The sequence below is a fragment of the Sorex fumeus genome, unplaced genomic scaffold (assembly GCF_029834395.1).
Source record: "Sorex fumeus unplaced genomic scaffold, SorFum_2.1 ptg000033l, whole genome shotgun sequence".
NCBI lineage: Eukaryota > Metazoa > Chordata > Mammalia > Eulipotyphla > Soricidae > Sorex > Sorex fumeus.
This window is the reverse complement of record NW_026606090.1, coordinates 6,245,323-6,309,445: the sequence shown is the minus strand read 5'-3', so window position 1 is coordinate 6,309,445 and position 64,123 is coordinate 6,245,323. Positions and strand designations below refer to the sequence as shown.

Sequence of the window (64,123 nt, the reverse complement as noted above, 5' to 3'; positions counted from 1 at the left end):
GATTTTCCTATTAGAATAGATTTTTCCCCTTTTTTTGTGGTGCTGGGATCAAACTCAGGTACTCACCCATGCAATGCAAGTGCTCTACTGAGCTATCTCCTGAATTTTTATATGTCTTAAAGGAAAGTAAAGGTACCCATCATTAGCTAATTGCATTTTAGCTTAAACTTAATGTGGCTTATCTTGCTTAAGATGCATTCAAGGTTTATTTTTCTCCATTGAGAAGATTTGGAGTCAGCTTTTACTTAAAACCCTGTTTTGAGCAAGTTGAATGAATCTAAACTTGCTGAGACTCTGCTTTTCATGCAAGAGCACAAGTTGTGATCACTTGCACTGAATGGCCCAAGACGACTAATTAAGTGCTCCCCAAGCACCGCTGAGTGTTAAAGTTAAAGTTAACATAGACTTCTATGCTTCACACTCCTTTAGCGATTTTTTCCTTGGTTATCTCCATTCCATTGTTGAGCCCATATTGTGTAATTTTTAATATTGGTTGTTACACTTTTTTGGCTTATTAATTTCTTACTTGTTCTCCATTATAGTTTCTTTTAAAAATACTTGCTTCCATTGGTGTGACTTAATTTTTATTTGTTTTCAGTTTCCTTTCCTGTTGGTTTCTCTGGTGGCCACTGTGTAGCCAATCTCTAGGTGGTACTCAGGGGTCACCAAGATCACAGGTGTGACTAAGGGGCTAGTAGAGCCATACCCAGTATTCTTCGGTGGTTATATCTAATGTTGAGGACTGATTCAAGAAATTCACATATGTTTTGCATGTAGTCCATCCCTTGGGCCACATACCTAGCTCCATTTCATTAGTTTAAAAATTGGTAGATGAAGTATGTTAATGATACTTGATTTAAGGTCACATATTTTATAATCTTATTGTCTATTGAGTTCATAATAGAATAATAGAGAATAAGATTATAAAAATGTGTGACCTTATACATCGAAGAAATAGCTAAGAGGACGAAGCACCTATGGCTCTGGGCACATCTCTTCAACTCCACTGTTCTCCCTGCATTAACATATGCCTCAGAGACCTGGGCACTATGAAAACAGGATCAGAATGCTATTCAGGTCACCCAAAGAGGAATCAAAAAAACTATTCTTGAAGTATCATGCTTCACTCAAGTGAGAGAAGGAATTTGGCATTCCAATGCTCATCGACGATTGATAATCAGGGATGGTGTCCCATTTGCCAAGGCATTGAAAGTCAGATGGGCTGGACACATAATGCGATTTGGAGACAACTGCAGGACTAGAGCAGTTACTGACTGGATTCCACGAGACATCAAAAGGACTCATGGCCGCTCACCTACAAGCTGGTCAGACTTCTTCGTTAAGACCCTGGGACAGATAGATTGCTCCATAGTTGGAAGTCTGCCTCATGAGCAAAGGGGAGAAGGCAGCTGGAATAGAGAAGGGATCACTAAGAAAAAGATGGCTGGATTAATTGATTGGAAAGGGGGATGTGTGCAGAAAGTAGATAAAGGACCAAACCTCCAGGGTCTGTATTGCAAACCATAATGCCCAAAAGTAGAGATTATGGGGAATCATGTCTGCCATGGAGGCAGGGGGAGGGTGGGAAAGGGGGGGTATACTGGGGATAATGGTGGTGGGGAATGTGCACTGGTGGAGGGAAGGGTGTTTGATCATTGTGTGATTTTAACCCAAACATGAAAGCTTGCCATGGTGATTCAATAAAATTTTTAAAAAAAAGAGACCCTAAACAAGCAGTTTGAGGATCTTCGTGTTCCTGTAAAGAGCAGATACCACTGGGCTACACTAGCATTCCTCAGGGACAAATGGAGACATTACTGGCACCTGCTTGAACAAATCAATGAGTAAAGGGATATCAAGTGATTAAGTGATTCTCTATTATGTTTCATCGTTCAAATTTTTTACTTGATGATGCTTAAAGTGAACCCTTTTCACTCATTCCCTAGATATTTTAGGTACTACATAATAAGCTGAGAATCTTATTTAATTTTATGTTTATTAAAGTGTTTACTGCTCTTCACTTGTCAAGCAAAAAAGATGATGAATGATTACTATATTTTGGAAAGAGAAGTCAAGGTTTCCTACTCAGCTTCTAATGGCATTTTAGGGAGTGGTATGCTGCTTCAATACAAATAGATGGGGGTTGAAGTTCAAACTGGCCTCCTGCCTAGAAAAAGAGGGACAATGTGTTATTGCTTTTCTATGCCCTTCACTGTCATTGTGCGTGGCTGCATCCTTTCTGCCAGATGGATTGAAGAGCATGTCTTGATTTGGGATTATTTAACTTTCAAGATGTCTTTATCTAATATTATAAAGGTTGGGTCACTCTCTTAACCAAGACATGTAATTTGTGGTAGAAGGTTTATTGTTTTAAAAGTTCTTGTTTTATTAATCTGCCCTTTTCCTGGTCCTTTTCTAAACAGACAGATGTCTTTTCTAAAAATCTTAGTTTTACTTAAATTTTGTTTTCATAGCAACACTCTATATACATGGAGGAAGAGAATCAATATAGTGAACCTTTCCATTCTACATAAAGAAATACAGAGTATTCCATGTAATCCTATTCTAAAACCAGTAAAATTTTTAATAAAATAAAATAAAATATAAATTAAGTAAAATAAAGTTAAGTAAAATAAAATATGCAATGCTTCGTAAAGTAACATAAGCTACCTTATATAGCTATGACATTTTGATAAGGAAAAACAAGGAGGTATCAGGTTATCTAACTTTAAACTATATTATGTAGCTGAAGTAATTAAAAGTATAGCGTACTAAAATAAAAATAGATACATCATCAATGAAAGAGAACTTAAATGATATTAATTACCTATACACTCAAAAATAGGTAATTTATAACAAAGGACCTAAGACTATGCATTCAAGTAGGAATGTCTAAGAAAATGTGACATATACATATGCTTTTTATTTTTCTAATTGTCATAGAATATTGTTTCCACATGTTGGGTGTTGTTTAAAATACTGAAATTAACAGGGGAGTGAATGTTGTTCATGATTCTGATTGCATTTTTTTTTGAACAATTACTAGAATAATTGTTAGATATTCTTTGGTGCAATAATATGATGTATGTCCAAAATTTAAGGAGAGATATATCTTTTCTTAAATCCCTTTTGAGGGATTCCAAAATAATGGTTTCTTTAGCACCAACTCTGTAATAATGAGATTAAAAACAAAAAAAAAATCTTAGACTTTTATTGTACTACTGCTCAACTCTGAGATCCTTAACTATTTTACTTTCTTCCTTTCATCTTTGAAGACTTCTTCTGTTTGCTTATATAGAATACTTGGCATTACTATCTGAAATCAACAGGAAGTATAAGGTGAAGTGCATTTGCTTTATCTTGTAAAATCGAAAACCCTTCCTTACTGTTCTCTCTAATCTAGTGTTTCTCTGTTTTATGCTCTCTCTTGGCAATAAGAGAAAATCTAAATTCATTACATAAACATAGACAAGATAAAAGTAAATGGTGAAAAATAGACCAAACAACAATACTACTTGAATGATTATCTGTTACACGGCGCCAGGGGGCCAGTTGGTGGGTGTGACCCCGGCCTACTGGAATTTGGAGGATCTGGGTGGAGGATGCTCGGCCCCAATCCGAGTAGGCTTGGACATCTCGTGCCCCCGGAACCTGGTGCCGTGTAATCCCATCAGTGGCCAAGACTCAGAGACTATAAAAACCAGCTCCCAGAAGAGAACAGTGCAGTCTCCTGCCCCTGCACCTGGCTGTCCTCGCCGGGGCCCCTTGGAGAGGAGCAGGTTGAGCTTTCCTCCCCGCCCCGACCAGGGTTCCCGCAGCTGAAGACCTCCAGAACCAGCCACCACCATGCTGAGACCACTCTCCGCACACATGAAGGTACTGGCAGAGGGACAAAGCCACGTGGGTTCTGGGGCGGGGCCAAGATCTCCAAGCCTACTGGGATTGGGGCCGAGCATCCTCCACCCAGATCCTCCAAATTCCAGTAACCCACCAACTGGCCCCCTGCACCGTGTAATCCCATCAACAGCCAAGACTCAGAGACTATAAAAACCAGCTCCCGGACATCTTATGATATCTTATTATCTCATTCCTACCTTGGACAAACTGACAGGCTACCGAATGTAGCCTGCCCACACGGCAGAGTCTGGCAAACTCCCCATGGCGTACCCAATATGCCAAATACCAGTAACAATGATGGGTCTCATTCTCCTAAAGAGCCTTGAATATAATCCCAGGGCTAGGATGAAGGAGACGTTACTGGGGCCTGCTCGAGGCAATCGACAAATAACAGGATGGTCGTGATTCGTGATTCATGATTATCTGTTATATTAGAATAGTAATATTTATATTTTATATGGCTGTATGCCGTATGCCTCCAGAATACCTCTAGGCCGAAGACCTCCAGAACCAGCCAAAACCATGCTGAGACCACTCTCTACATGCATGAAGGTACCGGCAGAGGAACAATGTCATGCGGGTCCTGGGGCTGAGATCTCCAAGCTTGCTTGAATCAGGGCTGAGCATTCTCCACTCAGATCCTCCATCTTCCAGTAGGCAGGGGTCACCACACCCACCAACTTCCCCTCCCCTCCACCTGTCCCCCCCCCCCCCCCCCGGTGCTGTGTAATCCCATCAATGGCCAAGACCCAGAGACTATAAAACCCAGCTCCCAGAAGAGAACAGCGCAGAATCTCCTGCCTCCGTGCCTGGCTGTCCTTGCCGGCGCCCCTTGGATGGGGGCCGATTGAGTTTCCTTCCCCACCCCGAGCAGAGCCTCGGCAGCCAAAGACCTCTAGAATCAGCCACAACCAGGCTGAGACCACTCTCCACACACATGAAGGTACTGGCAGAGGAACAAAGGCGTGCAGGTCCCGGGGCTGAGCTCTCCAAGAATCCTTGGATTGGGCTGAGCATCCTCCACCCAGATCCTCCATCTTCCAGGAGCCAGGGGTCACACCCACCAACTGCCCGCCCCACCCCCCTGCGCCCATGTTATCCTATCAACAGCCAAGACCCAGAGACTATAAAACCCAGTTCCCGACATCTTATTATCTCATTCTTACTTTGGACAACCTGGCAGGCTACCGAATGTAACCTTCCAACACAGCAGAGTCTGGCAAACTCCCCTTAGTGTACCCGATATGCCAAATACCAGTAACAATGATGGGTCTCATTCTCCTAACCCTAAAAGAGCCTTGAATATGGCACTTTTTAAAATATCAGGGCTAGGGAGAAGGAGACGTTACTGGTGCCTGCTCGAGGCAATCTACGAACAACAGGATGATCGTGATCATGATCATGATGGCCATATGCATCAAATACACAGTAACACACACATGCACTCTTCCTGCGCTGGTTTTGTAGATCTACCTTGCCCTTTTAGGCTTCATCCCAGTGTCAAGGCATTATTTTCCTTTTAACTCACTGTCCTCTTTTCCATAGTATAATCTTGATAACAATTTTTGTGGTTTTTTTGGCTAGAACTTTTGATTCAGTTTCTATAGAGAATAATATTGAATATTCTTCAAAAAAATTAAGAAAGAGCTTCCAGATCACCAAGCAAATCCATTTCTTGGTATCTGTCCCAATAGACCCCAATTGACATTTGAAAAGACATTTGTGCTCTTATGTTCATTGTAGCACTCTTCACAATGGTCAAGATTGGAGAAGTGTCCACAGACAGATGAGTGGATATGGATAGTGTCATACATATACACAGTGTAACGCTTTGCATATCTAAAAAAATGAAATCATGCAGTTTGCTGTTATTTGGAACTAGAGACTTGTATACTGAGTGAAGTCAGTACATGGGAGAAGGAAAAATGCAGAATAATTTCTCTCAAATGTGAAGTAGAAGCATTAAGTGAATTGGAAATGACTACTAGTTATATCCCCAGAGAGCTGGCCTGCAGAATTGAGTCTGCCAAGCCATACGTGGGAAGAATAGGAGATAACCTGGAGACATTGGTGGCGGGACCCACATGCTTGGGTGATGGAAGTGGTGTAGGTAGACTGCATTTTTGAAATGCTACTATTAATAATATTAAACATTACTGTTCTAAATATATGTTATTTTAAAAAAGATATTTTTATGTTCTGTATGTAAAATCTTCAGAATCTTGTTAGTGTTACAGGGAATAGTAATTTTATTCTGACCCTGGTTGACATAAAATTCATTTTTTAACAATTTTAGAATTAGTTTTTTATTTGCTCTCCACATCCTGACTAAGATGTTTATTGTCACAAATTTACAAATATTCTTATGTTATTGTCTTCATTGAATGGTTTCTAGTGAGTTGAGCAAGTGAATATTTCTTCTTAGTCATCAAAGAGCATCTAGTAATAACTTGATAGAAGAAAGTTCAATACTTTTAAAAATATCATGTCTCTGTGCTTCAGTCTCTCATCAGCAGTAGAGCATAAAAACATACATGCAAGGAACTGGAGCGATATTACAGCGGGTAGGGCATTTGCCTTGCATGCGACCAACTTGGGTTTGATTCCTAGTGTCCCATATGGTCCCCTGAGCAACTCCAGGAGTACTTCCTGAGTGCAGAGCCATGAGTAACCCCTGTGCATTGCCGGGTGTGACCAAAAAAAGCAAAATAAATAAATAAACTTAAAAAAACATACATGAAAAACCATTGTTATAAATAATAAGCCATTTATAAAGTTATAGTGTCAAAATAGAAGGGAATTATGGAAATGGAAACTCAGCTTTCTTTTATAGTAATGACTATAACAATAATGGAATAATAATTTGGAAATTGATTTTTAGCAAAACATGGTACTTCAATAAGAAAATATTTTGCTTGCTTCAAAAACACTAGAACTTTTTATGATTGAAACCTGTAATTACAGATTTCAAGATTATAGGTACAGTTTATTAACCATTGACAATATAATTTTCACTTGCTGAATAACTTAATTCTTACTTACCCTAAACTACAAAAGACTGTTTTACTTGGTAGACAAAAGAAAATCAAAAAAGTTAAGTAGTTCTCCCACTTTATGGGTGGTAAATAAAAACAGAACCAGACTGAATATAGGTTTAACTATCCCATCTTGTTATACAATAAAATAAACCTTACACTGTTGTTAATGGCCACCTACAAGCATGTACAGCAATTCTTCTAAGTTTATTAATTGAGTGTTTAATTTAAACATTCTTAATTAAGAATGTTTAATTAAGGATGGAGACACAGCTGCATGGGCTGAGTTTGTTGGTGTCCCATGTTCAATTTATGGCACTGCATGTGGTCCCCAAGTACCACCAAGAGATCTCTCCAAGCACCACGCCAGCACTACTGGTTGTGGTTCAAAGATCCTGAACCATTTTTAAATTAAAAATAAAACATTTCAGGGCTGGAGCAATAGCATAGTGGGTAGGGCATTTGTTTTGCATGTGGACAATCCAGGGTTAGATTCCCAGCATCCCATACAACCCCCCCTCCCAGCACTGCCAGGAGTAATTCCTGAGTGCAGAGCCAGGAGTAACCCTTGTGCATTGCCAGATGAGACCCACAATAAATAAATAAATAAAATAAAACATTTCTTCCCCCCTTTCCAGATCTTTCTTCCTTTCTCTTCCATCCCTTCCAAGAAAAGAAGAAAATCCAATTTGATTTGCTAAGTACAATTTATTCAAAAATGAAAGATAAATACAACCCTTCTTATGAAATATGGATGTTTCACAATAGAAAAGTGGGTGTGCAGAGTTTTCCGAGTTCCCGCTGCTTTCATGAAGGCAGATTTATAATGAAGTGCTGAATAGTTGTTATTTTAATGTCCCACTGGAATTTATATGAAAGATAGTCAAGCACCTTTGGAGCAGAAAATGCTCGAATCTGAAATACAGGAGTAGTATTACCAACATCTGCATTAAGAAGTACATTGTCCAATTACTTCAGAATTTTAAAAAATAAGATGTTTACTTTGTATATTATTTTCAAACAAAATTTTATCCTTTAATAAAATAGGAATGTCATACAGTGTTTCTTCTAGGTTTAGAGGTATGAAAAACGACCTTCTCTACTGCTCATGCTATTCTTTCTTCCTTCCCTTAATAACCTATAGGGAAGGTGCTTTTCCATCTGTCTAGGTCCCAGGGATTATTATTATGCTTCTTCTCAAAAAAGAATTTCAGAACAACTCGTCTTGGGGAAAATGAAAAACCATGTCCTCTGGGTAAAACAAAAAAATAGAAAAAGAAAAAATTGGAAGACACTGAATTTATGATGCTTGAGAGAAGACTCAGGCAGAACAAATTTATGTTTGTTTGGAGTTAATCTTCCTTAGAGAATTTATGATAACCCACCACCTCCAAATTCCAGGGAGAGTAATATATATATATATATATATATATATATATATATATATATTCAAGTTCTACATTTAAATTTGTTTTTAAATGGAAAATTCTTCTCTATATTTTTTAAAGACATTAAAACAAACTTTTAACAAAGATGATACTCAAAATGTTCTTTCTTAATTGTGGTATTGGGTCCAATATCTGAAGAACATAACAGAGGGAGGGAGCCATTTGATATGAAATGATTAGAAAATTAAAACAAAATTCTTGTTAAATCCTTAAGATAACTTAATATTATAGAATAGATTTTTATCATGATGCTATTATTAATATTCTAGCTAACATTGTGTAAGTATTCTATGCATTGTTCTAGATGCTTTCCAGTTATTCCATTTTTAATGTGGCAAAATTTTAAAATATTTTATCATATATCATGTTGCTGCCGAACATCCTGCTCACAGGTACACCAGGTGTTGGAAAAACCACACTGGGTAAAGAACTTGCATAAAGAGCAGGACTGAAATACGTTAATGTGGGTGACTCAGCTCGAGAACTAAAAGTTCAGGAAGTGTAGAGAGAATTGTCAAGCCTGCCTCATAAAAATTTCAAATATTTTGCGTGTTTTAAATTTTTGACATACCAGTTCTTGACACTTGCTGCTAAGTAACTATTTTAGGTTTGATCTAATGTGCGTATTTTTTTTCAAATGATCTAAAATCTGATCACCGGATATCATGGAGACTGGAAAGATGGGTTCTCCCAAGAGCAGGCTGAAAGATGCACAGATGATGGCACAAATCCTGAAGGATATGGGGATTATAGAATATGAGCTGAGAGTTGTAAATCAGATGTTGTAGTTTGCCTTCCGATATGTGACTACAGTTTTAGATGATGCAAAAATCTATTCAAGTCATGCTAAGAAAGCTACTGTTGATGCAGATGATGTGCGACTGGCAATCCAATGTTGTGCTGACCAGTCTTTTACCTCTCCTCCCCCAAGAGATTTTTTACTGGATATTGCAAGGCAAAGAAATCAGACCCCTTTGCCATTGATCAAGCCATATTCTGATAGCATTCTGATAAATTACACCTGATAGATACTGATTGACTGCTCCAAACTATAGACTTAATTCTTTACAAAAAAAAAAAAAAGTCATCCACTTCTGTGGGAAGAATAACAGTTCAACAATTAAGTGTTGGTTCAGTTAGTAGTAGACCAAATATTCCTACACTTGGCACACCAACCCCACAAACAATGTCTGTTGCAACTAAAGTAGAGGCTCCAATGTCCCTTACAGGGAAAAGGTTTACTCTACAGGTGCCCACTTCACAGGACCCAGCTGTAAAAGCACCGATTCCTAAAGCATCAGCAGTTCAGAATGTTCTTATTAAACCATCTCTAATTGGATCCAAAAACATTCAACATGATGATGATGATGATGACGATGATGATCATGATGATTTGTTATCTAGCCTTGAAACATGTAATGTATATACTTGGCCTTGAGTTAATTGCATTGAGATAGAAAATGCATGCTGAATATTTTTGTGTTTTAAGTAAATATAGTTACCATACTTTGACGTTTACATGTTGGATTTTCCTTAAGTTTAAATTTTTTTCCATTGGCCTTTAAAAATAAAGTTTTCATTTGTCAGTTTGAGAAAAAAAATAAAATATTTTATCATATAAATATGATATGAGATCTCCAAGCCTGCTCGGAACGGGACTGGACCTCCTCCATTCAGATCCCCCATCTTCCAGTAGGTAGATGGGTGTAACACCAACCAACTGCCCCCAGTGGCATGCAATCCCATCAATGGCCAAGACCCAGAGACTATAAAACCAAGCTCTTGGAAGAAAACAACACAGAACCTCCTGACCCCATGCCTGGCTGTCTTCACTGGAGCCCCTTTGAGGATGGCAGGTTGAGTCCCCCCACCCACCCCGAACAGAGCCCCAGAAGCTGAAGACATCTGAAATCCAGCCACAACCATGCTTAAGACCATTCTCCACACACTCAATCGAGCCTTACTCATAAAGGAACTGGCAGAGGAACCCAGGTTTACAGGACCTGGGGCTGAGATCGCCAAGCCTGCTCAGATCAGGACTGAGCCTCTACCACCCAGTCCCCAATCTTCCAGTAGCTAGGCATTACACCCACCAACTGTCCTGGTACTGTGTAATGCCATCAATGGCGAAAACCCAGACTCCAAACTCGCAGAAGTATGTGGCCACATTTGCAGCTGTGCAACCTCTTGTTGTCTAGTTCTCACTCTCAGAGAACCCGCCAGGCTACAGAGTATCCTGCCCGCACAGCAGAGTCTGGCAATCTTTCCGTGGCATATTAGATATGACAAAACCCAGTAACAATGATGGGTCTCATTTCCCTGACCCTGAAAGAGTCTCCAATGCTAAAATCTCAGGGTTAGGATGAATGCAAACATTACTGGTACCTGCTTGAGGAAATCAATGAACAATGGGATGATAGTGATCATTTAAATGATAAAATTGAGAATTAATAATCTAATTTATTGGTACTGAGGGATAAGATTTGCTATATTTCAGAAACTTGTATCTAAGATGTACTCTCTCTAAATGATATTTATAGACATGTACACCATTATAAAAACAAATTTCCCTTTTAATATATTTTATTAATACCTTCTTTACTGATTTTCACTGATTTCCAGGTATTGTTCATAAACCCTCACTAATAGGAGAATTTTTAAAAAATTACCATTGCTTAGGTCCAAGTTATAGTACAATAGGTTGGGTATTTGCCTTGCACATGGCTGACTCGGGTTCAATCCCCAGAATCCCATGTGGTCCATTGAATCTTGCAGGAGTGATCCCTGAGCACAGAGCCAAGAAACCCCAGAGCACTGCCGGGTGTAGCCCAAAACAAAACATCCAAAAAATACTTTTACTTTCAGTTGACAACTAACATAATTTCTGGGCTTTTTCAATCTGGACTGGAGGAAAGTGTAATTTCTCAAGTTCTTTGTGGGAGTTTAAGTTTGTAATCTTGGGAAGAAAGGAGAAATTTACTTCTATTGGTTATATGAAATCTCAAATAGCATTATTTATTATTGATATTTCCAGAACTCTCTGGCTATCATGATAATATAGCAACCTACAAAGAAATGCAGAGAACTATGATAAGAATATGTGCAATATGTTCTTTCTTTAGAAAATATTTATAAGAACACTGCTTCTCCTACCACAGACAATTTTATTATCTAGAAGATTGATGGATTTGTCCTGAAAAGAAAATTTTTGTTGATTCAGGTCAACACATTCTCACAGTACAGGTAACTATTGTTTCTGAAAAGTAAATTAACTGACACATCATTTTAAGCCAGTTAAAATGTTGATTGTCTTAATATGGGCTGGAGCGATAGCACAGCGGGTAGGGCGTTTGCCTTGCACGCAGCCAACATAGCCGACCCGAGTTCGATTCCTCCGCCCCTCTTGGAGAGCCCGGCAAGCTACCGAGAGTATTCGATATGCCAGACACAGTAACAACAAAGTCTCCAATGGAGACGTTACTGGGCCCGCTCGAGCAAAATGTTGATTGTCTTAATATGGAAAAAGGTTGTTTCAAGTATCACTAATTACATATCAAACTAGGATACATATGGGAATCCTTTGACTAAAATCAAAATGACTTGATGGGAAAGAAAATCCACTACCGTGTGATGTCATATCACTAGAAGACTCCTTATTCCAAGGTGACATTTCCTCTTGTGTTTGGTTTCCAACATTGTAGGAAAATAAAGGAAGTGAGACATTTTTCTATTTATTTTAGAAGTGCAGAGAAATTCCCAGTATGGTTGGATTGCATTAATATTTCACTTGCAGACTCAAGAATTCAGACACAGATTCTATAGATGAAGTGTTGCTAAAAAAATATTCCAAATCTGTTGCCAGGCAGCCTGTGTGCTTTTAATATAGACAAAAATACCAGGCAGCTGGGACCATCATATTCTGGTTACCCTAGTACCATGCTGTCAAAGAGTTGAACTGTACTTTAGCAACAAAGGACAATTGCTCTAAGAAATTGTAGCATTCCAAATCTTATTCAAAGTAGGCTTGGCAAGCTTGGCAAATTTTCAAATGGAAATTGATAATAGTCTCTTACAAAGGTTTTAGAAGTTGAGACTATCTTACTTTAACTTGTTTTTATTTATGCAATTTTTTTGTTTTTTTTCTTTTTGAGGAGAGCTAAATTCATCACATTTTCTATGATCCTATTTCATACTCCCCAGGAAAACTCAAATCTCGGCTTTCCAAAGTCACAGATGACACAACTTCTTCTAGGGACTGTCTGGTTAAGCCATTTCACACAATTCTTGAGTCTGACTCTGCTTTGTCTGTCCTAGTGAAATATTTGTGCACATGTTCCTGTAAATGTAGCTATTTGTGTCTTTGGAAACATCTGACTTCGGGAAACTTTCAATGGATTTCCTGCCTATTTTTCTAAGTAAAATGAAATGCCTAAAGGATACTCAGTATCTGTGATCTCTACATTATAAAATTAGAAATAATATGGATATATAGCAATATATCAAATATATAAATATATCCATTCATATACACATGAATGTGTATATATATTAGATATATATTTATACAGAATGAGGAGAATATGTATAAGATAAATTTGTGAATCATTTTGCAAACCTCAGTGGAATTGATAAAAAAAGTTAAGTAAGAATATAAAGACTATAAATGCTCTGCAGAGTGTATTTGCTGACTGGTTTTTGAATATTCTTGCTAAACAACTTTTCTTACAGTGATTTTGAATTGCAGGTCCCTGCACTGGTGTCAGTGAACAGGTGGAGAGTAGTTGAAACTGCCCCGGGCTGCTTGGCTCCGACTGTCACCTGCATCCCGGCTTGGGTATGTCATTCCTTCACAATGCTTTCCTCTCTCAACTCTCTCCTCCACAATGCACATATCTTCTAAATCCTTTGCTTCACTGTCCTCTACTGATAGTCTTTTCTATGAGAATAACCGACTCTAAGCCTGGAGAACCTTGGTTGAGTTGAGCACTGGAATGTTTGCTTCCATTGGGTAGGAGCTCTGTTGGGGTCCTGACCTCCAGGAGCACCTTGCCCAGGAGGCCAGCCCGGCAGGGGAGTGGGAACAGCGGACTCTCTCTGCCGGTGACTTCCACAGTTTCGTGGCTCCTAGGAAGCCATTGCAAAAGTGATAGAGAAGCTGAACACTAGGGACACTAATTGCATTATCCAAATTCTCTCATTGACCTGCTAAGTTCTTCCCTGCTACGTTCTTCCCTGAAAAAAAATCTTGATTTTTTTTTCTTGGTAGAATAACCCTTCTCCTTTTGAACTATCTAGAAATAGAATCATGCAGTGTATGTGTTTTTTTATTCATATATTGCTTTTTGGTTGATAGTAAGCACCTAGCAGCAGCTTGTTATTATGATGCCACATTTTATTGCCTACATATGACATCATGTATTTATGAATATGGTTTGTGGTTCTTATAATTTGCACTACTATGAGAGTTCTTTTAGGTGATTTTCCCCCTTGCTTAAAATGTGACTGCACAGTTTTCAAACAAGATGTAGTCCTCAATGTTGATTTGACTTTAGTATTATGCTTACAATATCCATCCTCATTGCTGTTTATAGTAGTGGCTTATGCCTACTTACCCTAAAACGTTGCGTTATTGTATTGTGATATGTGATTTCTTCCTGGCTTTCCTGTGGTTACACATTTTTCTGATGTAGGTTGTGTTTGCCTGAATGATATTTGCCCCAGAGAATGATTGTTAATAGCCTACTTATTCTTTGCCTCTTTACTGCCATTTTGAAACGGCTCCCTTTGTCAGTCAGTTGAGCACTTGGTAATCAAATGTTTAGTGGCCTGGAACAGTGAACTATTTGCTGATTTTATTGCATGAAAACTCGAGAATTACTCATGATACACAAAGAGTTAAAATGCTCCTAGCTGCTTAAAATGAAGTAGCCATTAACTTTACGGTCATTTTATTTCCTTTTCTTTCTGGAATCCTTTATAATTAAGCAAAGTCAATTCCTAATTTACTAAGGCTTTTACTTTTTATGGCTCTTCTATATTCCAGTATAGATTGCACCCTCACCTGCTCCAAGAAACTAAGAAAGTTATGGAAAACAATTTTGAGATCTGTTCAAAATAAAAATTTCAGGACCAAAGCTATAATAAAGCACATAGGGCATTTATACTACATATGTACATCTTAAAACGGGCTGGAGCGATAGCACAGCGGTAGGGCGTTTGCCTTGCACGCAGTCAACATGGCCGACCTGAGTTCAATTCCTCCGCCCCTCTCGGAGAGCCCGGCAAGCTACGGAGAGTATCTCACCCGCACAGCAGAGCCTGGCAAGGTCCCCGTGACGATATGCCAAACACAGTAACAACAAAGTCTCCAATGGAGACGTTACTGGGCCTGCTCGAGCAAATCAACGAACAACGGGAGGGCCTTTACCTTTACCTTTATCTATGGTCTCCTGAGCTCATTATAAATAATCCTTGAGCACAAAACCAGGAGTAATCCCTGAGCACCAAAGCATAATTTGAAAATAATAATAATTATTATTGTGTGGCAAAAGTAACAAAATCCATTTAACACTGGGGCAAGAATCACTTAGTCACATGCATCTCACAAGACAACTGGGTTTCTCACCAGGGAATTACATACTGGAGTTGTTTTTCAACCATTGTTAGCTTAACTTTTGTTGTCAATTACCCTCTATGCCATTTATTCTCTTAATTTATTTTGATGTTCAGCTACAAACACCACGTTAATTCATTTTTTTCCCTTTCTACAATGTTGGGGATTCAACCTAGGGCCTCCTGTGTGGAAGGTAGATGCTCTAACTCTGAGCTATAGTCCCAGCAGAAATTCTATGCCTTAAATAAGTTTCTACTGCTCTGTTGCTGCATGTAATTTGAAGTTTAGTTTTTCTACTCTAAATTCATCATCAGTGTTCCTCATAGACACCTATGCTTTTAAATGGCTTTAACGAGAGGAATTATCTTGTTATTGTTCTGTAGGTAGACAGCGCAAGGCATGTATGAGGTGAGGAGCATGAGATGGGAAGTGAAAGGGGCGCTATGTTATTAGACTGGCCCCCAGCAGGCTTCAAGCAAGCATGGTTCTAATTTGGCGTGGTAAAACACTTGCCAGGAGCAGGGTCTCTTTCCCTTTGTTCCAACCAGGGGGAGCCAGCACAAGTTAATTCCAGGTGACCACTGAGCAAACTTTCCTCAATGGACTCGCCATGGAATACTTTTGCATGTCAAAATCACACTCTCTAGTGCCATGGTGAGAGTTTTAGAGTTATCATGACAACCCATGAGAGTGTCAAAACAGGGTGAGGGCCTCAAAGCCTCATGTTCACACCCATGTAGAGAGGAGCGTGGGAGGGATGAGGAAGGTGGAGAGTCTGAAACCCAGGAAGGAACAAATTGACACAAGCCTCTTCCCACTTTGGAACTCTTAAACTAAACTGGAGAGTCTTTGCTACTTTCTCCTCTCCTGAAACAAATATTTCATCACCAGCTATATACAAGCTGCCTTTACTGGTCTGACCTGTCTTTAAAAATAAATGCTGACTTCTAAACATTTCATATTCTCTGCGATATCTTTTACGGGAGGTACAAGAATTGGGGACCAGAGGGCTGTGTCTGTTGGCCTTTGACACCCCATGATTTATGATTATTCCCAATTAATTTGTATCATAGGTTGAAAAATTAAACAACAAAACTCCCCATGTGTTGTTATTTATCTGTTGCATTTTTCCAACTTTACTTTTGTAGAAGACAGGTATTGAAGTGGTGGAATAATAGGTATTATTATGGAAGGGAAAACAGCAGAAAAAATAATGAGGCATGATGCATTAAGGCTGAACTATTCTTGAGAATATTAGATGAAAGATAAAAAGAGACTATGAGAATATTATAAAGAAAATTGCAGATTGAGTTAAACATGCAAGGATTTCATTTAAGAGTATTGCCATAAAGAGTGATGCTACCGTCATAGAAGATAAAGAATGTATTTAACTTCCCTAAAACAAAGGTCAAAGAATTTTTGAAAGATGAGGTGAGCTAATGTAAAAGTACTAGAAGACATTCACAAAGAGATTGGTTGAAATACTGAATCCATCTATGTTGGTTAGCTGGTGCTTGTGAATAGTGGATTCCTAGCTTTCCAGAGAGACTATGGATGAAATTTTATCTCTCTGATGATAGCATTTGAAAAAGATAACATCCAGATCATTTAGAAGTCTGTCCTAGGGATGTCAATGACTTACATTTCCTGAGACAGACGAAAGATTTTTATTTAATTATTTATTTCGATCACGATCATCCTGTTGTTCGTAGATTGCCTCAAGCAGGCACCAGTAACATCTCCTTCGCCCTAGCTCTGAGATTTTAAAAAGTGCCATCTTCAAGGCTCTTTCACGGTTAGGAGAATGAGACCCATCATTGTTACTGGTATTTGGCATATTGGGTACACCATGGGGAGTTTGCCAGACTCCACTGTGTGGGCAGGTTACATTCAGTAGCCTGCCAGGTTGTCCAAAGTAAGAATAAGATAATAAGATGTCCCATGGCTGCAAATGCAGCCGCGCACTTCTGGGAGCTGGATTTTATAGTCTCTGGGTCTTGGCCGTTGATGGGATTACACGGTGCCAGGGGGGCAGTTGGTGGGTGTGACCCCTGCCTACTGAAAGATGGAGGATCTGGGTGGAGTAAGATCAACCTCGATCCGAGCATGCTTGGAGATGTCAGTCCCAGCACCTGCATGCCTTTGTTCCTCTGCTGGTACCTTCATGCGTGTGGAGAGTGGTCTCAGCATAGTGGTGGCTGGTTCTGGAGGTCTTCGGCTGCCGGAGCCCTGGTCGGGGCGGGGAGGGAAACTCAACCCGCTCCCTCCAAGGGGCCCCAGCGAGGACAGCCAGGTGCGGGGGCAGGAGATTCATTTATTTTTTAATTTTTATTAGTGAAACACAATGAGGTATGGTTGTAAACTTACAAATTTTTATACTTGGGTTTCAATTATACAATGATTGAGTACCCATCCCTCCACCAGTGCCCATTTTTCACCACCACAGATCCTGGTATCCCGCCCACCCCATCCCCCACCCCACCCTGCCTCTGTGGCAGAGCATTCCCTTTTGTTCTCTCTCTCCTTTTTGGTGCTATGGTTTGCAAAAGAGGCATTGAGTGGCAATCATATTCAGTCTATAGTCTACTTTCAGCATGCATCTCCCATCCTGGGAGGATCCTCCCTCCCTTTATTTGGTGCTCTCTTCTCTATCTGAGTTTCCTTTTCCCCTAGCATGTGCGGCTGGCCTCCAAGCCATGGTGTGAATCTCCTGGTACTTATCTTGGCTACTCTTGGGTGTTAGTCTCCTATTTTGTTACTTTATGTTCCCCAGGTAAATCCAATCTTTTTATGTCTGTCCTTCTCTTTCTGACTCATTTCGCTTAGCATACTTTCCATGTAGTAACACTTGTATGTAAATTTCATGACTTCATCTTTTCCAACAGCTACATAGTACTCCATTGTGTAGATGTACCAGTTTTTTAACCAGTCATCTGATATCGGGCACTCAGGATTTTTACAGATTCTGGCTATTGTAAAGAGTGCTGCAATGAACAAACAAGTGCATATGTCCATTCGACTATATCTTCTTGCCTCTCTGGGATATATTCCCCAGGAGTGGTATTGTTGGTCAAATGGGAGCTCAATTTCTAATTTTTTGAGAATGGTCCATACTGTTTTCCAAAAGGGCTGAACCAGTCGGCATTCCCACCAGCAGTGAAGGAGGGTCCCTTACTTGCCACATCCACAGCAGCACCGGTTCCTTTTGTTCTTTTGGATATGGGCCGGTCTCTGTGGTGTGAGATGATATCTTATTGTTGTTTTGTCTGCATCTCCCTGATGATTAATGATGTAGAGCATTTTCTCATGTGTCATTTTGCCATTAGGATCTCTTCTTTGAGAAAGTTTCTGTTCATTTTGTCACCCCATTGTTTGATAGGGTTGGATGTTTTCTTCCTGTGGAGTTCAACCACTATTTTGTATATCCTTGATATCAACCCCTTTTCGGATGGGTATTGGGTGAATATCATTTCCCATTCTGTAGACTGTCTTTGTATTTTGGTCACTGTTACTTTTGAAGTACAGAAGCTACTTAGTTTAAGATAGTCCCATTTTTCTATCCTTGTTTTCACCTGCTTGGTCAGGGGCGTGACATCTTTGAAGATACCATTAGCTTCAATGTCTGGAGAATTTTGCCAACTTTGTCTTCAATGTACCTTATGGATTCCGGGCTTATGTGAGGTCTTTGATTCATTTTGATCTTAATTTTGTACATGGTGTTAGGCAGAGATATGAGCCCATTCTTTGCATGAAGCTGTCCAATTTTGCCAGCACAATTTGTTAAATAGGCTTTCCTTCCTCCAATTCACATTTCTCGCTTCCTTATCAAAGATTGGATGATCATATGTTTTTGGGGAGAAGTCAGTATATTCAACCCTGTTCCATTGGTTTGCTGCTCTGCCTTTTTTCCAGTACCAAGCTGTTTTAATTATTACTGCTTTGTAGTAGAGGTTGAAGTTAGGGAGGTTGATTCCTCCCATTTTCTTTTTTCCAAGAATTGCTTTAGCTATTCGTTGGGACTTATTGTTCCATATGCATTTCAGGAGTGTTTGCTCCATTTCTTTGAAGAATGTCATGGGTATTGTTTTAGGGATCGCATTGAATTTGTACAATGCTTTGGGAAGTATTACCATTTTGACAATGTTAATTCTCCCGATCCATGATCACGGGATATATTTCCATTTTTTGTGTTCTATTTTATTTACTGAAGTAATGTTTTATAGTTTTCTTTGTATAGGTCCTTACTTCCTTAGTTAAGCTGATTCCTAGGTACTTGACTTTCTGGGGCACAATTGTGAATGGGATTATTTATTTCATGTCGCTTTCTTCTCTCTCATGTTTGCATATAGGAAAGTCATGGACTTTTGGGTATTGATTTTATAGCCTGCAACTTTACTATACAAGCCTATTGTTTCTAGGAGTTTCTTGGTAGAGGTTTTAGGGTTCTCTGTGTATAGTATCATATCATCTGCGAATAGTGAGAGCTTGATTTCTTCCTTTCCAAGCTGAATGCCCTTAATATTTTTTTTCTTGCCTAACCACTATTGCAAGTAATCCAGTACTGTGTTGAACAGCATGGAGAGATTGGGCATCCTTGGCTCATCACTGACCTTAGAGGAAGGCTCTCAGTTTTTCCCCATTGAGGATAATATTTGCTGTAGGCTTGTGGTAGATGGTTTTAACTATATTGAGAAAGTTCCCTCTATCCCCATTTTGGCGACGATTTTAATCATAAACGGGTGCTGGATATTGTCAAATGCTTTCTCTCCATCTATTGACATGATCATATGCTTTTTATCTTTTCTTTTGTTGATATGATGGATTATGTTGATTAATTTCCGAATGTTAAACCATTCTTGCATCCCAGGGATGAATTTCACTTGGTGATGGTGTATAATCTTTTTGATGAGTTGTTGAATTGTATTTGCTAGTATTTTATTGAGAGTCTTTGCATCCATATTCATCAGGGATATTGGCCTGTATTTTTCTTTTCTGGTGGCGTCTTTGTTTCATTTTGGTATCAGAGAGATATGGGCTTCATAGGAACTGTTTGGAGGATTTTAGGTTTCTTCAATTTCCTGGAAAAGCTTGAGAAGAACTGGAAATATGTCCTCTTTAAATGTTTGGAAAAAATCGCTGGTGAATCCATCTGGACCTGGGCTTTTGTTTTTGGGAAGACTTTTGATTACAGTTTCAATTTCCTTGATGTAAATAGGTCTATTCAGGTACTATAGATCTTCTTGAGTCATGCTTGGGAGATTATAGGGATTCAGAAATTTATCCATTTCTTCCTGGCAGAAATTTATCCATTTCTTTCTTCTTGTTTCATGGCATAGACTTTCAAAATAGTCTCTGATGAACTTTTGAATTTCTTTGGTTTCTTTTGTGATATCCCCCTTCTCATTTCTGATTTGGGTTACTAGGCTTCTCTCTCTCCCTCTCTCTTTGTGACTCTTGCTAGTGGTTTATCTATCTTGTTATCTTCTTGAAGAACCAGCTCTTGGTTTCATTGACCTTTCAGATTGTTTTTTTGGTTTCCATGTCATTGATTTATGCTCTAAGTTTTATGATCTCTTTCCTTCTACCCGATTTGGGCTCCTTTTGTTTATCTTTTTTTTTCTTTTGTTAATTTTTTCACAGCTCTTGAGCTGTGAAATCAAGTTGTTTACATGGGCCCTTTCTTCCTTCCTGAGAAATACTTTCATAGCTATAAATTTTCCCCTTAACATGGCTTTAGCTGCATCCCATAGTTTCTGGTAGCTCGTGTCCTCATTCTCATTTGTTTCCATGTTTCTTTTGATTTCTTTCTTGATTTCCTTCTTGACCCACTCATGTTCAGCATTGAGTTGTTTAATTTCCAGGTATTTGATTTGGTTCTCCGTATCTGTGTGTGATTCACTTCTATTTTCCTTGCCTCTTGGTCTGAAAAATTTGTTGATACTATTTCTATCTTCCTGATTCTATTGAGGTATGTTTTGTGTCCTAGCACATGGTTTATTTTGGAAAATGTTCCATGTGCACTGGAAAAGAATGTGTATTCTTTCTTTTGGGGGTGTAAAGCCCTGTATAGGTCTATTAGCCCTCTCTCTTCTATTTATTTCTTCAAAGCCCATGTTTCCTTGCTAAGTCTTTTTCTTGTTGATCTATCCAGAGGTGACAAGGCCATGTTGAAGTATCCAGCTACTATTGTGTTGCTAGCAATGTCCTCCTTAAGATCTTTTAGCAGTTTTTTTTTTAATATTTAGCTGTTCTCTCATTAGGTGAGTATACATTTAAGAGTGTGATATCTTCCTATTGTATCCCTTGATGAATATGGTCCTCGCTTTCCCTTCTAATCCTTTTCAACCTCAAATTTATGTTGTTGGATACTAGTATGGCCACTCCACCTGTTTTGAGGGATCTATTTGCTTGCAGGATTGTTTTCCATCCTTTAACTTTGAGTCTGTATTTGCTCTGACTGTTCAGATGAGTTTCTTGTAGGCAGGAGAATATTGGGTTCTGTCTCTGAATCCATTTTGCCACTCTGTGTCTCTTAATTGTTGAATTAGACTATTGATGTTGAGACAGATTATTTTTATGGGGTTTTGTGTCTCTTTAAGGGTCTTTTGTGCTTGCAGGGTTTGTCTTGTCTTACAGTAGTCCCTTTAGCCCTTCCTTTAGGTTTGGTTTTGAGTCTATGAAGTTCATGAGCTGCTGTTTATTTAGAAAATAGGGTACTGTTCCTTTGAGTTTGAGTGAGAGTTTAGCCAGATAGAATATTCTTGCTGAAGCATTCATTTCAGTGATTTTTTTCCTTTGTATGTGATTTCCTTCTTTGAACTTGCTACTTGCAGTATTGTGTGTCAATTGGCGGCATCCATCATTAAAACTATGGTATGTCTTGGAATGTTTTTGTTAGGGTCTCTTTTAGCTGGCATTCTTCCGGGTCCTTGAATCTGAATGACTGCATTTTCCAGGTCTGGGAATTTTTCAGCAAAGGTTTGTTTGAACGTAGCTTTTTCATTGGGGTTGTTTCCCTGAACTTCTGGTACTCCAATGATTCTAATATTGTTCCTCTTGGAATCATATCCTAGAACTCTGATTCGCTCTAGAGCTATTTTGAGGTCTCTTGACTTTGTTTGTTGTTTCCTGTTGTTTTGGTGCAGCTGATCTTCCAGCTCACTGATTCTGTCTTCAGCTGTGGCCATTCTACTGTTAAGGGCACAGGCTGAGTTTTTTATTTCATCTATGAAATCTTTTATTTGTGACATTTCTTTGCATATCTTTCCGATTTCTGCTCTCATTTCTTCCCGTAATTTCTTGATTGTTTCTGTCATATACTGGACATTTACCTGACTATTTCATTGAGTTCATTGAACATCTTCATTACTTCATATCTGAATTCTTTCGCAGAGAGGTCTTTTAGGTGAGTAGCACCTGCTGAGGCTTCTAGACTCTCTTCATCAACCTCCCTATGTGGTGGGGATTTGCGTTGTTTCTTTGTGTTGGTGTGGAGGCACGGAGACTGAGATGACACACTACATTTCTTGGTATGACTAAACTACCTGCAGCCTAAAATTAGGCCACACCCACTTCTGCCAAAGCCACGCCCACTTCTGAAGTGCCCACGCCCCCACAGGTACCTGGTGCGGGTGGGGGTTGGTACCAGCTGGGAGGGGAAGAAGACCGGTGCAGTGTTGGGAAAAAACAGGAAGAATTCAGGGCTGATGGGTGAGCCAGAGTTTTAGAGGACGTCTGGGACGCTTGCGTGAAGAAAGCCAATTCCCAGCCTCAGGTACTGGCGGCTTAACTGACCTGGGAGGGGAAGAAGACCCACACAGTGTTGGCGACGAACAGGAAAAGGCTTTGGGCTCAGGAAAGATTTTTTAATGTTAAATTTTATAATATAAATACCATTATGAAAAGAGACACAGGAGACCAATGGAAGAAAGAAACAAATCTAAGGTTGAGCCAGTTTTGGTCCCACTCAGTCAGTATGAAGTGTTTTCATGCAATCACATACAAGAGTAACTTGGAATTGTTAATGTACTGATCGATTTTACCTCAAACAGATATTATACTGTTATTAACCATGATATTCAGTTATGATGAATTGAGTATCGACCTTTACTTTGACTTAGAATTATTAAAACAAATAAGGAGGAGTAGGAGATATAATACAGCAGGTAAGGCCATTGCCTTGCACACAACTATCCGGGTTCATTTCCTGGCTATCTGTACAGTCCCCTGAACCTTCCAGGGGTGGCCCTTGATCGCTGAACCAGGAGTGATCCCTGATCACAGCCGACTGTGGACCCATACCCCCCATATCTGTGTGTATATATATATATATTTAAGTTTTTCCACGCAAATATATATGTATATGTATGTGTATATATATATGTGTGTGGAAAAATTTTAAATGGTTTATTGTTTATATCAAAGCATATTTTTATAATTCCATTAAAAATACACCATCAGCAATCACTTCTTTTCAAGAATTCAAAACTCATCCATTAAAACCAACTGTTTCCATAGCTTATAGTCTTCAAATGAATCTAATTATATTCAATTTTTGATAAATACATCTGGTACATTTAATTTAATTTGATTATGAAGAAAACCCCCCAAAAAGGATGCCTTTGACACCACATTTCAGATATCTGTAATTTAATTATGCACTCAAATAATACTAAGAACCCAAAATATTTCACCTTCTTTGTCTCATGTGCAAAGAATACATTAAATCACTATTAATATAAAGCAGTTTTATCAGAGCAAAATCAAAGAAAAAATTTTAACATTACCTTCTGTATGTTAATTGCCAGTATGCACGGGTCTGTTGATAGTGTCATTGTACAGTGTTATATAAATTGCCACTTCCTGTTTTGTTCTTAGTCATGAATTTCCCATCTCCTACATATGCTGTCCTACATAAACACTTTCTCCATCTGCCTGTCAAACTGCTACTTCTGAATTTCACATTGGCACATACAAAAATTGCATGAAACATAAATTGTATTAAAATTTAGTTTGTGCAAATTGACTTTGTGAACAAGGCAAAAGATGCAGTTTCTAAATGATTTCTCCAGAGCTTACTACTTCAATGGTAAAATAATTTGTTACCTCATTGATAAAATATTAATGTACTGATTTTTTCAATATTCAAATATCAGTTTCATATATAAAATATTTGGAAGCACCTCATTTTTATAATGTCTTAAACATAGTCTAGAGCTTAACAAAATATGAATCTCAGACATAAGGTCTGGTCATAGCCTTTAAACAAAAATACAAAAACTAAAACTTTGAGTAATGGTTTTAGGAGTTTTATTGGGAAGGGGTTCATTGGTCATAGCTCAGTGGTAGAGCACTTCTTTTATGAAGTGCAAGATCTTGATTTTCAGCACCACAAAATCAAAGCAAAACAAATCATTGTATTTTTGGTTTCTGGTTTCATTGCATCTTTATAAAATATGATTTTAAAGCATGTGGCAGAGCTGGATTCAGTCACTGGCACACCATATGTTTCCCTGAGCACCACCAAGAGTGACCCCAACCACACTCTCTCCAAAATGAAAATGAATTATAATTCATGACTTTATAAACACTGGATGTTGGCCATTGATGGGATTACACGGCACCGGGGGCAGTTGGTGGGTATAATGCCTACCTACTGGAAGATGGGGTATCTGGGTGGAGGAGGCCCAGTCCTGATCTGAGCAGCTTTGGAGATCTTAGCCCCGGGTCCTGCACGCTTGGGTTCCTCTGCCGGTTCCTTCATGTGTGAGGCTTGTCCGAATGTGGAGAGTGGTCTCAGTGTGGCTGTGACTGGTTCTGCAGGTCTTCGGCTGCCAGGGCTCTGCTTGGTGTGGGGAGGAAAACTCAACGCTCCCTCTCCAAGGAGCCCTGATGAGGACAGCCAGGCATGGGGGCAGGAGACTCTGCCACATTTGCAGCCATGCAACATCTTATTATCTAGTTCTTATGCTGGAGAACCTGGCAGGCTACCAAAAGTATCCTGCCCGTATGGCAGAGTCTGGCAAACTCTCCGTGGCGTATTCAATATGCCAAAAACCAGTGACAATAATGAGTCTCATTCCCCTGACCAAAACCAGTGACAATGATGGGTCTCATTCCCCTGACCCTGAAAGCTCCTCGAATGTGGCACTTTCTAAAATCTCAGGACTAGGACGAAGGAGACATTACTGGTTCCTACTCAAGGAAATCGATGAACAACAGGATAACAGTGATACAGTGATAAACACTGAATCAGGTTTTAAAAATAAAGTATCCCTTGCTACTTATTTGTTTCAACTTATATTCTTATCTACTTACTGGTCTATCAAAACCCTATGAGGCAGGGCAGGATGGCATGTTAATGGGAGAATTCTTGAATTGCATCTTAAAGTGTTTAGACTGCAACAAATAGTCAGATTTGTTTCTCAGATTCCTTCTCTATGTGCATAGAAGTTAAACAAAAACAAAGAACAAATAAGTTAGGAAGTCAAAATTGTTGTCTGTAAAAAAAAAACAAACTTGAAACACAGTAATGTAGAGAATAGGAGAGTAAGTGGTAATTGTTCCCATGAAACTAGAAGTTATTCTGATATTTGCTACCTCCTAGCATTTTCTATTTTTCTATTCCCTGATGTCCAGAAAACTGCATATTGTCAGATGGTACTGAATTCTTTTGCCACTGGACACATTGTTAGTCAACATTTCTCGGGTCTTCTGTTGTCACTGAAAAACATGCTACGAGTTGTGAACAGTGTTAATAATATATGTTGTGAACACCACCCAGCTCCAGGCCTGATTTCAACACTGCTGAAATGTCTCACAGTCTTCCAAATGATCTTTCTTGCCTGAAAGAGTCAACTATCATGTAGATCATGCCTAGATCTTTACGAAGTCACATCATAGCAGAAGTTTGGTTCCCAAATAAGTCAGTGAATTAGCATTCCCTAAAGGTTAATTGCCACTCACTTCCATGGAGAGTGAGAAATAACCCCTGACAGTATGGAGTCACTGAAATGTCAGAGATCTTCTATATAATCATTAGTAATAGTTAACATGACTACACAGGCATTCTGGGATGATTAGTTGTCATTGCATGCTCCTGAAGTATACTGAACACCATAACAAGACAATCTACAGCAATATTACTCAAATGTTTGCCTATCCTTTGCATTGGGTTCTTGACTGGAATATTCATTTTGGAGCCATGTAATTCCCATTATCTTTCTTTAAATATATTTCAAAGTATTCTTTTCTTAGAAATTAGAAATATTACAGGTATAATAGAAATAGCTATTTGAATTACAGAATGAAAATATCATATCAGTTATCTATATATTTGAATATACACACAAATATGCTTAATATATAGTGCTGTGTCAGGATTCATGTTTTATTCTGTGAACACCTAAACTTAGTGGCTGTCTTACGTATATAAATAGATGCTAATATATAACCTCAGATAAAAGAAACACAACTGAAAAATATATGGCTATATATAGACTTTGAATATTTTATTTGGAAGTGATTAGGAGATAACCATTTGTCAATATCACCAAAATGTCTCTATTCTGTGTTTGACTGGATATTTCTTGCTAGTTCTAATTAACTAACTTAATAAGAACTATGTCCAGTTGTTAAGTGTAGGCATCAGATGTCAGTGGATGGTACGTGCACCGCGAACGCCGAGCGCCCAAGGCTGGAGCGATAGCACAGCGGGTAGGGCGTTGGTTGCGTGCCATGGTGTCTGCATTCAATATCTATGCATTATGTTAATTTCCCTTCTTTCTGTCCTAGTCAACACAACTGGAGTCGGATTTCATTGTACTCTAACTACAAACAGTAAATTGAGATAACAATCTGAGCTGAAATCTGGACTGAGTCATAATATTTTCGCATTGATGTCATATTTAACCAGCTTCTTCTCTGTGTTCTGTTTGTAACTGCTCTGCCATGTTTTAATATTTAACTATACATAGCCTGTGTCCTTTATTTTGTTAATGTGGACCGTAAACGACCTTTAGACCTTCATCTTAAGGGATATGAATTTTCATAGCTAATATGTGCATGGGAAAAATAGCAGATTGTGGGGAATTGGCTGTGAGTTGAATGAAATATCAGAATAAATATTAGCAATATGATGTCTTTTATTTCTGGCAAGAGCTGTTTATAAAGAACATAAATGGACCTTTTTGGCCTCGAGAGACAGTCCAGGTGTTAAGGTGCTTGTGTTATTTGTAACAGACTCCAGTTTGATCCCTATAATGTAACCTAAGCACTAGCAAGAGTGCTCCTTGAGCACAGAGCCTGAAGGAAGCTCTGAGCACTGATGGGTATGACTTCACCCTTCCCCCAAATGGGCCATTTACCTAATGGAGCTTTATAAGTGGGATTTCAGTCTAGTTGAATATAAAGGCATTATTTCTTCAAATATCAACAGAATTATTTCAGTTTTGTCAATCTTGCCTCAAGATCACTTTAAAATACACTCTCTGATATAAACCTCATGAGAAGCATTAAAGTCCTAGTAGGCATATTTAAAAAAGATGAAATTGACTTTAATACATTTAGTTCACAACTACCCGCCGTTCTATCACTCCGGCCTGGAGCGATAGCACAGCGGGTAGGGCGTTTGCCTTGCACGCAGCCAACATGGCCGACCCGAGTTCGATTCCTCTGCCCCTCTCGGAGAGCCCGGCAAGCTACCGAGAGTATTCGATATGCCAGACACAGTGACAACAAAATTCTCCAATGGGGACGTTACTGGGCTCACTCAAGCAAATCGATGATCAATGGGAGGGCCTTTACTTTAATTTACTTACTAGTTCACAACTAAGATATTTTATATTGTATAATCGGTACTAGAATTATAAGCGAGTTTATTCCATTCCTTCTTTGTTATAATTCTTCAAATTCCAGGGTGTGTTTTATATTTGAAAAAACATCAGCTTGGATGCAACACATTTCAAGTTTTTAGTACCTCTAATGGCATGGTGTTAGACACTGAAAAAATTAATCTGCTTTAATTGCTTCATTAGATTCACAAAATGGCTAGTAAATTATAAGTTCATGATACCAGGACACTAATTATGAACATATGTGAACAATTTTTTTATTTATTTAATAAATCATTATTAAATACACAATTACAAAGCTTTCATGATTGGGTTTCAGTCAATTTTCCAACAGTAATCTCTCCACCATTGTACATTTGTACCGCCAATATCCCCAATATCCCTCCCTCAATGTGAACAAACTTTTTAAACTTAACCATCACATTATAGAAGAATGCTACATTGACAAGAACAAGTTAGCTATAGGCCTTTGAGTGAGTCACAGAAACTCTTTTTTGTTCCCTATTTATAGGAAAAGAGCTTTGGATTCTATGATTTATAAAGTAGTTTTAGTTCTAAAATTCTGTCCACCTATACAGATGAAACAAATTCATGGGGAAGGTATAAAATACCATTAGCTAGAGGGATGGGTATACTACTTCAAGACTTAGGAAAATCAATGGCAGTGCTTAACTCTACAGTCAGTATTTTTATACACAGCTAAATTTAAAAATCACAGAACATGCAGTTAATTTCACATGAAACATTAAAATCATCTACTGGGATATGTAGCAAAATTATGGATTATCTAATATTTACATTTAAACTTGTAAATTGATAAACATGTGTCTTAAAATATTCAATTGAGTCATTGCAGTTCATTTAGTAACTATATAATTATTTTTCTTTCCAAAAAATGCAGTGAAACAAGCAAAATGTAGTATAGAAAAAACTACGTATTAAACTTGCCACAGTCTTCCCAGACATATATATTAACTTGTCTGGCAAAAGGTATTTGTTAATTCATTTTTCCCAAAACATTGTCTTGAAAACTCACAGCTGGTTACAAATCCAATCTTTAACAAAGCCATATACCTGCAGGCAACTCAGAGAAATGTTCAAGTTCACTTCAACCTTCTGCAACAGGAAGTTAATCATTAGGTTAACTTCCTAGTTTTTACTTATATAGAATACCCCCTTTAAATGTTTTAACATTTTTGCCCTTCCCAAAACACTGTATGGTCATGGAAGCAGAGGTGGAAAGTGTTAATAGAGAAATTCTATAATATTAGAATATTTGGTTGGAAACCATTGAATTTTTGACTCCTTTGCTGATCCACTATATTGAATTTTAGATTTCAGGAACTGTTGTTTTCTTCCTTTTTTAATTTTTCAATTACTATTTTTTAAATTTATTTTTATTTTTTAAATTTTTTTTAGTGAATCACCGTGAGGTATATTTACAGACTTTCATACTTATGTGATTACATTTCAGTCATACAATGATTGTGTACCCATCTCTCCACCAGCGCCCATTCTCCACCACCAATGATTCCAGCATCCCTCCCACTACACCCCTCCGATCCATGCCTTACACTCCCTCACCTCCCCTCCCCATCTCTGTAGTCAGTGCATTTTCCTTTACTTTCTCTCTCCTTTTGGGTGTTGTGGTTTGCAATACAGGTATTAAGTGGCAATCATGCTCAGTCTATAGTCTATTGTTAACACACATCTCCCATCCTGAGCGGGCCCTCCAAGCATCCTTTACTTGGTGGTCCCTTCTCTATCTCAGCTGCCTTTTCCTCCTGCATGTGAAGCTAGCTTCCAAGCCATGGAGCAGTCCTCCTTGTCCTTATCTCTACTATCCTTGGGTGTTAGTCTCCAATTCTGTTACTGTATATTCCAAACATGAGTGCAGTCCTTCTATTTCTGTCCCTCTCTTTCCCACTTATTTCATTTAGCATGATACTCTCCATGTTGATCCACTTATATGCAAATTTCATGACTTCATCTTTTCTAACAGCTGCATAGTATTCCATTGTGTAGATGTACCAAGTTTCTTTAACCAGTAATCTGTTATCAGGCACTAAGTTTTTTTCCAGATTCTGGCCATTGTAAAAACAGTGCTGCAATGAATAAACAGTTGCAGATGTCACTTCAACTATACTTTTTTGCCTCTCTGGGATATATTCCCAGGACTGGTACTGCTGGGTCAAATGGGAGCTCAATTTCTAATTTTTGGAGAATTGTCCATACTGTTTTTGAAAAGGGCTGAACCAGTCGGCATTCCCACCAGCAGTGAATGAGAGTCCCTTTCTCCCCACATCCAAGCCAGCACCATTTGGTTTTGTTCTTTTGGATGTGGGCCAGTCTCTGTGGTGTGAGATGATATCTCATTGTTGTTTTGATCTGCATCTCTCTGATGATTAGTGATCCAGACAATTTTTTCATGTGTCTTTAAGCCATTAGAATTTCTTCTTTGAGAAAGTTTCTGTTCATTTCATCGCTCCATTTTCTGATGGGATTCGATGTTTTCTTCTTGTAGAGTTCAATGAGTGCCTTGCATATTCTTGATATCAACCCCTTATCATAAAGGTATTGGTTGAATATCTTTTCCCATTCTGTCTTTGTATTCTGGTCACAGTTTCTTTTGTGGTCCAGAAGCTTCTTAGTTTAAGATAGTCCCATTTGTTTACCTCTGTTTACACTTGCTTGGTCAGTGGTGTCATCTTTGAAGATATCTTTTAGTTTCAATGTCGTAGAGGGTTTTGCTGACCTTATGGATTCTGGTCTGATGTTGAGGTTTTTAATCCATTTTGATCTGACTTTTGTGCATGGTGTTAGGTAGAGGTCTGAGCCCATTTTTTTTTTTTGCATGTAGTTGTCCAGTTTTGTCAGCACTATTTGTTAAAGAGTTTTCCTTGATCCACTTCACATTTTTTGCTCCTTTATCAGAGATTAGATGAATGTATAAGAAAATATAATATATATCCTACATACACAGTGGAATATTATATAATTATAAAAATGAAATTACTCCTTTACCACAACATGGCACATTAATATATTCATTCGACTTTCACATACTTAGCTTCTTTACTTGTCTTGGTAATATAAATAAAGCTGAAATGAACATGAGATACAAATACCTTTTTCAGATAAAGTGATTTTATTCCCCTTGCATAAATACCAAGAAGGAGAATTGCTAACATTTATGCTAGTTCTATTTTTAATTTTATGCAGGGGGCCCCAGTAACCACTCTCCGGCCCGTGGAGGTGGCCCGAGGATTGATCCGATGGTGCAAGGAGGGACCAACAGAATGAACACGAGACACAAGAGACAGAGTACAGTTTAGAAACAGAGAGAAAAAGGGACAGGCTTTATTGAGGGATACAGGCTGTTTATATAGGGTCTGGCAGCTCAGTCAGGAGCAGAAGCAATATAACCATATATGGTAAGGTCAGCAACAAGAGCTTTACCTAACATTCAAGGTAGACATTTGTACATCAAAGGGTCTTGTGGCAGTAGGTACATCCTGAGCTTTACATTTGTATATCAAAGGGCCTTAGGGAGTAGATGCATCCTGGAGGTTGCTATAGATAAGGCCAGATAAGCTGTCAGCCTGATGTGTGGCTATAGATCAGGTATCCCCTGAGATCAGGAAGTCCTGGGAGACTGTCACCAATGTCTGTCCCAAGCAGTTCCTAACATGGGAACCATGTCCAGGGTCTATGAGAGGGCTCTTGGCTTCCCACAATTTTAGAGGAATCTTTATGCTGCTTTCCATAATAGTCGCACTAGTTTACATTCCTGCCAGCAGTGCACAAGAATTCTTTATCCAAATCCTCAGTCAACATTTGCCATTTATTATCTTTTTGATAAGAGCCATTCTAATTGGAATAAGGTGATTGTGTTTTTGATTTGATTTCCCTGCCAATTAGGAATGTTGAGAATTTTCACATACCTGGTGAACTTCTGTAGGAAATGTCTATATAATTTCCCCTGACAATTTTTAATATAATTATTTTCTATTGTGTTGTCTGTTTTTTCTACAAGAGTTGGATTAAAAAAAAAAAACTCTTACCATCATAGACTTGCAAATATTTTCAATCACTTTGTGAATTACCTTTTAATTTTCTTGCTTGCTTCCTTTGTTATACAGAAATAAATTCATTTGATATAATCATAATTATTTTTGCCTTCGTTGCTTTTACCTTTGACAAATCCAAAAGTCATTACGAAGACTAATGTTGAGGATTTCACCCCTATGCTTTCTTATTATTTTAGGTCTTCTATTCAACACATTAATCATACTTGTGTTGACTTTTGTGTCCCTTTTTTGTCAATAGAAATTTTCAAGCACAAGGTAAATAATAGTTTTGAAAACCAAAGTTCTCAGTTGTAGAAATTTGACTTTTTGAATGAAAGGAGTTTTGACTTTCAATAAATCATAGCTGGAGAATCATAAGTAAAGTTTAGATAATAAATAAAGTTGCTGAATAATGCATATATACACATCTTAACTTACATCCTCAAATAAATTTAGTTTTCAACATTTGAAAGACTAGAGTCAGAAAGTAAAACTTGAGCTTGTATATTTGTTTTGCCCTATAAAGGGATTTGCTCAACTATTGTGTGCTATAGGGAACTTCTGTGGAAATCTGAGAGTGGTGGGTCTTATCCTTCACTTCCAGTCAGATGTTTTAGGGCATCTTCACCTGAACCTGTACACTAAATCCTAGAAATCACTGAAATAAAATGCCCTTCTGTTTAAAAATTTCCTGAGCCATGAAAATGAGTGCAAATTAAGTTCTTTAAGCATTTTCTTTTTAATATGACATACTTCTTCAGGAACATTTTAGTCTTTTAATATCACAGTAATTGAATCTACAGCCATTAGTCTTGTTAGTTTATCTAATCCAAGAAGGTCAAGTAGTTCCAACTCAGACTAGTTGCCTAGGTTAAGTTCATAATGTCAGAATGTTGAAAGACATCTCTAGGTAGTAAAAGCCAAAGGCATCAAGGATTATTTGAGCCTTGAAAAAATACACGCACATTCTGAAATACTGAACTGCAAACCCAGGAGTCTTCTTATCCATGTTAAAGAAGAACATCTCCCTCCTCTTATTTTTGAGTCTGAAAGCCTTAATAAAGGATAGTATACACAAGAATATACACAAGAGTCTCCCTTTCCCCAGAACATCCATTATTAGTGAGCCATAATATATACCTGTTTGTGTGGTTCCTATAGTACATTTGACCTTCTTCCCATCATGTTATACTGGAAAGAAACTTCACCAAGAAGAGCCATCATATCGATTATTGATTATAAGATAGAAGAATCCTGTCTCTGAACCCAGAGCACTTCCTATATAAAGTTGGGATAAAACTAATAGAGTTGACTGTAAAAACTCAAATGTCAGCTGTTAAAGAAAGCTTTCCCACATAATGATGAGGGGATTAAAATTCATGTGCTAGAATCTGTATGAAGACAGTGTGCGAGTTGGAAGATGACAAGCTTATGACTAATGGCTATGACAAAACTGTCAAAATAAAAAAAAAAAGCTGGTAACGTATATACAGTTAAGAGAGGCCAGTGTGTGGATTGGAGACCATCAAATACCAACGACTCTTCGTGTCTTATTCTCAACACAATCTTTATTACTTAAATTGATTTTTTCAAGCTACTGAGAGTATCCTGCCCACACTGCAGAGTCTGGCAAGCTACCCATGACATATTCAATATGCCAAAAACAGTAACAATAACGAGCCCCATTCCCCTGATCCTGACCCTGAAAGAGTCTCCAATACAATAGTGTTGGGAAGGGTGAGTAAGAAGAGGCTGCTAAAATCTCAGGACTGGGACAAATGGAGATGTTTCTGGCTCCTGCTCGAGCGAATCGATGAACAGCAGGAGGACAGTGATACTGAGGTGTCATAGTCTATGATACTGTTTGAAGTTGTTGTTTTACAGTTGCTGAGTTGCTACCCAGTTCCTACACCATTATTCCTTAGACACTTCATTTTCTCCCCTCCCAACACGTGTTTTAGATCTCACTCAAAGAGAAAAGAAGTGGATGGCAAAATATCCTTAGCAAAGATGGCAAGTATACAAACCCTCAAACACTTTAAGACCCGAATAATACTGCTACTTCAGTTCGACAGATTCAATTTTTATTGTCAACATGAAAAACATGAAAAAGATCTTAAATACTTAAGTAATTAAAAATTAAAAAAACACAGTATTTTTGTTATTGCAAAATTCATCACTCCCATGTAAGCATAGAAAGTTTTTTCTTCTAAATGTAATTCCTTTTGATTTCCTGCATTTGGGAGGACAAACCGATTATGTTACAGTATTCCACAATTTATGGCCTTGGTGTGGGATATAGATTTATGCATACACTTAAGAGACACTTACTAGACAATTTTCTGAGGATTTTTTGGATAAAGATAATTACTTTAATATTGGTTTTATTTTCTAACTAGTTCATGTCTTTATTTATTTTCTAACTAATACATGTACATAGGTGAGGAAACCACTATTAATATTGACTTCAGTGACAGTATGTTTTATGAGGATACTGAATTTATTTAACTGTAGGCCTGGTATTTACCATGCTACTTGGTAAATACCAGGTATTTACCATTCCTACTAATCCTCCAAAAATTTTTGCAGATTAATTGTGGAAACATATATGAAGATGCTTTTGTAAGACATTTTGTTTTACCCAAGACTTTTGAAGCCTTGCAATTACATGATCCCCTGGGCATCACAAGTGTGGTCCAAGTAATCCTCAGCACCACTGGGCCAAAGCAGTACTGCATGGAGCTACCTGTTTGGTTGGAACTATCACGAGACAGACCCCTGGGTGTTTTGAATCTACTTGAGAGACACACACACCCAAGAAAAAATAATGTGATTTATTTCATTTTTACAACCTTGAAACCTTTTTTTTCTTGTGAACAAAATAATAGGAGAATAAACAGAACAAAGTTTTGTTCCCCAGAAATAACAGATGTGTAAACATTTCAATCATTATTCTAAAGAATTTTGAAATATAAAATTTATGAATATATGTGTACATAGGGGACTGTTATATTTCTACTCTCTAGATAATTTTATATTAATTTTTTTAATCTAATGACAATGAGAGAATTAGGTTATAGAGAATAGAATGGTATTAAGATTTTAAGAATGTTACCATTTTTTCTTAATTAGGTGACATTTTCTTTGTTCTCTGGGATTACCTTCCTTTTAGTTCAAAATATCACCACCTGGTCCTTCATTACTCTGGTATATAAATATCTAAAAAAAATTAAAATCATATGCTTCCATTCTTATTTTATCAAAAACATCAATAGTCTGTATCATACAGTGTTTATAAAGACTAGTGTTGATTAATGTCATTGAATAATTAATATACACATTGACTATATACTAATCACTGATAATTTAGTATAGTAAAACATACAGAGAAATAAATATAAAATAAATAAAAATAAAGCTGCAATGAAGCTGTAACATGGATAATTCCTAATAATTAATACTTGGTTGAAAAATAATTTTTGTTGTTGTTGTTGAGGGAGGCCCACACTGGGCAGTGCTCAGGGAAAAGTTGTTTCAAATAAAATTTTGCTAGCAAAGTTTGATAAGTATTCACTGATTTTAGAAATATAAATGATTGTAGGATAACACTGTTTTGTCCTTCCTGCATAGCCTCAGGTACTTTAGGTTTATTGGGTTGCTCCCATCACAGTGTTCCCTTCCTCTGTGTTTATTTGTAACTTCTTTCTTTGTGCTCTGTTGACTTGTAAATATTGTTTTTCACTTCTCCCTAAATCCTTTGCATAGTTTATTCAGTGCAATCTCCTTTTTGTATGGACAAAAGAAGACATGCTTTTGTAATGTGACTCTCAGTGATATTTTCTTCTTGGGCATCTGTTCTCTCACCTAAGCCTCAGCTGCCTTTACTTCCTAGTGGCCCCAAAAGCAGGGTCCCAACGAGGGACTGGGTGGAACCAGGGCAAGTGGTAAGCTATGTGCTACCCTGGCATCAAGATGGGCCTAGCCAAAGAGCCATTAAGTTAAGAGCTTGGGCATGGAGAAATGCTTTCATGATCCAAAAAGTAATAACTAGAGCTGGACTCTGCTAGGATTAGGAATGATTAATCTGGCCTGAGCGCTGTAGTCTGTCTGAGTCTGTGGCAAGATGTTCCCAGGAAAGCTGCCCTCCTAGCCTCAATGCTATCTCTTACTGTGTCCATACAAAAATAGCTAGTATTGATATGTTGATAGTTATTGAACTGAGGAAAAGAGAAAAACACCTTAAGATGTATTTTGCCCTTGGGCAGTCAGGAAGGGCTTTGGACTATCCTAGGTGGTGTTCCCTTTGTACTTGGTGCGCCCTCAGGAAGGGAGCTGGGGAGATAAGAGAGCTTGGGGGCAAGATGGACTGTGGAGAGGCTAGAAGGGGAACAGAGAAAGAAGAATGTAGAAGAAGAATACAGGAGCAGGCACATGGAAAGAGAGAGAGAGAGAGAGAGAAGAGAGAGAGAGAGAGAGAGAGAGAGAGAGAGCCCAAGCTGTGAGAAGGAGCATGGAGTGATGAGTGGGAAAGACAGAAGGAGATGGGGATGAGGAGCAGTGTGAGATCAGAATGGGAGGCTCAGAGATACTGGTGCAGACGGGTGGGGAGAATGGAATAAACGGCATCTCATCAATCATCCGGCTTGGCCCTCGCTTTTTCCGCAGTCTGCCCCAGGGCCCAAGCTGCCCCAGCTGGGCGCGAGCCGCCAGGTCCCACCCCAAATGCGGTTGGCTAGAGGATGAGTCATTGGAGTCCCCCTGGCCACCCTTACAGATTTTTTACAAATGATAATAATTTATGCCTTGCTAAACAAGCCAGTGGCCCGGTTATCTCATTAATACTATTTTACAAATTTAAAGGCATTGCATATTAGAAATATTTTTCTGAGATAATTCTGTAATAGTCCAAACTCAGTTAATACTCAATTTTAAAGACCAATGACTTAGTGATAATGTCACTTTTGAGCAAGACACCATACAAAGTAACAAAGACTAATTAAGCTTTTTTTTTCAAGAGTGCCGTGTGTAAAGATTTCTTAATTGCAGCAATCCCTGTACATTTGTATGTTAATGTTACCAGGTAATCATCTTGAAAGACTAAAAATGATTAACACTTTGGACTACAAAGCAAAGAAAATTTTCCACACTTGATGGAAACAGAGACATTCAGGACAATGTGAAAACATCTGCCCAAGAAATTGTTTTCCTTACACTGAAAATTATGAGCAATTATCAAGAGTTTTACCTCACTGTTCACATAATTCTGACTTTGAGACAGCTTAGCTGGCATTAAGCTTCATTTCTCAGTAGTAGGATATTCAGATAATCATGGCATACTGAAATTTAGAAGGCTTTACCTTCTTTTTTCTTTGTATGTGCTAAAAATATTTTAGCAGTGTATTTCTAAAAGGGCAATTATGTTGTACTCCTCAGATGATTTTCATATTTAAAATGAGTGAAAATAAATTTGGCACTACTGTGCTTACAAAAAATTTAAGAATTCAAATTTCTTATTTTAGAACTTCCATTCTATAAAATGCCAATACAATCACTTCTGAGAGCTAGTAAGGAAGGTCTCATTTCATCTGCATATGTGTGCTAAAAGTAAGATATGAGTACTTAAAAAAATAAGATAATAAAGAAGGAATCATAAAGCAAAGTATATATTTGGTGATTTTTGGTAAAGTTTTTTTGTTTTTTTCCTATTTTGTCTTTCTGACCCCAAAGTGACAGTACTCAGGAGTATTGATGAGAGTTCTCCTACAGGGTCACTGTCACTGTTACTGTCCTCCCGTTCAGTGATTTGCTCAAGTGGGCCCAGTAATGTCTCCATTTTGAGACTTATTGTTACTGTGTTTGGCATATTGAAATACGTCATGGGTAGCTTGTCAGGATTTTCCATGTGGGCAAGATACTCTCAGTAGCTTGCCCAGCTCTCTGAGAGGGGTGGAGGAATTGAACCCTGGTTGGCTGGGCTGGCTGTCCTACCGCTGTGCTATCACTCCAGCCCACAGGTTAGAAAAAAAATTGATGCCTGATAAAATTTAAAAGTTAGAGCTCAGGTAAATGCAAGAATAGCATATTCTCTCAGTATTTTAAATTTAACCATGTTGCATATCACTAAACGAGGCGCTGTAATCTTTATTTTCATTTAACATCAGGAACCATGTATCAAATCTCTAGAGAAAATTGTAGAAATGACACAGGATCAGATACCTGTACTCTATAAAATAATGTATATTTTTCTTGGAGTCTCTTTTTTATTTGCTTGAACAATATTCATAAATCAATTTTCTTCTACTGCATATTTGACGAAAGGGCAAATTATAAGTTTCAAAGTTTTAAAAAAATATACTTAATAATCTTCCATTTCCTTGAGAATTTATTGATTACAAATATTATTTGAGATGTCAAACCAACATCAAATAAAATAATGTAAAAAGCAACATAGTTTTGCAACTTCTGTTTCTAAGAGATAATTTGTATGTGGAAGACATTTAGACAGCTAGTTAATAGCACCATTGTTATCATCGTTATAATAATCAAGAGGAATTTTCTAAAGAATCTGTAGTTATATATCTTAATATGATATTTGAATTTATAGTTGTACATACTGAATATTGCTCTAAACTAGTGATATGCAAAGCTATCAGTTTTAATAGTACATAAGAATGCCTGCAAAATATTGAAACATTTTTAATCTAAAACCAAAAGAATGTACTATGTCATTAGAGACAAAATAAGTATTAATTAAATTACTATGTAATTTGATTTTATTTTTAGGTTTATTCAAAACCCTCATTGACAATCATTTTAAACATGCTTATGAGAACTTATGTTTGTGAGATGTAAGTCTGATATTTTTCTTAATGCCTACTCTTTTCATTTTCTCAACTTTAGGAAATTCCGTAGAATGTGAGACATAAGAAAGCATATGGAATTTGTCGACTATGTACTGGTCAGTGTATGGCCTGCTCTCATCCAGATAAAGTTAAAATGTCTATTTAAACCATATTAATTTTGGGTGCCAAATAAGAGCTATCATGACAATTTCATTGAGTTTCACTTTACTGAAAGAAACTTCACATCGGTTCTAAAAGGAGAATGACAGAGGGTAGAAAGAAAATAGGGATATTTTTACCTGACTGGAGCGATAGCACAGCAGGTAGGGTGTTTGCCTTGCAAGAAGCCAATATAGCTGACCTGAGTTCAATTCCTCCTCCCCTCTTGCAGAGTCCCGCAAGCTAACGAGAGTATCTTGTCCACACAGCAAAGCTTGGCAAGCTACCTGTGACATATTCGATATGCCAAACACAGTAACAATTGTTACAATGGAGATGTTACTGGGTCTGCTCGAGCAAATCGATGAATAATGGGAGGACAGTGACAATCATGACCAATTGTGGTTAAGTATTTCCAAAAGACCAATTTGTATGATTTTGGGGGCCACTTGCAAGGCAAATGCCTTACCTACTATACTATAACTCTAGTCCCTTATAAGGTTTTCTTTTAAATAAAATATAAACGGCAGTTTATTGTTCTTCGGGATCTGTGTATTTTCTTTGCTTCAAAATTTTCTCAGATATGGCAATATCTTCATAAAGAAAAATAAATCTGATGCATTTCTGGAGTTGAAAAAATAATTCTCAGCCAAGGGCATTTATGTAAATAGTTTATGTAAATAGTTTGCTCTGAAAAATAGTATCCTGAATGTGTCACCTAACAAAAGTTGTGTCCTTTCTACAGGTCTTGCATGATGTATTTGGAAGGGAAAAATGGTGCGAAGCAAAAGTTAAAACCCTAATTGAATAGTATATGTTGAAAAGGAAGAAATAAGAAAAGCAAACTGTAAAGCCTAACCTTTTGGGGACCTTTCAATGAAGTACTTGCTGACTGATCAAAACAATTAACAGTGTATACCTTGCAAATAGGAATGTTTGGTTTTATTTCCACTGCCCCAGAAAATGCTGATGGATTGTGCATGGGCTATTGCATATCTATGTCTGTTTACAATAGTTTATTGCACTGGCTAAGAAACACTGTTCATGCTTGGACTGTAGAACTCAGAGAGGAGAGACCAGTTCCCACTTGATATTGGTTACTGGGAACAATGAGATTAATATTAGAGTGAAAATAATTATCAGAAATATGATCTAGGATAATTTATAATTTATAAAAAAAATTTAGAACTGATGGTACATTTGAAATTTTTACAAAGTTAAATAAATCTAGCATTTGACATTATTACAGACAGATGAGATTCTACCACATACACAAAACTATCTTTTTAGGAAAACATTGGTGTTCTTGGTCTCAATACAGTCAATTTTATTTGTTTTCCTTCTTTTCAAATAACTATTTTGTTTCTTAAAAGCAAAGTATTTCATTTGTTAGCCTTTCAAAAAAAGTTATTCTAGTTTAATGCAGTTGTCAATATTTTACTTATTTTTCCTCTAGGTTAAATTTTTTTTATAGTATCTCATTGTGGTTTTAATCTGCATCTCCCTGGTGATTAATGATGTGGAGCATTTTCTCATGTGCCTTTTTGCCATTCGGATTTCTTCTTTGAGAAAGTTTCTGTTCATTTCATTGCCCCATTTTTTATGGGGTTAGATGTTTTCTTCTTGTGGAGTTCAACCAGTACTTTATATATCCTTGATATCAATCCCTTCTCAGATGTGTATTTTGGCAAATATCCTTTCCCATTCTGTAGACTGTCTTTGTATTTTGGTCACTGTTTCTTTTGAGGTGCAGAAGCTTCTTAGTTTGATATAGTCCCATTTATCTATCTCTGTTTTCACTTGCTTGACCAGTGGCGTGACATCTTTGAAGATACCATTAGCTTCAATGTCATGGAGGGTTTTGCCAACTTTGTCTCAGAGACTGGCCCACATCCAAAAGAACAAAAGCAACCAATGCTGGTGCAGATGTGGCAAGAAAGGGAACCTCCTTCACTGCTGGTGGGAATGCTGACTGGTTCAGTCCTTTTGGAAAACAGTATGGACGATTCTCAAAAAATTAGAAATTGAGTTCCCATTTGACCCAACAACATCAATCCTGGGAATATATCCCAGAGAGGCAAAAATGTATAGTCAAAGTGACATCTGCACTTGTTTGTTCATTGCAGCACTGTTTACAATAGCCAGAATCTGGAAAAAAACTGAGTGTCCAAGAACAGATGACTGGTTAAAGAAACTTTGGTACATCTATACAATGGAGTACTATGTAGCTGTTAGAAAAGATGAAGTCATAAAATTTACGTAGAAGTGGTACTACATGGAAAGTATCATGCTAAGTGAAATGAGTCAGAAAGAGAGGGATAGACATAAAAGATTGCATTCATCTGGGGGACATAAAGTGACAAAATAGGAGATTAATACCCAAGAATAGCTGAGATCAGTACCAGGAGGTTTACTCTATGGTTTAGAGGCCAGCAGTGCATTCTAGGGGAAAGGGCAGCTCAGATAGAGAAGAGAGCACCAAATAAAGGGTGTTTGGAGGATCCTCCCAGGATGGGAGATGCATGTTGAAAGTAGACTATGGACCGAACATGATTGCCACTCAATGTCTCTTTTTTCTGACCACAACACCCAAAGGAGAGAGAGAACAAAAGGGAATCCCCTGCCACAGAGGCAGCGTGGGATGGGGGTGATGGGGGTGGGAGGGATACTTGGATCCATGGTGGTGGAAAATGGGCACTGGTGGAGGGATGGGTACTTGATCTTTGAATAACTGAAACCAAAGCACAAAAATTTGTAAGTCTACAACTGTACCTCATGGTGTTTCACTAATAAAAATTAATTTAAAAAATTTTAAAAATAAATAGAAATGTTTTATAAAGATTGAATCCTATAACAAGCAACACAATGCACAGATGATACACTACTGTCTATTTCCATAATTGTATATAAGTATATATAGCATATATTGCAATAATTCTGTTAACATTGTCAGCTTTTTTTTAATTATCACAGTTTTGAGCTTAGCTAGTGGATCATATACTTTATTTTTTGCTTTAGATCAGAAAAGAATTTTCTTTTTCAAAATCTAATTCTGGAAACACTAAAAATTATTTCTTTCTCTGACAACTAAATTTTATAAAATGCTACTTGGCATTTTCTGTGATTCCCCTTAACTTCTGCTCAGTTGTATTATCAATAGGTTATATCACCTGATTTTATCTGACAGAGACTCAACATATGTGAAGCCGGTAATTAAGGGCACGATATTACCCATGGCTCATCCAGGACCCAAATTGGAAGTTGTCCCTTCATTGTCTAAACATCACCTAGTCTATATTCTGCCTTGGTTTTTCACAGAGGTCAAAATGGTCATTGAACAAATTTAGGGTATTCTCCTGGTCAGCAGTGGCTCTGTTTGTAATTCTTCAACTTAATGAATGTGGTCATGGATAAGACTCATCAGCAAGGGAACTTCAAAGCTCCATCACTCTATCCCAGGCTGCAGGGTGAATCCAGACAACTTTGCTTGGCTTCTACTCAACTCAGTTATCTCTCTTTTGTGACCATCTTTTTAGACTATGATGTTATTTTCTCTCACTACACACAGTTCAGCTGATCCAATGTAATTTCTATAATGGGAAGAATTGTGATATGTTTTTGCTGCCCCCTTCTAATATTATTGTCATAAACTTATGATTCTCTTCCATCAGTACCTGGATTTTCAGTTTTCAAAAGGCCAATTAGGAAAGAACACTAAATCAATCAACAAATGAACAGAACCATAGTATGATACTAATTTTTTAATTTCTTCATTTTTCTGTTACACTCCCTAAGGCCTACTTCCTCAAGGCCAGACATTTTTGGATACTTCTAATGTACATATTAAGTAGTATTTTAAAAATTATTTTTGAAGTCAATAATTTTTTATTTAAGTGATTTCATATGTGGTTCTTCTGTATCATTTTTTTTCTCCAAAGTTTATGTGCATATGTATATGACATATCACTTAATCACTTAATCACTTAATCCCTGTTATTCATCGATTTACTTGAGTGGGTGCCAGTACGTCTCCATTCATCCCGGTTGCGTGCTAGCGTAGCCCAGTGGTATCTGTTCGTTCTAGGAACATGCAGAGCCTCAAACCGATCATTCAGGGTCTTGACGAAGAAGTCTGACCATCTTGTAGGTGGGCGTCTACGAGATCTTTTGATGTCCCGTGGAATCCAATCAGTAATGGCTCTAGTCCAGCGGTTGTCTGTAAACCTCATTACGTGTCCAGCCCATCTGATTTTTGATGTCTTGGCAAATGAGACAGCGTCCCTGATTCTTGAGCGTTGACGAAGATCAGAACTCCAGATTCTATCTCTCATTTGAGTGAATTGTGATATTCCAAGCATAGTTCTTTCAATTCCTCTTTGAGACCCGAATAGCGTTCTCATCCTGTTTTCGTAGGGTCCAGGTCTCTGAGGCATATGTTAATGCAGGAAGAACAGTGGAATCAAAGAGATGTGCTCGTAGCTGGAGGTTCTTTGTCCTTTTAGTTATTTCTTCAACGTTCTTGAAGACATTCCAAGCCCCTCTCTTCCTCCTGCGCAACTCAGGTGCCAGGTCATTCATCATGTTGATTTCTCGACCTAGGTATATATAACTGTTGCATTCGGAGATGGTGGTTCCATTGAGAGCGAATGGAGCGTCAGGAACAAGGCTGTTTCTCATAAACATTGTCTTCTTAAGATTCAGCTGTAGTTCGACCTTTCCATATTCATGGTCAAAGTCGTTCAGCATTTGTGCCGCTTGGCTGATGTTTGGTGTTATTAGAACGATATCATCAGCAAAGCGGAGGTGGTGTAGTTGCTGACCATCTATCTTTACTCCCATGCTTTCCCATTCCAGTCGTCGCATAATGTTCTCGAGGGTGGCACTGAAGAGTTTTGGTGAAATGGTATCACCCTGCCGAACCCCTCTCTTGATGTGGATGATTACTTCTTTGTAGAATGGTGAGATCTTGGTAGTGAATCTGCAATAGAGCTCACGAAGGATCCTGATGTATTGAGTTTGTACGCCCTGATTGGCTAGGGCTTCCATGACCGCTTCCATCTCAACAGAATCAAAGGCCTTCTTTAAATCAATGAACGTTAGACAGAGCAGCATCTTGAACTCCCGAGAAACCTCAATGAGCTTAGTAATCGTGTGGATATGGTCGATGGTACTAAATCCTTTTCGGAATCCGGCTTGTTCACATGGTTGTCCTTCATCTAGTGTTCTGCTAATCCTATTCAAGATGACTCAAGTGAACAGTTTGTAGACGACAGACAATAGGCAGATTGGGCGATAGTTGCCAATGTTGTGGATGTCTCCCTTCTTGTATAATAGTACAGTCCTGCTGGTTTTCCATTGGGATGGAACCTTGCATTCAGACAGGTAGCATGTGAAGAGCAGAGCCAACGTATTGATGAGTACTGATGATAAGTTCTTCAGGTATTCAGGTCTGATCTTGTCTGGACCAGGTGCTCTTTGTTTCTTTACGGACGAGATGGCATGTTGGATTTCGGAAGGGAGAACATTGGGAATGACATATTCATCATGTGCTATGTGGTATGTGGGCAAGTGGACGTGGCTATTGAAGAGATCTGAGTAGAAGTCATGAATAATCTTCTCCATTGCCCTTCTAGAAGATGTGATATGTCCATCATGATGTCGGAGGGCAGCCATCTTGGTTTTGTAGTTGGTGAAGGACAGGCGGGCATTACGAATGCTTTTTGCAGCTTCTGCCGCATCTACCAGTACTGCTGCTCTCCTGTTTTTGAGGTCATCCTTGATGGCTTCTCTGCACTGTTTTGCCAGTTCGGATGTTCGCTTGTGGTTGCCTGAGGCATGTGCCAAGCCACGTTGGCGAATAAGTTCAAGAGTGTTCGAAGAAAGGCGGTTTTTTGTGGTTATCTCTCTCTTGGCATTCCTTGCACAATCATGGAGGTGCTGAATCATTCGATTGTATTCCTCATCAATGTTGTCAATGACGACATCTTCCCATGTTGCTGCAACAGAGCCAAAGTGCTCCCAGTTGGTGGTCATTCTGGGAGTCCTCTTCTTAAACCTTGCATTCTTTTCTCCTCGTTCTGTGAGGTAGAATTTTGCATGAAGAAGACGGTGGTCTGATCCTGTTTGGAATTTTGGGACAACAGCAACATCAGTTAGGCAAAATTGCTGATTGAATATGATGTGGTCTATTTCATTGTGGAACCATCCATCGGGAGACTCCCATGTCCAACGTTTAGATTCAGCCTTTTGGAACTGTGAGTTACCATGGAAGGTTTTGGTTGACATGATGAACTCAGACAGTCTGTCACCCTGTTTATATACACTTATAAATGTAACATAGACCAATTTACTTTCTAATTTTCCCCCAAAGCTTATGCCACAAGTAAGTTTTTACCCTTTGAATGGATTTCTAACCCCTACTCTGTTTGTTTAGGACAAAGATTTGGAATCATCTTAATCATTCTGGCTTCACCTCCTGTCACTCTCGGTTTTTCCCAAATGTGGCATCAGTTCTCATTGACACTAATTTATTAACACTTTCAAATATGAAAACTCATCATTAGTTCTACAACTATTCTGAGTAAACTATGATCATATGTGTATAGTTCACCAAAGTCTTTTTTGGCTTTTTAAATCTGTATTACCTATTGTCAGACCACAGCTAGAGTGATTCTTTTATAAATTTTAAACTTGGATCCTATTAGCTATCTCCTTAAAATCACACAATAGCTACCCACATTATTTAGCATTAGAAAAGTTCCTACCATTAATTATCAGACTCCACATAATATGCCAATTTGTCTCTACTCTTCTCTTGTTTTAATGACTTAATCTCCTCATTATTTGTTTTTCAGCTGCACAGAACGTGTCACCAGTTTCACCAAACCCTGTTGCCTTCCTCCTCCTCCTTCATCTCAGTCTCCCCAGGGGGATGCATTCCTTACTTTGGGAAGACCTGCTTCAGACTTATTGTGATAATGCAGGACAATGTTCCCAGGTCAAGATCCCAAGCCATGTAAACTAAATACTGGTTCTAGTGATGAGAATGTGTTGTATTTTGGTTAGGGGTATGATTCTTTCTGCCACAATAACCCGGTTTGTTCTTGGTTTGTTACTTGAAAACAAATAAAGGATCACAAGATGCATACTCTGTTGGGGCAAAGAGAAATTCTTTATGGATCTCTTGCATCTCCACATGTGTTACATGATGTATTAACAATCATCCATTTAGGATTATATTTTGAAGAATGTTTATATAAGGAAGCGCTGTTACTGTAAATTTAGGGCATCTGGCCTTTAGAATTTATAATGTTTTGGTATGGTTCAAAGATACTACATTTGTGATCTTTTGTTACAGTGCTAATAAGAAATTAATGCAGTGATATTCTCAAGACAATGCTGTTGATCATATTGTTGAGAACTTCCTCCTGAGTGTCACCTTTGGAGTGTCACCTCTAATATCTAAATGTGGCCGATAACAACCTATGTACACAAAGAATGGAGTATTTTCCAACTTCATTCTCTAGAGAAAGTGCGTAAACATATAATTTATTTTAACGTATGTCTGGGAATTGAGGCACAAAAAGTGGGATGTAATAGCTAGAAGCAATAAGGAATAAATGGAAATAATGAAACTCTGTTACCACTATATATGAAAAACAGGTGTAGCTATTAAAATTGATGACTTATCTTTTATGTTTTCCAAATTCCCAAAAGGAAAGGGAATGATAAAGGATTTAATTCCTCTGTCAATTTTCAAAGACTCATGCCTAGCTAAATTACCAAATAATTCTCACTTAGCAGTGATCCTGAGTCTGATTTTTGATGAGCTGCAGGGAATTGTTGCAGTTCATCGCCTGTTAGAAAATCATGTAATCGTGAGATAAGAAGAGTGTCTGTGCCTGCAGTTCAGAAGTCTGAGGACAAACCTGTTCAAATACTATTTGTTTATATAGTGGATAGAAAAGGTCACCTCTTGCTTTACTGAAACATTTGTTTTTAAAGACATATAATAGGAATGATTGAAATCATTACTTCTCACCTAAACTTTGAAAATTTATAAATAGATATTTTAAAGTACTTTTATTGAAGAATTACAAAAGCAAATCTTAAAATCGTTTGTCTTCAACACATGTATATTTCCATTGTTCCATCCCTCAAAGCAATTAAACCTATAAAATGGGTTTGAATAGGTAATGGAAAATTCATCCTTAGATCATTTCACATTAATAAAATTGTCAGAGTCAATTTTCATAGTTCTGAATGCTGCTCCACCAAGGAAAATATGGCGAGAGCTTTGTATGTTGATGACATGAATATCCTAAGTGTAAGTTGACCATTAATTATAAGAACTTTTATGTTTTTTACCAATACTTTTGAAAAATAAAATAAAACATTTAAAATAGTAATAAGCTTTGTTATATTTTTTCAAATAAAATAATATTAGAGGGCAAAACTAATTCCAAACTGGATTTGAATCAATAAAAGTAAAATTTTATACACATTATACCTAGCATCATGAGTACTGGGAATAAAATATGTGCATTGTGCCAAGATAGTCTTTAATGCATTTTCTCATTATTTATGTTAATCCTCATATTTGTGTCATTAAGGTTGTTGTTTTCTTACCTCTTGGATAACCATAATTGCTTCTGGAAGCTCTTTTCAAAAACAGTAGGTTATGATGACAGTTTTCTTCAGGTTTTAACTTCTTGCATTGGTATATATACCTATGTTTAGATTTTAAAATCTTCAGAAAGCCACTTTAGTATTTTTTTCTTCTTTTTTCCTTCCTTCCATTCATTTTTACTTCTTTTATTGTTGCCACTTCTCAGTCATATACAGCTAGTATTTGAACAATCTGCAACCTGAAAACTAGGGCAAGCATGGTTAGGAGACTAAAATTGATGGGTGGAGAAAAGGCAAATAGATAGATGAGATATACAACCTCTGTATACAATTCATAGAGTCAGTATTTGCATCAGGTGCGTTGCATAACTAATACATACATACACACACACACACACACATATATATAATATATACATATATATATATATATATATATATATATACTTATATTGCTTTTTGGGTCACACCCAGCGATGCACAGGAATTACTCCTGGCTCTGCACTAAAGAATTACTCCTGGTGGTGCTTGGGAGACTATATGGGATGCTGGGAGTCGGACCCGGGTTGGCCGTGTGCAAGGCAAGTGCCCTGCCTGCTGTGCTATCACTCCAGCCCCGCATGACTAATAATTAGTCGTGCTTAATAAATACCAGCATGCTACATTTCATTTTTTTCTTAATTTAGAATTTTCTGCATTTTATATTTAAAAATATTAGAAAACAGAAGTCTTTGCTTATGTAATATCCCTAACATTACATGGAAGTACACTCAGATCTAGATATCAAGATAATTCGTTCCCATGTCCAAATTCTCAGTTATAGAGGATGGTTCTGGTATAACACACCATGCTTGTTCTATGCACTCAAAACTTATAGTTGAGAGTGAGGATTAGTTCTTATCCTTCTACCTGGGCTCATGAGTTAAAAATCAGGATAATCTCCACCCCCACAGAAAACCTATAGTTATATCTTGCTACGTAATATGTTCTCAAATCTCTCATGATTCTAAGGATGACTGACCTTTACTCAAGAAAAAAATGTATAAATTAGAAATATATGACTCAGCTTTCTTTACATAAGATGACACATATGCTCAATGTTGGACAGATGTTCAATTCTTCAAGAAAAGCTATAAATTCAGATTTTTACACAGAACCACTGAGGTTGTAAATATTTGGCACTAAATCAATTTTTAAATACTCATGATTCAAAATAAAATAAACTAATCTGTGGGATTTTTAACCCAGGCTGAGAGACAAATCTGGAAGAAATGAATTTTGAATATAGAAGTAGCCAACCATAGAGAGGTGTTGAATGGATTCCTGTAAAGTAGGAAGCAGCCACTTGAAACATTCAAGCAAGCAATATGTGAATGGGCTGTTGTAGGATTGAGAGATAGATTTCAGAATGGTGTTAGTTCCAAGCCCACTCTTTTTAAGAGCCGTGTGAGGTTGAAATACACTCTAATTTGCAGACACAGATATAAACCTATGTCTGTTTGGTTTTGAATATTCTGATTTTTATTATTTTTTTTCTTTTTGGGTCACACCCAGCATTGCACAGGGGTTACTCCTGGCTCATGCACTCAGGAACTACTACTCCTGGCGGTGTTCGGGGGACAATATGGGATGCTGGGAATCGAACCTGGGTCGGCCACGTGCAAGGCAAATGCCCTACCCTCTGTACCGCTCCAGCCCCAAATAATCCGATTTTTATATGACCCTTAGAAGTTTTGCTTTACTTTGAGAATAGCTGTCTTCCAAAGACTTTACTGAATTATATGTTTCTATTTTAATGGAGCCATTTAAAAATATGTGATATTAGTTTATTGTGATTTACTGTACTGTAAATGGTCACTGTCACTGTCCTCCCATTGTTCATCGATTTTCTTGAGCTGGCCCAGTAACGTCTCCATTGTGAAACTTTGCTGTTACCACGTTTGGCGTATTCAATATTTCACAGGCGAGATACTCTCAGTAGCTTGCTGGGCTCTCTGAGAGGGTCAGCAGAATCGGACTCGGGTTGTTGGCTGCGTCCAAGGCAACCGCCTACCCACTGTGCTATCACTCCACTGTAAATGATAGAGTTTCATCACTTAATCACTTAATCACTTAACTTCCCGTTAGTCGTCGATTTGCTCCAGCGGGCGCCAGTAACATCTCCATTTGTCCCTGTCACATGCTAGTGTAGCCCAATGGCATCTGTTCACTCCAGGAACATGAAGGGCCTCAAACCGATCCTTCATGATCTTGACGAAGAAGTCTGACCGTCTGGTAGGTGGGCGGCCACACGGTCTCTTGACATCCCGTGGAATCCAATCAGTAACAGCTCTAGTCCAACGGTCATCTTTAAATCTCATTACGTGACCAGTCCATCTGATTTTCGACACCTTGGCAAATGAGACAGCGTCCCTGATCCTTGATCGTCGACAGATGTCAGAACTCCGGATTCGTTCTCTCATTTGAGTGAAACGTGATATTCCAAGCATAGCTCTTTCTATTCTTCTTTGGGAGACCTGAATAGCGTTTTCATCTTGTTTGCGTAGGGCCCAGGTCTCTGAGGCATATGTTAATGCAGGAAAAACAGTGGAATCAAAGAGATGTGCCCGGAGCCGGAGGTTCTTCGTCCTCTTAGCTATTTCTTCGACGTTCTTGAAGGCGTTCCAAGCTGCTCTCTTCCTCCTGCGCAGCTCGGGTGCCAGGTCATTTGTCATGTTGACCTCTCGACCTAGGTACACATACCTGTTGCATTCGGAGATGGTCGTTCCATTGAGAGCGAATGGGGCGTCAGGAACAAGGCTGTTTCTCATAAACATTGTCTTCGTAAGATTCAGCTGTAGTCCTACTTTTCCACACTCACGGTCAAAGTCGGCCAGCATTTGTGCCGCTTGGCTGATGTTTGGTGTTAATAAAACAATGTCATCATCAAAGCGGAGGTGGTGTAGTTGCCGACCATCTATCTTCATTCCCATTCCTTCCCATTCCAGTCGTCGCATGATGTTCTCGAGCGTGGCAATGAAGAGTTTCGGTGAAATGGTATCACCCTGCCGCACCCCTCTCTTGACATCAATGATCACTTCTTTGTAGAATGGTGAGATCCTGGTAGTGAATCCGCAATACAGCTCACGGAGGATCCTGATGTATTGGGCTTGAATGCCCTGATTGGCTAGGGCTTCAATGACCGCTTCCATCTCAACAGAATCAAAGGCCTTCTTTAAATCAATGAACGTTAAGCAGAGCAGCATCTTGAACTCCCTAGAAACCTCAATGAGCTTGGTTATCGTTTGGATATGGTCAATGGTGCTGAATCCTTTGCGGAACCCTGCTTGCTCGCATGGTTGTCCTTCATCTAGTGTTCTGCCAATCCTATTTAGGATGACTCGAGTGAACAACTTGTAGATGACAGACAATAGGCAGATCGGGCGATAGTTGCCAATGTCATGGATGTCTCCCTTCTTGAACAGTAGTACGGTCCTGCTGGTTTTCCATTGGGACGGAACCTTGCATTCAGACAGGTAGCGAGTGAAGAGCTGAGCCAGTGTATTGATGAGTACTGACAGCAGGTTCTTCAGGTGTTCAGGTCTGACCTTGTCTGGGCCGGGTGCTGTTTGTTTCTTTACCAACGAAATGGCGTGTCGGATTTCGGAGGGGAGAATGTTGGGAACAACATACCCATCCTGTGGAATTTGGTATGTTGGCAAGTGGACATGGCTATCGAAGAGATTTGAGCAGAAGTCATGGATAATCTTCTCCATTGCTGTTCTGGAGGATGTGATGGATCCATCAGGACGTCGGAGGGCAGTCATCTTGCTCTTATAGTTGGCGAAGGACAGGAGGGCGTTACGAATACTTTTCCCGGCTTCTGCCGCATCTACCAGTACTTTTGCTCTTCTCTCTTTGAGGTCTTCCTTGATCGAATCTCTGCACTGCTTTGCGAGCTCGGACGTTAGCTTGCGGTTGTCTGAGGCATGCGCCAAACCACGCTGGCAAATTAGCTCAAGAGTTTTCGAAGATAGGCGACTTTTTGTGGCTATCTCTCTCTTGGCGTTCCTCGCACATTCATGGAGGTGCTGAACCAGTGGATCGTATTCCTCATCAATGTTGTCAACAATGGCATCTTCCCATGTTGCCGCAATAGTACCAAAGAGTTTCCAGTTGGTGGTCATTATGGGAGTTCTCTTTTTGAACTTTGCAGCCCTTTCTCCCCGCTCTGTGAAGTAGAATTTTGCATGAAGGAGACGGTGGTCCGATCCCGTTCAAAATTTTGGGACAACAGTGACATCAGTCAGGCAAAACCGTCGATTGAATATGATGTGGTCTATTTCGTTGTGGAATCGTCCACCGGGAGACTCCCATGTCCATCGTTTAGATTCTGCCTTCTGGAACTGTGAGTTACCATGAATGGTCTTGGTCGACACTGAAGAACTTCACATCGGGACCCATGGCTTAGAATGGAACAGGGTGAGAGACTGTCTGAGTTCATCATGTCGACCAAGAGTTTCATATAGAATGCATTCCAGCACCACATTCTACTGAATGTTTGTTTGCTTCCCTCCTTCAAAGTCCCAGTGTAGCCCTCACTGTCCTGTTCCCCTTCAACCCCTCTGCCATGATAAACGTCCTAACTGAAGACCATTTCTCCGTTTCTGTTGCCTCTGTTTTTGTGTATCGCCCATGTAAGGAAGATCGTTTAAGTCCATCCCTCCCTTTCTGACTAGCTTTACTCTCCTTCTCTCCAAACAGAGTGAGATAAGGCTTGTGTAATTATCAGAAGATCATGAATTTAAAATTTAGTCATCTATATGACTCATAGTGCACTAAAGTGGACAGAGTCAGTGTCCTAAATCTATTATATTTTATTGAATGAATGAAGTTAGTTCTATCTGATGAGCAATGTGTTTAAGAAGTTGAACTATAGAGAGAACTTAAAGGTACCAAATTGTTCATTATAAGGGCAGGAGTTGTGTTAAGTCTTTAAATAGATAATTAATGTAGATTTGCTTACATAGGTTAATTATATATTATAAATAAATTTATAAATTCTTATGTCTAGGGAGAGAAAAAATATAATGCTTTAATGCCCGTGGGGAATAGAGAGTAGAAGGGAAGATGTAATTAATAACACTGAAGATGTTCTTTATTTTTTACAGTTGTAATTTACTTATAACATAGAAGTAAAGAGTAACTTATACTGACTTTTAGTAATAATAGTTTATTTTAAATAAGTTGGGCCTTGTGTGGGTGGATGGAAATAAAAGGCATTACACTGGTGAAATCAGTTCAAAGGAGAGAGAGAAAAATGCAGGATGATGTCCCTGATATGTGGGGCATAAAGAAACAATAAAAGAATAACAGGAAATTGGGATATTTACTAAGGCAATCACAAATCCCCAAAATATAAAAACAAAATTTAAGTGAATAATTAGAAAACTTATCACAAATAATATATGTTACATAACAATCTTCCGAGATCAGATGAGATCAGGCGCGTTCACGGTGGTATGGCTGTAGACATAGAACAGCCAGTAGGGCATTTGCCTTGCACGTGGCCAACTTGGCCAAGCTGATTTTCATTCCTCTTCCCCTCTCGGAGAGCCCGGCATGCTACTGAGAGTATCTCGCCCACACGGCAAAGCCTGGCAAGCTACCCACAACGTATTTGATATGCCAAACACAGTAACAACAAGTCTCACAATGGAGACATTACTGGGCCCAGTCAAGCAAATCCATGAACAATAGGAGGACACTGCAGTGCAGTGCTACATAACAATCTTAGAATAGATGTTTCTTCCTTGAACTTGAAAAGATAGTACAACAAGTCGGGCACTTGTCTTACATGCGGCCAACCTGGATTCAATACCTGGCACCCCATATGGTGTCCCAGGACTAACCAGGAGTGTCCCCTGAGCACAGAGCTAGGACTAACCTCTGAGAACTGATAGGTATGGTCCAAAAACCATAAAAGAAAAAAATGTTTTCTCCTTGATCTTTACATTTTTAAAAAGTTCTTTAGCAATGATACATTACTGAAATTCCAAGTTAATGTAATTCCAATTAAACTGGTACATGTTGAATCTAAGCTAATTTCTTCAACTTTCAACACATGCTAAGCAAGACATAATTTCAATACGTACTAAACGACATAATTTCAACACATACTAAACAACACAGGGCTGGAGCCATAGCACAGCGGGTAGGGCATTTTCCTTGCAAGCGGCTAACATGGCTGAGCCGAGTTCGATTCCTACCACCCTCTCGGAGAGCCCGCAAAGCCTGGCAAGCTACCTGTGACATATTCGATATGCCAAACACAGTGACAAGTCTCACAATTTTACTGGACCCGCTCGAGCAAATCGATGAACAACGGGAGGACAGTGATACAATGATAGTAAACAACACATAATTTCAACACATACTAAAATTTTTTAAAAAATCTCTATATTATTGATATTTAGATAGACATTGTAAACATCTTTCTGTGAGCCTGATATTAGTAATTGATGTTAAATTTGATAGAAATTTGGGCACATTAGGAACTGTACTATTGCCCCAGTGCTATTCTGAGGGCAAATTAAGATATGCAACCAAGATGGAAAAGATAATAGAGGGGTTAAGGTATTCACCTTGCATGTGAATGAATATATGGTGCCCTAAGGACCACCAGAAATGATCCCTGATCACAGAGACAGAAATAAGCCCTGAGTACTGGCAGGTGTGTTCCAAAAACAAAGAAGAAAAATAATAAAAGAAAATTTATGCATCTAACTTGATCTGGGTAGAATAGTTGTCTAAATCATTGTATTCCCACTAAGACTATGGCAAAAGGCAGTAGACTAATACTCCTAAAAAATGGATTTCTTTGAAGAGACAACTTGATTTTCTAAATTATGAAGCAGAAATTATAATAGATGAACGGTCCATATTGCAAGGATATTTCAGATAGCAGCAAATGATTGACTTCATTGACTTTATTTTCTATCAAAATGTCTGTAAAGTAGGTGACTAGCATAAATCCCTTTTTCTTAAAATAACCTCACTTCATTCATTTTGCACCTGGAATGTAGGTTTGTAGAATATACTATGAATCTCATTCCTTTGTTTGTATGATATAAGAAGTAACTGTTTTTGGATTTAGAATGATAGATTATTACTAGAAAAAGTAAATCATAGTTAACTGGCAAGTAGTTTAATTGGCAAGTAGAGCCATATTAATGCCATATTTCTAATTTTTGTTGTTTAATAGAGAGTGGTCTTAAGCATGGCTGTGGCTGGAACCAGAAGTCTTCAGCTGCCAGGCTCTGCTTGGGGTGGGGAGGGAAACTCAACCCACCCTCCTCAAAGGGCCCCGGTGAGGACAGCCAGGTCATTCGGACGAGCCTCACGCATGAAGGAACCGGATGAGGAACCCAGGTGTGTGGGACTCGGGGCGTAGATATCCAAGCCTGCTCGAATTGGGACTGGGACCTCCTTCACCCAGATCCCCATCTTCCAATATGTAGGCATTACACCCACCAACTGTCCCCAGCACCGTGTAATTACATCAACGGCCAAGACCCAGAGACTATAAAACCCTGAAAGCGTGCAGCCACATTTGCGGCCCCGCGGCATCTTATTATCTAGTTCTTACTCTGGAAAACTTGGCAGGCTACCAAAAGCATCCTGCCCACATGGCAGAGTCTGGCAAACTCCCCGTGGTGTATTCAATATGCCAAAAACCAGTAACAATTATGGGTCTCATTCTCTTGAATCTGAAAAAGCCTCAAATGTGGCACTTTTTAAAATCTCAGGGCTAGGACGAAGGAGATGTTACTGGGGCCTGCTCGAGGCAATCTATGAACAACAGGAAGACAGTGATATAGTGATACAGTTGTTTCATAAAACTTGTCTTTGTGCTTTTATTTCTTTTGGTTGAAGTTATATTTTATAGAAGTAGATCTTTTATAATTGCTATATTTTAGCTGAGTCACTGGAAGGATACTAAAGGTGAATAACATGCTACAATACTTGTTTTCTATGGACTTTCATCTAAAAAGATATACATTATCTGTTTAAATATGTACTTTATATTATTTTGGAGTATGAAAGTAGCTGCTCAACTTAATTCTTTTAAATGTGTCATAAGCAACCTTCTATTATGTTGATGAAATATACTTGATGCTACTTGTTAATTTAAAATAAATCTAAGTACTTTTAATGTGTATGGTGTCCAATTTGCAATTATGATCTCCATGATGAGATTCTTCCAGGAAATGAGAGGTGCATTATAATTTAAATGGAGTTGTAGATCTAGTTGATTTTAATTTGTGGCCCAGAGGTCAATAGTTATTGGGTGTAATAACCCTCCAGTAATGGGAAAATTCAAGGCACATTTGTATAATGAGAAATCATAACTAGTTATGGTTCAGGATGATGATTTTTCTTTTTGCCACTCTGATCTGTTACAATTCTGTACTCATTTTATAGACTTCAGACCACAACTATTTAAGACCTGTCTTTACTAGGCAAAGTTATGAAGCTAGTTTTTGATTTACAATGAAGTTTGTAAAATCTTCTATATTCAATGCACTGCTACTTTTATAAGCTTGGCATTTTTAAGTGCATGTTTTTATTAGCTTTCTTATAACTCATATTAGTGTTGTCTGAAACATTTTTTCCTCAGTATTGTCTTTCAGATAACAAAATAGCTATGTTTGTGTAGCACTTTTAATTACACAAGAGGATTCTAAAATTTATTGAAGATTTAGAAAGTAACTTTTCCAAGTTAAATAAGAATTATCTGTCCTCCCGTTGTTCATCAATTTGCTCAAGTGGGCCCAGTAACGTCTCCATTTTGAGACTTGTTGTTACTGTGTTTGGCATATCAAATATGACATGGGTAGCTTGCCAGGCTTTGCCGTGCGGGAGAGATTCTCTCAGTATCTTGCTGAGCTCTCCAAGAGGGGCAGAGGAATCGATCCCGGCTCGGCTGGGCAGGCTGCACGCAAGGCAAATGCCCTACCACTGTGCTATCACTATGTAAGGTAAAATGAAACAATATATGATATTTACTAACCATTACTTAAATTACACTTGATCTTAGCCACAAGGCTGAGCACAGTGGGTAGAGCATTTGCCTTACACACGGCCAACCCGGGTTTGATTCCTCCATCCCTCTTGGAGACCCCGGCAAGCTACCGAGGGTATCCTGCCCGCTTAGCAGAGCCTGGCAAGCTCCGCGTGGAGTATTCCATATGCAAAAACAGTAACAACAAGTCTCACAATGGAGACGTTACTGGTGCCTGCTCAAGCAAATCAATGAATAAAGGGAGGACAGTGCTACGGTGCTACTTAAATTAGAATTTAATCATGAACTCAGACTAAGGTAAGTCAAAATATAAAAAGTACATTAGTTCTGTATGAAAGTTCTTTATATGTTATTGCAATAAAATAAGGAAAGGATGAGATAGATTTTTAACACATGTGCTTTCGGTGATTATTATCATGTACTCTTCATAACTACCAGATGAGATGTTACTGCCATTATTCCTATTTAAAAATTAGATACCTGAAATTTAAAAAAAAATAACTAAATAGATCAAAATCATATTTGCTATTGTCAGTTTAGGTTTTTGTGGTTTCAAGTCTCATACTCTTGGAGTCATTTTTCTTTGAAGTATTTTCTTGGACCATCTGTTTTAGACTTACTGAATCAGAATTTTTGTTAGCGTGTAATAATTTGCATTTTAACATCTGCACCAGAATTCGCATTTGATATGTGGTAGTCTGCAGAAGACAAGAAAAAGCAGAAATGATTAATGATGAGTCCTTTTCATATCAGCCAAATACTAACTAATACAGGAACTATCAACAGTCTAACAGTGAAGTGGGAATGTACTGTCTATTTTTAGTAAAAATTGATAATTTTCAATGATACATATACAACAGTAAAGTCTTTTAAACACTTTTGTTGGACCTTACCTCTCCTGTCTCCGTATTCATTTCTCCATGGCCATTACAATGTGTATCTGTGCGCTTGTACTTAATTCAGAGCTCTATCAACAATTCTGGTGGGAGGAAATGTTGGAAAGAATAATAATAACTTGGACTGAAAAAAGAAAAAACAGCTCATTCCTCTTACAGTGGACATTCCCTTAGTTTGCTCTAAGGAATTTTGGAGACACCACTCTTGTCTTTCAATGAAATCGTCAATCCACCCCTGAGAGCCTGCAGTCATAATCAGAATTTCTTTAATATCAGCACAATTTACCTGGGATTTAGACAATTATACTAGACCTTTTTGAAGGTCTTTGATAGTTTAAATAAAGGAATCTGTATCAGAAATTATTTATTATTTAAAACTAAACCAGAAGACTTGAGGGGGAAAATTAAAAGAAAATAAAATCCGAGAGTAGCAAAGCAGGAATTATGATGTTGAGAGATTAAAATGAAGATAAAATAAATATTTTATGCTTCAGGTTCTTAAAGAGTCTCAGTTGAGTTGATTTGGGCTTACTGGAATTCTGAGAAAATATAATATTGGGCAACATTGAGTAATTTATGGTGAATTTGATATAAGTGATGTCTCTTATATCAAAGAGTAGAGGGGAGGCAGAGAAGAGACAGTGGGGAGGAACTGGAGCTATAATACATTGGGTAGGGCATTTGCCTTGCACAGGACCGACCTGGGTTCAATTCTCTGCATCCCATGTGGTCCAGCCTGCCCTCTTGACAGGCACCTCCAGGAATTCCTGAGTGCAGAGCCAGGAGTAAGCCCTGTGCATCAGCTGGTGTGACCCAATAAGCAAAAAAAAAAAAAAAAAAAAAAAAAAAAAAAAGAAAAGAAAAGAAAAGAAAGCAGTGGGGACCAAGTTAAGGGGGTTAAGAGATTAGGGTACAAAGGTGGTATTAAGAAATAAAAGGTAAAGGCCCTCCCGTTGATCATCGATTTGCTCGAGCGGGTCCAGTAGTGTCTCCATTGGAGACTTTGTTGTTACTGTGTCTGGCATATCGAATACATCACGGGGAGCTTGCCAGGCTCTGCCATGCGGGCGAGATACTCTCGATAGCTTGCTGGGCTCTAGGAGAGGGGCGGAGGAATCGAACTCGGGTCGGCCATGTTGGCTGTGTGCAAAGCAAACGCCCTACTGCTGTGCTATCGCTCCAAATATCCAAATCACCGAGTCAACAACACTGAAGTCAAATGACCCAAATGTTAACAATCAAACTTAAAAAGGTGTCTGTCAAGAGGGCAGGCTGGACAGGTGAGGGGGATATAGGAGAGAAACTGGGAACACTGGTGGAGGGAAGATGGACACTGGTAGTAGGATCGGTACTGCAATAGTGTATGTCTAAAACTCAACTATGAAAAACTGTAAATCACAGTACTATCATAACAAACTTAAAATTTAAAAAATCATACTTTACCTTTATCCCCTCACCTGAACATTTTTACCTTACCTCGAGAATAGGTGTAGAAAAATATCCAGATACTCACAGAAGTCTCTTTTTGTGCTTGTTTACTTAGTGAAGGTGTTTTTTAAAAAGTAGGCTAAAATATGGAAATTGAGGACATAATATGTCAATGTGATCAATAGACATTGAGCCAAAATAGCACTTTATGCGAACAGCTGATAGCCAATAAATGCAAACAACGGGGATGGCTGAAGACAGAGGAAGGTAGAAGTTTTGTTTTGGAACAGTGCAAGCCTGACATTGTTATTGAAAAGGCAGTGGCCATAGCTGATTATGCCTTTGTGCACTAAGTAGATGCAGTGGTTTAATTTGGAGTCAAAGTACAAAGTCAGCCTGAGGTTAGCAGAGTGGATTTTAGGCTCTTGCCCAAGCTCTGATACTAAGAATAAATGGTGTATGCTGACTAAGTGGGAGAAGCAACAATGATAATGTCTTTAAATAGACAGAAAAAAATATTTCTGAGATCACCTTTCCATGGAGGAAACAGTCATTATTGAGGAGTGCCCATCAAGAACTACAATGCAAAATTAAGCTTTTGAAAACTATATTGATGCAAGGGAAATTTATTTTCAAGGTCTCCAGTTTCTTCGATGCAATTCTAAATGCCCATAGGTGCTGCACAGTTGAATGAGAAAGAACATTTTGTCACAGCCAACTTGACACAGGTAATATGAGGAACTCGTGAGATGCGAAGGACAGCTCAGGATGGAACAAAAGCAAGACAAACTCAGGACGCGTCCTTACTCAGACTTCCAGCTTGGGCCTTATTATATGGCCTAGCAGAATCTTTTCTCTTAGCCTATTTCCCTGTAAGGACAGATGAAGCTGGGAAAACACTTATATTGCATAATTATTTGAATGTTAGAAAGTAAATATTGTTAGAAGTAAAAGGGACGCATCTAAGAGATTATTGTTTTTATTGGACCGTGGTGAAATTTCATGTTATAAGAACGTTTCACAAAAGCTGAAAATCCAAAAAAAAAAAAAAAAAAAAAAGCCTGGTGGTATTTTTTTTTGGGGGGGGATTGGTTTGAAAACAAAATGAATGAAAAACTGGGAAAAATATTTGCTATTTGCTATTGAACCCGAGGACTTATCTCTTTTTACCTTGAGACTAGTTTTCATTGAGGCAGTCGTGCAATATAGCATCATATAGATTTCATGCATGCAACATTCCAAACCAGGATTAAAGTAAGCATTCAAAGTCAAATTCTATTATATAAAACATATGTATAGGCTGGAGCGATAGCACAGTGGGGCTGGAGCGATAGCACAGCGGTAGGGCATTTGCCTTGCACGCAGCCAACATGGTCGACCCGAGTTCGATTCCTCCGCCACTCTCAGAGAGCCCAACAAGCTACCGAGAGTATCTTGCCAGCAGGGCAGAGCCTCGCAAGCCACCCGTGATGTATTTGATATGCCAAACACAGTAACAACAAAATCTCCAATGGAGACGTTACTGGGCCCGCTCGAGCAATAGGAAAGACAAGAACTCAATAGCAATTAGAAAACAAATACTTATAGCTGATATATTTTTAATAGACAAACATAAGGGCCCAAGTAACAGTACAGAGGGTAAGGTGTTTGCCTTGCATGTGGCCATCCTGAGTTTGAGCCCAGACATCCCATACGGTCCTCTGAGCTCACCAGGAGTAATTCCTGAATGCAGAACCAGGAGTATGCTCAGAGCATTGCCAGTGTATCCGCTCCAAAAAAAAAAAAAATCCAGGGTAAAAAACTAAGATGTTCCAAATCAAGCACATTTTTAAACAGTAAGATGTTTATAAACATGAGATTCCCAGTTTAAAATGAATATTCACTATGTGAGATGAATATTCACTATGAAAGATGCATTATTTTAAAAAAATCAAATTTATGAACAATGTAGGTTTCAACTAAATAGGAATAAATTGCAGCCACAAATCCTGACCAAATTTTAATGAATGCCTGTTTTTAATGCAAATTTTATTTATTTCTTATTTATTTATTGTTTATTTATTTATTTTATGGTACACATAGAATGGCTACACATATTACTATGAATGTTTCTGGGGAAGTTACTGGGATTACCAAGTGTCTTTAATGAAGCTCACTCCATTTCATTAGCTAGAGCAGGACCATATGTCTAAATTTAAACCAAATGCTCACATGGAACCAGTTTTCTTATATGGAGAATGAAATCACTGGTTTGTAGTTTGAATCGGTTAATTTCAAGCTCCAATACAGTGGCATTTTGTTAGTATTTTAGAATACTCCTTGGTGGGAGCTCCTTGCACCAAAGTAATCAGCAAAGACGATATGATAGTAGGCTCTCCTCTCTCTCTCTCTCTCTCTCTCTCTCTCTCTCTCTCTCTCTCTCTCTCTCTCTCTCTCTCTCTTTCCCCTCCCCTCATCTCTATTTCCATCCCTTCATACTCAGTCTTCAGAGATGACATTTATCAGTATACCATTGAGTGGATCCACTACAATTGCTTTAGTTACATCTTAGTTTCCACCTCTATATGAAGCCACATATGAGTGATTGTATTAGTAGACTCAGAGTTCTAAACACTTTGGAATACTGAACGTGTGCTAAAGAGTCTTCACAAGTGTTTAGTATTACAGTACACATAAGGCCGAGAGCAGTGACCCTGTCAGTGTAAACTGGGTTAGCACATTGGATTTGCTGATTTTTAATGATTGATGATCCATATATCCAAATACATTATACACTATTAACTGAGGGAGGAGATGAGGAAGATGAAAATATGCAGTACATGGAATGCATGGCACATAAATGATGATGCATGATTTTATAAGTGTTTATGCTTAATAATAAGTATTGCAGAATATATGCCTTGATATTTAAAGGTCCATCATTAGAAGAATGCTTTGACTTTCTCTAAAGCATAGAGCTAGAATGCGTATATACACATTCATGGAAATCAGATGATATTCTTGATAACTTAGGTCTAATTAACAGCATAATTACTATGAACTTGACTGGTTCTAGCTCATTATAACTATTTTTTATTTTTAACCATGCATAATTTAATAACTACCCTGTATTATTACATTTTGAAGACCATAATACCATCTTTAAATTAAATAAGAAAAAAGGCATAATTTAGCAACATAAATTTCCTTCTTTATAATCTGATTCTCATCAACTCTTATAATTCTTCACATTAATAATTCAATATGTGAAAAAATAATTTTTACGCTAGTATAAAAACACATCATTCTCTACACTTTCATGTGTAACCTATTTCCATGTTAGCAGTGGCTGAATATATTTTATATTAATGCTGAGGAATAATGCAGTGTAGAAGCAGCCATACTCCTATGTAGTCGGCATGCCAGCACAGTAAGAGGGAAAATGTTTTTGTGCAAAGGCAATGCTATTCAGGACCAAAAAGGCCATTTTTTACCCCAATTTCTCATTAGCCTTTCCTTTGCAGTCTTCTCATGGAAGCAAAAATATATTCTGCCATATATTGATTTAGAGGCATCTATCACTCCACTTTTGTGACAAAATGAGGTTGCTGACAAGTACAGCTCATAACTATATAATTGTACTGCTTTAATAAAATAACATCATGTCTTCTACTTGTTATGGTTTGCCATACAAATTTGGAACCATCTAAATTATAGCTCCAATTATTTGTCTGAACCATAAGCAAAGTGGCCGAATTAATATGATTTAAAAAGGATAGGTAAGACAGTTCAATTTAATTAGAAGAACATAGAGCTTAGATAAGGTTTTGTTGGATAATATAGTCCTTTCTTATTTTGTATAGGAATATAAGAAAACAAGAAAATATAGGCTTAATTGCCCCTATATCTTAAATCATCTAACAGTGTGCAAGTATTTATTGGCACTGGCTCTGAGTCCAGTGTGAGACTGCATGATTTCTCATGCACCACAAGGATTACTGTCTGCACACAACAGGTGAGTGAATGACCCAGGTGTTCATTGCCTTCATTTCATAAAGACTTGGGACATTTTCATATAATTCACCTGAAATTCATTTATACCTTAATTTAATATCTAAGTAGTTATCTTTGGAGTAGAGCACCAGAAAGTCTAGATCATATTCATATTGTAAAATTAGAAGTGAATTCACACAAAATACACAGTTGTACTGCAGGGAAAGGGAAAAAAAAAGATGACATGACTCAGAAAATTTTATATCAAATAAGATACTATATACACTGTAGCACAGTAGCACTGTCCTCCCGTTGTTCATCCATTTGCTCAAGCGGGCACCAGTGACATCTCCATTGTGAGACTTGTTGTTACTGTAATTTTTGGCATATAGAATACACAATGAGGAGATTACCAGGCTCTGCCGTGTGGGCAGGACACTCTCGGTAGTTTGCTGGGCTCTTCGAGAAGGACAGAGGAATTGAACTTGAGTCAGTCGTGTGCAAGGAAAATGCCCTACCTGCTGCACTATAACTCCATCCCTATTATATACATGCTTTAAAAATATATGTGAAAGGTAGTGCAGTGCTGCCAGCAGGTCAACCTATACCCATGGGACGAGTATATCAGCAGCCTGATGGTGCCTTCAGGCTTCCTGATACCTCCAAATTGCCAGTGTGCCTCTGAGCAGACCCAAACAACTCAGGAGCAAGTTTCCTGAAATTAAATGGCAAAATTTAGGTATGTGGCACCACGCCCACAAAATACCTCTGGTTCAGCTATACAAACTCATTATTAGCATGGCTTTAGAGACCTCTAAATAAATCTCAAAAGAGAGGAAAAGTCACAGTTAATCTCAGACCCATGCAAACCTGAATAGACAGACAGGGGTAAAATTGAGGGGGCAGGTCAACCTGGTGCCCTCCCAAGCAGAGCCCTTGACAGCATCTTGCTCCCATAATCCAAAATAGCAGTTATGCCCTCGGCTGTTCTCCACTGTCTCAGGACAGACCTCACCAAAATATTATCACTATCATTATCACTATCACCCTGTTGTTCATTGATTTGCTCGAGCAAGTGCCAGTAACATCTCCATCCATCCCTGTCACGTGCTAGTGTAGCCCGATGGCATATTGGGGGCTCTTTCAGGGTCAGGGAAATCAGGACCATCATTGTAACTGTTTTTGGCATATAGAGTATGCCACGGGTAGCTTGCCAGGCT

At 38.2% G+C, this 64,123-nt stretch overlaps 1 pseudogene; it reads left to right on the top strand.

Annotated features, from left to right (window-relative positions):
* The first annotated feature begins 9,045 nt into the window (after positions 1-9,045).
* Positions 9,046-9,755, top strand: LOC130025968 (transcription initiation factor TFIID subunit 9-like; annotated as a pseudogene).
* Positions 9,756-64,123: the final 54,368 nt, after the last annotated feature.